Below are 65,902 nucleotides of genomic sequence, written 5' to 3'. Positions count from 1 at the left end.
CAAAACGATATCCATCATACTTTCAACACCCTTCCGTGTGAAGTACTCCAATGTTTACCCCCAACCTAACCCCAACAGCTAACCCCAGCAATACTTCTGATACAATACTTCTAATCATTGAAAAAACAGAGCAAAAATCGTTTTTACGCTTTTTTCAATTTTAAAAACCCCTACCCGAACCTACCTACCGCCCACAATAAATACGACAAGTTTTGTAGGTCTGGGCTAAGAGTAATAAGTGGCTAAAATGGGGGTGGGATAAGCGTGTGTAGAAGGAGGTAATAGTGGGGGAAGGAGTGGTAAAGTGGAGGAAGTAAGAGTTGGTAGCCCATGAGATTGGTAGGCATGGCGGCGATGCCCTAAAATAGAAAATAATGAAATAAAATGGTTAGAAATAAAAAAAAAAAAACAAAAGAGCAAAAATTACAAGCCAAATGTAAATCTGAGTTAATAATTTCCATGGCTCTTGCGTAAAACAAATTATGATTGATCATAATTCAACATAATCCGTTATAATTCATTACAATCCATGATAGGTCCATTATATTCCCTTATAATCGGTTATATTAGTTGACACTGGTTTCGTTTTTGTTTGGTTCACAATCAATTATTAATCTATTATAATCAGATTATTTAAATGTTGTTTGGAGAACATATTCACATATCATAGAAATCCATTATTATCAATTATGACTCATGGAACCCCATTGCGGACCGTTACGAGAAAATATCATTAATAAGAGAATATGTTTTTCACTTACATACGTCTTGATGACTATTTTTTTTAAATAATTTTTTCAATGTAGAATTGCTAATTCTGGGCTTGCCTAAGAAATACGGGGGGCGCATCGCCGTAATTAACGTCGAATGTCCCTCCCCTTGTTGAGGCCACTCCTTTTCGACACGGTAGTATAAAAAAACTGCCTCCGCGCCCATCCCGGCCGCGTTGTGCCCCGCGACGTAATTCCATCGGGGACCCTCCTTGTCGTCCCGATATTCGTGAATATTTACACCAAGGAATTCTGCCAGAATATGTCAATCCGGACTCGAGAACTCCTCGGTCCAATAACGATAAACTCGGAACAAAAGGTGGGCAATAGAATGATTGAGACCGCGACTGTTGTTTCCGCTGCTGTTCTCTGGACCTGAGTGATTTCTGGAGCTGAGTGGAAACGGCGTGTTTCCCGACGTGAGCAGATAATGTAAACAGTCCAGAAAACAACTCAGCTAAGGGTGGGCATATTCGACATTAATCGGCTCGTGCGTAGCGGGATTTTTTTGTTCCGCAGTCCTCAGTGTGGACGGGGGGTTTTACCCATGGTCCGACTCAACCGCTCGCATAACTGGCGGCGGGTCGTTAAGTTAAGGTGCTTCTAGGACCGTCACTTAAAGAAACTGCTCGCTAGTTTCGGCATTTCTCGCAACCGAGGCACACGTTTCGGCAATTCCTGCGTAAAGGTTCCGCGTGGTATTTAGAGGCGGCGCCACGCCCACCTCCATGTTTACTAAAGTTTACCCCCAAACCCAACTCCCCCAAGTTACAGTTTACTTCTCCTCCCGTTTGTTTACCATTGAATGGTGACGGGGGAGGGGGGGTTACTCAGTGTGAACAACTCCTATTTCCCCCATTCTCCATATTAAGCCCCTCACCCACGTTTTTTTTGTTCCGCCCTCCCCTTTTTTTTACCAGCCCACGGGGGTGGGGGGGGGGGGGGGGGGTTGGGGGGGAGGGTTGGATATGTAACTGTGGAAAGGGGGTTGTCAAAAGAGGCGATGGAGTTTACGTAGTATAGAAAAAGTAGAGAAAACTTAAATAAATAAAATCTTGTGAAAAATGAAAATTTATGAAACGTAATACGTAGCAACTGCACGAACCAAGAAAACTGTGAAAAAATGTTGCAAAAAAATATTTTCTTCTCAAAAATTACATTATAGTCGATTATAATCTATGATAATGGATTATAATCGATTATTTTTGTAATTTTATAGATACAGACTATACAATGAAAATATAATCGATTATTATCCATTGCATTTCAGTTTGTTAAACATCCGATATGTCAAACATCCGAGTTTATACAAAAATTACATATTAATATGACGTAAGAATTTCTAAAACAAGAGAGAGTCTTTTTAACTGTTTCCAAAATAGCAACCATATGAGCTCTAATATAATTGCGTATTAATACGTTTAATTCTTATCACTTTCCTCTTTTACTTTCATAAGAAAACCAAAAAAAAACTAAACAAAAATTTTATTAATCATGCATTAACACTAAAACTCATTTGGATCTGGTGTTCTTGATATAAATTCATATTGGTTAAATGTTAGGCGAATTTGCCGCGGTTGTTTGTAATTGAAAATTGGCCAAAACAGCTTCTTTTAAACGAACAATCGAAATCGGATGCTTGCCTTATTTTTCAAAAAGTATCGGATGTTTGCCCTAGCACAGCTGGTTTTTCGATATTTGTAGCACTTTTTGGCTTTCGGATGTTTGACATATCGGATGTTTGCGCGGTACCCGTTTTTTGAACCACAGCTGCTTCAGACTCTAAAAGAGTGCAGCCGGAACAAGCATTATGTTTCTGGTTTGTAACTTAGGGCAGTTATTTGGTTGGTTCATTATTCGACGTTTTGTTCTCTACGGGTGTTTTAAGCTAGTTATTGAGATTGGTTGTGTGCTTCAGGGAGTGGCTGTTCCCAACATATGGCTTCGTGCAACATCTTGGTTGGTTGATCCTTTCTATTTCAACGACGTCCATTCCTCCACCTATACTCCTCTTCCTGTTGCCCCGAATAAAAACAAGACGAAGGTGAAACTTGCTAACAGAGACATCAAGAAAAAGATCAAAAAGTATTTTTACTCCATAACAATCAGAGTAGAAGAGGAAGGAAAAACCGAAAGAGGCAACTTGTAAAACAACTCAGCCTTCAAAAGTGGACCATGTTTTGAGTTGTCAATAAATTGTTTGAGGTTGATCAGGTTTTTAATCAAACCAGGTCAAACAGAAACCGGAAACAGTAGCTGTGTGAGTGGCAACCATTAATGCATTAGTGAATGATAGATAAAACATTAATATTACACCAGTGGACCAGCTATGGCTTTGAACAATTGTTGTTCATTCTCAAACCATAATATAATTGAGACAACAGGGCTACCGCTCTGACAAAAATGGGTGGAAATCGTTTTAAACAGAGTTTTATAGACATAAAATACAATAGAAAATCGATTATGAAAGCCCATTTTCTAAAATTTACGGATTTATGACGGCTTTCAACGCTTTCTTACTGTTTTGAATTTTAAATTTTTTTGAACGTTTTAAATTGATCTAGATGAGTTTTCACAAAACAGTAGAAAGAATAAAACATCTAAAAAATTATTAATTTTGGCTCGTTGGTGTCGTGAGGATAAGTCCAACAAATTAGCTTAAAACAGTTTTCATAATTAATTATTTTTACTATTTGCATCAAGCTAATCACAAAAATTTAAGCTCAAAAAATTCTCTGACAGTGTTACAGTAATCTGCAGTCACTTGGGGAGATTTCCTCACCCAAACAGATATGCTCACTTGAGATTCTGAATTGATTCCAAATCGATTATTAGACCTACCCGGGTTGACTTAAAGTCGATGTCGTTGAATTTTTCCTATAAAAATTTTACTAAGTTTTTACAAAAGAAGCTCTAAAAATTTTAAAAGATAGTTTTTTTCTTCAATAAATTTGTATTATAAGAAATTTCCTAAAATATTTTTCAAGGTCTTCACTGTCGCAGAGTACAAACTGTCGCTAAATAGGTCTTCACTGTCGCAGAGTACAAAAACGGTAGGCCAAAAAATGTGCAGGCTAAATGTCTCGTTAGGCCCTGTGAGTTTACTGAAATATCCACTGAATTTCTAGAGTTGTTTTACTGATTTCTAAAACTTTTTCCATATATAACTGCATCCTACAAACAACACGTTCGACACTTTATGACATGTTCGTCAAAAATAAATTTTATTGCCCCAAAATAAATTCAATTTGCTAAATATGGATAACTAAGATACATACTGTAGAATAACGCCATTTTTTGGAATGTTTTGATCAAAATTCATTCAATGTAACCATTATATAAAAAAATTTGCAGGGTTAAAATGGAAAAAAAACGGAAAAGTTTTAAAATTTATTCCTCTTTTTTATTACGGTGTAGAAATACATTCAAAGTGTTTCAGGGTGTTTTCGGCAATTTGCTTCGAACTTTGAAGAAAAATTCTATCTTACGACATTCAAAGTGTTTTCGGCAATTTGTTTCAAATTTTGATGTATAATTAAGATAAAAACTGTAAAAAAAAGCCATTTTTTTGAAATGTTTTGCTCAAAAAGCATACAGTGTAACCATTATATAAAAAATTTTGCAGGGTTAAAATGGAAAACAACGGAAAAGTTTTAATTTTTTTTCCTTTTTTTATTACGGTGTAGAAATACGTTTAAAGTGTTTCAAAGTGTTTTCGTCAATTTGCTTCGAATTTCGGAGGAAATTTCTATCTTACGACATTCAAAGTGTTTCAAAGTGTTTTCGGCAATTTGTTTCGAATTTGGAGAAAACTTTTATCTTACGACTTTTCTCATAGACAGCGGACATTTCCTACAAATAAGAGTTTTAAGATAAAAGTTCTAAGGGTCACTCTTTGTAGGATGGGTATCCAGTGATCGTATGATTTTTAATCAACTAAATTTTTTCATATTGTCCATTTTTAAGCATCTAATTTGTGCATTATTTTTTTTCGCTCGGAAGCGAAGTTGAGCTTCGCACCACTTGCGATGCAACAAGTACAGGCCTAAAACAACATGACAATCAAGAATTAACAAAAAGGCTTCAAACAATACTACCCTTGAAAAAACTAGTAAAATGAAAACAATAGTAAGTTTTTTGGGGGCGTGGCGACTTGCACGCGTGACGCTTAGAATGCGTAATTAAACTAATTGCTTCGTTTGAGGGTGTATGCAATAGTTTGAATTAGAGATGTTTGAGCTCAAATGGTATAGACTTTCAGCATTGAAAAATTTGGCGCCAGAAACTTATCGATTTCATGAACAATATCGGACCTTATTAGGAAACAAAGAAACAAAAAATTTGGTGAATATGCCGCCAGAATTAAAGTCGACAGCCAATAAGCTGAATTTCAACCGAAATGTTCCGGCTAAACAAAGTTGATAAGAAACTATCTACTGCCCATATAGTATCCACGAGTGTCATATATGTACTGAAGTCAAGGTGGCATACACATTTCGGAAAACGAATTGAGAGCTTAATCGACCACAAAAAAGCCGAAAAACAATCAACAAAAAACATATCTAAACTCAAAAATCATACTTGCAATTACACCAAAATGTAAAGAAAGAGATTTGTTGTTAGATTTTATGGATAGAAATTGAGTTGATTCAACAGTAAAATAAGGCAACAGCACACAGGCAACCTACAGTAGTCAATTTCCTATCAAAAACTAACGGCCCTTTCACACCCGCCAATTTCAAATTTTCTATTTTTATAGTTTTTTTTTAAACGTGTTATTGTGGCTAAATGAGTGATGTTACGATGTTAAGTATGAATAACAAATCTGTTCACAATTGTTGATTTGTTCACTATGTCAAATTCTTTGCATTATAACAAGGTTTACGCAGTTGTTCAAAACTGAAACTCAAAGGTGGGGTAAAGTGGAAAAGAGCCAAACTGACGGATTACCAAAAAGTGCGAAAATTTGTTGAAAATGTCTCTAAAAATGTCTTTGATTGCTTGGCACATTCAACTTTTTTTTTCAATGTGATTGACATTGATCGTAAGTTTTGCCTGTATGCTGATTAACCGCACTACGGAAGCTACTATGACGAGAGTTCTTTTCAGCGAATTCTTTCCAGTCCCCGCCCGCGACTACTTGAGAATGTCCAAGGGAAGTACTCGGGTGGGGGGCACCTCCAGCTCCTGGTTTACTTTCGAATTGATGTACTGGTTCAGCAGCAGCCTCAACTCCGCGTTCTGCTGTCTCAGACTATCCGTGTCATTCACCAACTTGCTCCTCTCCTTCAAAATCTGACAATACTTCTCTTCGGCCGTTAGCAGGGACGTCAACAACTTCTCACGCTCTACCGGAACAATGTCGGCCAGGTGTCGCCAATACTCACTGTCCTTGGAATCATTGCGCTCTTCCAGAGTTTGGAGAGATTTGAAAATACTTTGTTGTTGGTTGACATGTAACTTGCGATTCTCCTGAATGAACTTTCTCAGCGCTTTCACCACATCGTTTTGCTTGATTAGAACGTCGTCATATTTCTGGCTGGTAGTGTTGTGACCTTCAATAATCCTTGCCACCTCCTCGTCCGGGTCTGCGTTCGATTCTGACCGCGGTGTCATGTTGTATTTGAGGAAGTAGGTTGCAAGTTTGTGTATATCCGTTTCTGTGTCAACACCCAGTGCCTGAAAAATAGCATCCAATCGCATCAGACTTTGATCATCTCCATCCAGTGGCTTAAGAAGCTGCTTCAGCTTAGATTCCATTAGAAACCCAGATTCGTCAGTCAACAGAGAAAGAACCCGTTGTATTATCGCAGGTTCCATCTCCGCAATATCTTCATGTTCGTCTCCGTCAATCGGAACATGAATGCCGTCGGGTGATTCCTCCTCCTCCGGATCGACTCCCGGTAGCACCGAAGAGCCCTGATGTTCACCCGTTGCATCGCTTGCGCCGCTTCCCAATGCCGATTGACCACCGAGAACTTCACGCGCAAACTCGACAGCAGTTTTCTCGCTCTTTAATTTTTCCACTTTCATAATCGGTCCTCGGTTTTGAAGCACTGAAGTATCCGGTTCATTCCAGATTTGACCCAAATGCTGCTCCGTTATAACTCGGTCTGCTTGTAATAATTTGATTGCCTTTGCATGACACATTTCCTCTTTCATTAGCCAAAGGTCTCTAAATTTCTTGTAGTCAGCATCTTGGAAAACTTTAACCTTTTTCTGCAAGTCTTTAAACTGTTCGCATATCTTTTTGTATTCTTCCATGAGAGAAACATTTCCTTTTTTGGTATCTTTTTCCTGTTCACTCAGTTTGGCTTTAAGGTTGTTCAGCACGTCTTGAAGCTTGGTGATTTTTCGTTTTTGCTGATTTTTTGTTATCGTGTTTTCATCGTCTCGCTTTTTTAGAACTTGGAAATTATACTCTAGTTTTTCCTGGTTCAACTGGTAGGTTGCCTTCATCTGCTGCACCTGCTGTTCCAGAATTTGGACGTCAGTCTCCATTTTTATCTTGACAGAATTGTAGTCCTCGGCGTCTTTCACTCGCAATTGTTGCAGAACTCGTTCATTGTCTTCCATTTTAGCTTGTCGATTCGCCAAGTAACTTTCCTCTTTTTCCTGCTTGGACTTGATGAGGTTTTCAAACTTGGCATTACTGCTCTGCAAGTGCTCCTTCCTCTCTGAAACAAACGCCTTCTCCACCTGCAGCAGCTCTTCGCGATGAGTTTTGGCCAAGTTCTTGATTTGGTCCTCCATTCGCTCCACCATCAGGTCGATGTCCTCCGCCTGTTTCTTCAGGTCCTTCACATACTGGTCGTCTTTGCTTTTCAACTCCTCCTGGAACTCCTTCACCAGCTTGTTCTTCTCCTCGATCATTGCGTCGCAAGCTGACTTCTGTTGCATTAGAAGATCGTGCAAATCCTAGAAAGAACAACTTCACTTTTTCAACTAAACCAAGATCGATGTGCAGCACACAGCATGAAGCAACTTTGTAGTTGCATGTAGTTGCGGAAAAAAACAGTCATAAGTACCACGATATGAACAAACTTGTAAGGTAATGAGTTAGGTCCGATGTGGTTAACTCATAGAGTAATTTCGGATAGGGTACACCGTCTGCTCGTCACGCTATCTTATTTTCGGCCGGATAGATTCGTGCAACTTCTTAGTCTAATACCGATCCTAATCTTACTCTTATACTATCTAGTCTCAGGTTGTTTAACTAGTCTTTGCTAGGCTCAATAGATCTAGGGTATACTGGTTTATTGCGGCTGCTGAAGTTCTCTTGGAGAGACAACTAATTTCTAAGTTAAATTCAAATCTCTCTGGTGCTGAAATTACAAGTAATTCCAGCACTTACAAATAAGTGGGTTGTTAGTTAGATGGATCATGATTGGTTAATATTAAATACTTTACAGTGGTAAAATATCTAATTTATCCAATCATAAAATGTAGTTTAGATCAGGTTCCACCCATCCGGGTTTTACAGAGTTTTTTAGAATTGTTTTTCTGCAATTCAAAGGATGGATGATGGACGTTGGTATTTGGCGAACATCATATTTCTTCTGGGTTCTCTTGTTAGAGAAGTTCCAGGTTCAATCGTTGTGTCTTCTTATGACAACGACTGGGTTTTCGCAACAAACTCAAATCTGATTTCAGAATGGTTGGCTATGACAGGTTTTTCTGTTTCATGTAGAGAACTTCTTTTGTGTTTGACCTTGTCTGGGAATGGCGTGGAGATTGTGCGTGGAGGGGATGCCTGGTTACTCGGATCTGTACGTATACTTGAACATCGAGGTGGTCATTGGTCTAGTTCAATGAAGTCCTTTTCTGCGAAGTCAAGTCGTACTCTAAATCTTTTGAGTTGTGATTGTGGACGGCATATTGATTGTGGTTGGCCATTCTTTTTCGAGTGTAGTGGGGTCATTTTGTCTTTGGATGTTCGTCTTTGGTGTTGTATGCTGATCTATATACTGCAAAGTATAATTTACATTTTATAAAATTTTTATTAGTTCAGTGTTTTAATTATGATTTTGGTTATTTGTTTTCACAAAAGCTTTTTGTTTTAGTTCGGTTATTTTGAAGAGTTACTCACCCTTGAGTACCTCTTATTAAAAATAGAAGTGTGGTCAAAAAGCGTGGATGTAGCGCGGTGGGTTAGGCCGGCTATAGAGCATGCTCAAGACGTCCTCTCTGGTTGGTTAGGCCAGGAGTGGGAATATGATTTCGTGCGGTTTCTGTGAGAGGTCCTGTTATGTGATAACGTTTTATGTCGGGTTTGTGGTGGTTTTTCTTATGTTTCGTTGGTTGTGTCCTTTTTTCAAAAATCAAATTGTTTTTGGTATGGGTTTGTCTTTCGACTTTTTTGTGTTTTAGTATTTCTTTCTTAGACTTTATAATAGTCTTCAAAAGAATAAATTATCCAGTTTTAAACTGGGTTAATCCGGTTTGGGTACCGTTGGTTTCCTTTTCTTAGTCATGCTATTATTCTATGTGTTGTGGTATTTAGTAAGCTGCGTTGGTTAGTTTTGTTTAGTATATAATTCCTTTCCAACCGGGTTAAAGGAAAGTTTGAAACTTGTTATCGTGTGTTAGAGTTGTTGAGTGTGAAAACTTATACTGAAATTCATTATTTAAACAATTCTTCGTGGGCAAGCTGTGCGAGTTTGGATAGAATTCTTGTGCGAGTGAATGAAAATATCAAAAGGTTAGTACTGCTTTTTGTCTTATCAATTTACTACATAGAATTTCAATTTTACTGCTAGTTTTTGGGAAAAATTAAGTTACAAATTTTCATCATTATTAGATTTATTGCTTGTGGGGAAACAATTTATTAACTAATTTACTACATTGGTATGAATTTTATTTAATTTAGCTGGTGCAAAATATTAATAGAGTTTTGAAGAATTTGAAGAAGTTTTCTATTTTTTATTTTTCTTTTGTGTTTTTTGCAGATGATCGTGGGATGAAGACTAAAAATTTAAATGAGACATGGATAAAGAATGGTTAGTGTTTAATTTGAATTTATTAGTGAAGAATATATAGAAATTATACTTACCTGTTAGTCGTCGGGGAAAAAACCGTGGGGGAAAATGTCGTGTATTATGTCGGAATTTGTTAGTAATTTTGCTAGTATGCGAATGATGTTTTTAGTTTGAAGCAGTGGCCAAAGCAATTGAAGTGCTTTAATGGTTTTTAGTTCTTCAGTGCCAACTGCAAACTCATAAGGTGTGTTTTGGATGAGATTATATAATTTGTGATTGTATTTAGTGTTGTGGATGAATTCTAATATTGGGATTTCTATAGGTTGAATAAATTCATGTGGGATAAGGAAGGGTCTGGATTCTTCTGCGTTAAGGGTCTTCGTGATGGGACAAAAAATATACATTTGAGTTATGGGATCATAATTGCGAAGAATACCGTGAAGGTTAGTATCTTTGATGCAATATGTGAAGTTAAGGAAAAATGGGGAAGTGTATTTAGAATTAATAAACTGAAAACGGTGGTGTGGTTGTCTTGATGGAGTGTGCAGGTCAAAATGATTTTGTATGAAGCGATAGTATGGATATGTGTGGGTTTGTTTAGTGCGTAACATAATGTCGTGTGAGCAGTGCAAATCTCGTTCATGTGGTGCAAGGAAATGAAAGGTTAGTGAAAATAATTGAAATCTTTCTTTAAAACTTTCGTAAGCTTGTGTGTCGGTTAGTGCTTCAGAAATGACGTGGTCGAATTTGCGATCAAATATATTGAGTGTAAATACATATGGTGTTTTAATGAAGAATTTTTCTGTGATTTGTGGGTTAGCGAAGCAATCATCATCTAAAAATTGGTCTTGGTTAGTTCGGATGATGTTATGATCGTAATATTCTAGCGTATATTCGTTAGCTCGGGGTGCAGTGTATGTTTTTAGTGACTTTTTATATCCTATATAAGTAAATTGTCTATGTGTTAGTGGTGTGGTGAGTCGGTATAGCATATCTTGATTTCGTTCTATATCGATGTGAGTATTAGATAATGGTAGGCAAAGGGGATTAGTAAAATGATAATATGATGTCCAATGAAGTGTAGGCATTAAAACATGTTCGTCTACAAAGCTACGTGTGTCGTTAGTGTCATGAGGGGTGTTTAAAGTATACTGTGGAAATGAAGGTAGGGTGATTGTTAAAAATTCTTTCGTGTTAGTGTGATTTGGATGATTAATATATTCACGGGCTGTTCCTGGTTTTGTTGGAAAAGGATGGTGTGGGAATTTTCTTTTGAAAGTGCGATAGGCTCTGTTAGTGCTATTTGATGATTCGGTGGATGTGGATGATTGTGCTAATGATACGGTATAAGCTGAAGAGGGTGTAGGGGTAGATGGGTTTGATGATTCTATTGTGGATGAAATCTGATTTATAGTTGGGGTGTTAAGGTGGAAGGGTTGTTGTTGTAGGGTGATAAAATTATCTAGTTCTTGGGAGATTTGGGGAGTATCTGGAGAATTGGATGATCGGTCTGAATGAAATGACGAGTAGGTGGGGGTGACTTGGGAAGCGTAAGAGGGTGTAGAAATGGATGGGAGTGGGTTATTTGGTGGGATTGGCTGAAAGGGGGGTGTTGAAAAATTTGAGGAGTTTATTTGAAAATTATTGGATGGAGATGGTTCGGAGTCTGCAAATTCATCGGGGGTTTCAATATTAGGGTTGTTGAGTTGTGAAATGGAGTATAAAACTGAAATATTTGAATTAGTGTCTGAATTCATGCCTGATGTTATATTACTAGATGGGAAATCGGGTGGCGGGAAAGCAAAAAGTGGAATTATAGTAATTGGAGTGTTGAGATTGGTTGGGTGGGAATTTGAGCGGTGAAGGGATCCAAGTTGTCGGCTCATCGTGGGCTAAAAAAATTATTATTTTGAGACTGAAAAGCGGTGGTATGGGGTTGTTCTATAATTTGTTCATATGTATTTTCATCTTGTGACTGATGTGTCATTATATGTTGAATGGGACTTTGTGATATGGTTGGTCTGAAATTTGGATTATGTGTTATTGCTAAATTTCGAAAATTTCGTGGGACTAGGGATAATGAATGGTTATGTGGTAGGGGTGGTAACGGTGGTGCTGTAGGCGTTATTTCTACATTGTTATGTTCTTCGTCGTATGTGTTCTGTCTTGTTGCTATTTTTGTATTGTATTCTTTTATTTGTGTGTCTAAAAGAATTTTGTTTATTGATGATGAAAAAATTCCAAAGAATCCTGCAAATAGTATGCGTGCTACATTTGCTTGTCTATTGACTTGTGTGTGTATAGCACATGTGTTATAGATTCCTTTTAAGAGTGAAAAAAGAAATCCTATAAAGTTAAACATTGCGTATAGAATAGTCAACTTTTCTAAGATGTAATAGGGCCATCCTAGAAAATCAAGATTTTCATTTTTTAGTGTAATGAAGCTAAAAATGTTTATAGGTGAGATATCTTGTGGTCGGTATTTTTCACCGTTTAGATATATATAGTCTTTAATGTCTTTAAAATATCCGCTATAATCTTGTGTATAAATATCTGCAAATCCTGCGGTTTCGGCAAGTTTGCGTAAGTTTTGGTCAATTGATTGTCTTTGTATAGTGTCCATTTGTGTTAATAATTCTTGGAATTGTTGTGTTCTAATGTGATGTTGGATCTCGGATTTTGAATATATTCCAATTGATTGTAAGTCGATATTTGGGTTTCGAGCGATAGCTCGAATGCTTTCTGGTGAAAATTTTTTGAGTGACTGCATTAATGTGGGATATGGGGTAAGAAGGTAATATTTGTCTTCATCAGGGTTCAGTTGTACTACATTGTGGCAATTTTCTGATCCACATGGAACTGCGGTATCCCAGAAATAGGTTCGTCTTGAAAGTGTGTCAACGAAATGTACTTTATTCTTATAAAAGATAGGGATTCTTTTAGAGCATCGTTTATCTTCAAAAACATATAGTGGTGATACTTTTTTGGTACAGGTATAAAACCATAAAATGTTTCCTTCGTAGTCTAAAAAATTTGATCTATTTCCTGATAGTAAATATCCTGCGTAGGGTATTTTTAATACTGCTAGTGCTAGTGATTGTAAGATTTGTGTTCTTTCTAATTCGCATAGTTGGTGAAGTGTTTCTAATTCAGAGAGTGACATTTCTTGAAAAATTCGGCTAATTGTGTAGTCTAATTTCATATCTAAGTGAATATCATAGTGGATATTACCGAAAAATGTACTATTCATTAGTGATAATTCTTGTATACGTGTGCTTCTAGTGTCATGGGGCTTTAGATGTCCACCAGGTTGACCTTTACTTTTTTGAAAATTAACTGGTATATACGATGTTCCTTCGTTTAGAGGATGACCTGTGGCATATGGGTCGATTTTTATTTTTCCAGTGGTCATGTCGAATCCTTTTTCGTATTCAACTAAAATTTCGGAGTATTGTGTTTTGTGAAGTGGGTTTTTGTATTTACATGCAAGTTCTGTCTCTTGATATATTTGAAAACGTGTTAATTTATTTTCTATATTGTGAATGTTTCTAAAATTAGAACTTAGTTTTCGTGATGGATTTACTTGTTCATATGGAATTGACTGTATAAAATATTTTTCGTGAAATTTTATCATTCGCGCGTGTATTTTTTCTACTTGAAATGTTGTACATGTGTCTTCGGGGAACCAAACAATTGTTGCTTGTGTTCGTGTTGTAGGGTCACAATAGCCTTGATCGTTTTTACAAGGTAATCTAATTCCTTGATAGATCATTGTGTTGTCAGATAAATCGCGTGTGAGTTGTATTTTTTCGAGTTGTATTTTCCAATCGAAAAACATGATTTCTTGATATCCTCTATTTTTTGTGTCTGCTTTGCAGTTTGATGGGTTATTTATACCTATGTGTGGTATCCAGTGTTTATCGTGTATGTCATAAGTTAATCTTCCGTGTGCGCCGTTGTATGGGTATTTTTCATCTAGTTTTATATGTCCTTGATATCTTTCAAGTTCTGCTTGATGTACAGAATCTGCAAAAACTTGGAAATATACTAACTTTCTATCTGTGTTTTTATTTCTTGTGATATTTAGTCTGAGTAACTCGTTTTTACAATCTTCGGGATTGAGATGTAAAAGTCGTTCGATATTACTTTGGTAGAATGATTCGTGGTCAAGTCGGTTTTTATTTCCATTTGAGACTTGTGAACAATGTACTTTCTTTTCAGAAAATGTTGCTGTGAATTTATATCCTATAACTGTTGTTGCTTGGGCTTTTGAATAAAGTGTCGCTATTACATTTGTAGTTTCTATAGCTTGTGGTTCTGTTTCGCATTGTGATACTTGATTTATTGCATATTTGTGTAATGTTTTTTGTTCGTTTTCTTCACAATCGTAATGTGTTACCAATAAATCTTGGGGTCCTGTACGGGGGGAAGGATTTATGTTCTGGTTGGAAATTACTAGAAAAAAGAGTTGGAGAAAAATTAATATTTTTAGAATATACTTGTGTATGATAATCCTGAGTATGGGTTATAAAATGTGATGTAACCAATTGTCTTTTTGGTATATCTGTCGTATTTGTATTTTACTTCAGTTGTTATAAATGGTGGTGGTAGGGATTGAGCTGTTATATTTGGTGGGTTTAATGGATAGGGATGTTGAGCGATGTTGTTGAGTTTAACCGTGATTTCAAATTTTAATTGTAGACTATTTTGTTGGAGTATTTGGATGTTATGATCACGGATGTCTTCGTGGATGTCTTGTCTATATTGTAGTCTATTGAGTGCCCAGTTGTGGAGTCGGTTACTTTCTGGGTGTTGTCCAAATAATGGTGGAGGTGCTGTAAATGTATTCCAGTCTAGTCTTAAAGGAATATTTGTTGATGATTGTTCTCGATATCTAGCGTCGAGGTTATTTGGGAAATTTAAGTTAAAAGGTGTTGGTGAAATCTGGCTTATTGATGGTGTTGATGGTAGTGATAATGTTTCTGGTTGTGATGAAGATGTTGTTGTATCCGTAGAAATGTCTAATGGATCATTGATTAAATTTGGTTCACCTTGTGTGAATGATTGTGTTGGCCAATATGGTGGTCGTGATGTTTGGTTTGGGGGGTTAAAGGGATTTTCACGTATTTGTTCAGATGTTGGTGTTGAACCTAAGTAATCTGAGGGTAGGCTTGAAGTGCTACGTTGTGAAAGAAGCGTAGGGGTTTCTGGTAATATACCAATGGGGTTTTCTGGAGTATTTTGTGATGGGGATTGGGGTATATCAAAATGTACTCGGGGGGTTTGAAAATTCCTGTTTCGTCGAGGATGTATAATTTGTCTATTTATTTCAACTGTATTTTGATTTTGGCTTATATTTTGTATTCTACTTAATTCTTGTGGTAGTGTCGGGTATAAGTTATATGTTGGTTCACTTAGAGGTGCTTGTCGTTGAACTGGTTCTAATGGTTCAGATAAGCGAGCGTGTCGTTCTTCAAAGGTATAGGGGTTATCTTGAAAATAAATTCGTGTAGATGTTTGGGGGTTTTGGGTAGTTGTAGGTGGTGTTGGATTTTCTTGGGATGATGTCGGTGAAGACTGACTGTGGGATTGTTGGTTAGCAATTTTTGATGGTTTTTGATCTGTTCCTTTTAGTGAAAAAATTTATGTCTATTGTAGTACTCTTCTAGAAAAAGAATTAGAAGGATTGTTGCTAGGGCAAATGTGATGATTGCTTTTTTTATACATTTGCATATTGTCAAGATGAGGGATGATAGAAATGTTATAAATATTACAAATAATAAAAAAATATCGGTTCTACTAAAAATGGTTCGTATCATTTAGATAAGTTTTGTGAATCGTACCTGTGGATATAGTCAATAGCTTTTGAAAGTTGGAGGTATAGTTCAAATAGGGAATAGAAAATTAAAAAAATATTGCAAAAAATGATTAAGATTATTATAAAAGCTTCAAAGGTATCAAAAAAAAATATGATTAAAAGTTTAAATATCGTTAAAAAGTTTATGAGAATGTTAAGAATTATGTTGACTGGTCGAGAGAAGAGCATTTAAGAAATGGCTTCTCGATCGAATATTTTTTGTTGTTTGAGGCAATTTTCAAGTGTGGTCGAATTATTTATTGGTTTTTTGACAAGTGGGTTGAGTTTTGTGAAAAATTGTTGGGGGCGAATTTTATGGTGATCGGGAGGTCTTCTTTTTCTTTATTTTTATTTGTCAAGTGATCTGGGGTATTTTTGAATTTTTGATACTTTAGGCTAATTAAAATGGTCGTTCTTTTACTTTAGGCTAATTTAACATATTTGTTTGGGGGGTATTTGAGGTCTGAGTTGGGGAAATATTGTTGATCTTTGGTTTATTAGATAAGGGAGGGTTATGATATTATGGTGATATTTATTTTAGTTGTCAAGTTGGAATGGTTTGCTTATTTTTGACCTGGAGGTCGCAAAGTTATAGTTATAGATATGCCTGGAGTTTAAAATTTGTCGTCTAGTTGGTTTGTGTTAGAGTTATAGAAGGTGACGGATTGGGTGAATCCTATTGGCTAATTTTGAACTAGAATCGTTTCTTGTCTGTCAGCATGTTATTTTGAAAAATGAAAGTTCAAAATATTTCAGAGGTGCAAAGATTAATAAATGTAAAATTAAAGTTGTTTTTGAAATTCAACTTTCTTTAATATTTTAGATTGTGGGATGAATGTTTTATAATTTTTGCGTGGTTGATTTCTAAGTCGTGATGACTCTCTATGTTCTGATTTGTCGATTTGTTCTTGGGGTATAATTTTTTCTGTCATTTTTCTATATTTTCTTTCTTTTTGGGGAATATTTTTTTCTAGCTTTTTTGTATTGTGTTTTATTGTAGTTGATTTTTTATTTTGGTTTTCGGGATGAATGTCATGTTGGTCTTTTGTTTCATTTTCTGTATGTGGATTATTTTGAATAACTTTTAAACCTGTGAAAGAATATAATTGAGTTAGTTCGCGTAGTGCGTACTCTTTTGGATAATAAGGTAATAGGTTGTTTCGATGTTGAACAATTTCTTTTTGTTCTGAGTCGGTGATTTTGTATGTGACATCAGTGGGTTTTGCAATTATTTGGAATGGTCCTTTACGAAGGGGTTGTAATTTTTTAGAAATTCCTTTTTTAGTGTTAAAATTGGGTATTAAAACAAATGTTCCAATTTTTAAATCGGAGGCTGGTGTAAAACGTGAATTTATTTGTTCATTAACGTTTTGTCTTTGTAACAACTTTTTTGTTACTTTTTGGTAAATTTCATTGTGTTTTTTATCTCTGTTTAAAATCCGTTCGGTGTGTGTACCGGAGGCTAATTTAAGAATTTGTGGGTGGTGAAAATGATCTTCATCATGTGTGTGTAAAGGTAGCTTATAACAAATTGAATCTTTATTCGGTTGACAATGGCTTTGGGCATTTTTGTGAGAGTTTGCTGTAAACATAATTGGTTTGCGTGGCTTTTGATTAAAAACCATTTCATATGGTGACATTCCTAGAGTTGTCGTGATTTGTGAATTATATGCCAAGGGAAATAGTTTTAAATCTGCTGACCATTCGGTGTATCTTGTATCATTTCCATTGATGATACATCTAAGATATTCTTGTAGTGAACGATTCATACCTTCGACTAAGCCGTTTGTCCAAGGTGCATGAGATGTACGTGGTTTGTGTTTGATGTTATATAAATGACATAATGTGATGATTTCATTATTAATGAATTCTGTGCCGTTATCTGTAACTAAAATTTCTGGTAGTCCGAATTTGGCTATCCAGTGTTCATAAAGTGTTGTGTAAGCGTAATAAGCGTTACAATGTGGTACTGGATTAAGTGCTACATAATGTGTAAATGCGTCAACAATTAGCATAATGTATGAGTTTCCTTCGGATGATGGTGAAATTGGTCCTTTTGTATCAAATGAAATACGGTGATTAAAGTACAAACTTTGTCCTTTAAAATCTTGTTTTTGTGCTATTTTTTTTTGATTTGGATAAGGTTTATTTGTATCTGCTTTTACGGGTTTAGTTTTATACTTGTGCCATGATTTTAGTTGTCTAATTACTGTGTCAAGATTTTGATATTGTTTCAAGGTTGTAATTGTAATTTTTTGCTGTTGGAGGGAGAAAAATGTTTTCAATTTCTAATTTAGATAAAGGAATTGTGTCAAGTGGGTCATGTAGGTCAAAAACTTGATTTATTGTGTATTTTGAATCGTTTGTTTGTGGTCCTGATAAATTTATTTTATCAGTTAGATTTTCTTTTTCAATTAACGGAAAAAGGTCTTTTTTATGCGAGTGTTGTTTTACTCTTTTTTGTTGGGTGTTATTTTTTATCCATTGTGAATATGGAATTGGTTTGAAAGTTGATGTTCCAAGTAGATCAACTTCGTAGTGGTTATTTTGGCAATCTAAATAAAGTGGGAAGTGTTGTAGGTTATTTATTTGTGATTGTTCAACGTCAGTTTTTACTGCATTTTTGCATTCTAGTCGGGGTGATGTTTCGTTTTCTGCAAGGTAAAATTTTATATTTTTTGGTATTTCAACTGTAGTTTTACGTGTAAGTAATTCAGGTGGTGTATTTCGACTTAATGTGTCTGGCAATGCAAGATTTCTTCCTTCTATCCAAACTATATGTAAGTTTGGAAATTTCATTAGAATTAATTGAAATCTGTAAACTCGGTGATTTGGGTTTGATTTTTGAAATGATTGGTTTGTGATCTGTGAATAGAACTGTTGGATGTTTTGATCCAAGTATCAGAAATTCATATTCTGTAAGTGTATAGATTATGGCTGTACATTCTCTCATTAGAGTTGAGAGTCTTAGCTCTGCTTGAGTGAATAGTCGAGAATTTGCTGATATAAGGTTCATTTTGTTTGTACCATTGTGTGATTGTAATAACGCTGCGCCGATGCCAAAATTTGAAGCATCGCACATTGCATAGAATGGTTGATTTGGGTCTGGAATTGTATTCGAAATTTGTTCAGTTAGGAGTTTTTCAATTTCTTCAAATCGTGTTTGATATTCTGTATTCCATTCAAAATTATTTTGTTGTCTGAGTATATTATAGAATGGTCTTAAGTATAATTGCATTTTATAGACGTATTTGCTTAAAAAATTTAACATTCCAAGGAATTCTTGGATTTTTTTTTGTTTGTTGGTGGTTGAAGCTTCTGAATAGCATCAATGCGTGATTTTAATGGAGTGATTGTTTTTCTTTCTATATTATGTCCTAAGAATTTAACTCGTGTTAAAAAGAAGTGTGATTTATCGGGAGCGGCCTTCAGATTTTCGTTCTGAAGTATTTTGTGATAGTGTTCTAAAACTTGAAACATTTCTTCTTTTGTCTGTGATTGCATAAAAACATCGTCTAAATAGTTGATTGCGTTTTTCTTGAGTATTAGTGGTCTAAAAATTTTACTCATAAAAGCTGAAAATGCTGCTGGTCCTATGGATATTCCATAGAATAGGCGGTTGAATTCATATTGTTGATTTCCAATAACAAATTGTGTTAAACGTCGTGATTGTTCATCTAGTGGCATTTGATTGTATGCACTATTCATATCTGCGGTTGTAAAGTATTTTCCGTTGATTTTTGTTAGAATAACTTGTATTGGTTCAATAGGCCAATTGCATTTTGATTCGTCTATTAGTGAATTAAGATATCTAGCGTCTAGAACTATTTTTAATGATTCTCCTTTTGCTAGGATGATAACTGGGTTGATAAATGTGTTACCTTTTGGTTGTTCTTCTTTGTTTACCGGTGAGATAATTTTGTATTGTTCTAAAATATCGAGTAATCTGTTCACTTTATCGTGTAAATGAATTGGTACTTTACTTGCTCTTTGTTTTTTGAAAACTGCGTCAGGTTTTAACGGGAGATGTAGTGATGAACTGATTTTGCCAACATCGAATTTGGATGTTGCATAAACTGATGAATATTTTATTAGCTGGTTGGCTAACTTATCAAATTCGTCTTGTGTTATTTGTGAATGTTGGAAGTTAAACATTGTCAAAAATATCTGTTGATCCGCTGTATAGCTATTTATGTTGAATGTAGGTTTGAAATATGGGGTTTTTGTGAAATAATCTGTATTTCTTTTTTCATTACTTATTATATTATTTATGGATAATTCTTCATTAAGAATTGTGGATTGACAAATATCTAATAATTGGAGTATATTATTTACGCGATATGCTTTTTCATGCATTGGTGATGTCGTAGCGTTGGTTTCGCAATATCCTAAAAGTCGTAAAGGTAATGTTACTTGATACGGTGTATTGTTGTATACATGTAACGAAATAATATCTGAATTCGTATTTTTCAAATATTTTATGGATGAAATTGTGATTTTGAAAAACTTATGAATAGGTTTGAATTCAAAGTCTGACATATAGAGTTGTTGTTTATTTTGATTTTTATCATATTGGTGAACTTGTTTTATTGAAAAATTATATATGTTTCCTGATAGTGGTTTCAGGTGTTTTCTTTGTTGGTTATATATTGGATAAAATTTTGAAAAGAATGGTGGTTGTTTGTTTAATCTTTGAAAAAATGTTAGGGACGTGTCTTTTGTTTTTGTGTACTTATTTTTGATTAGTATTTTACTATTCAAGATGTTGATTGTTGGTATATATTTAGAGATAAATGGTATTCCAATGATATTGTGTTTAATATCAGTGATATGAAATATTTGTTTAAATGGTTTATTTAAAATTTTATTTTGCTCTATTGTTCTTGTGGGGAGAAGAAATAATTGAACTTTTCCATAGTTTACCAATGTCGATCCTTGTGCTGTTGCTAGTTTACTGGATGTTGCAAGGGGTGTTAGCTTTGGGTGTAATGTTTTTATCTCATTCCATGTGGGAATGTTTATTATGTTTGATTCTGCTCCTGAATCAATTAAAAAATCAATTTCAAGATCTGGTGGTTGAAATTCTTTGTTTCTTGGACTTTCTAAAAGAAATGGTATTGTCCAAATTTTTTCTTTGGGTTGTTCTTTTTGTATATTTTGGTAGATGTGATTTGTATTCAAGCATTTTGTTTTGTCATTTTCATTGGATTTATTTAAAGTGTTGATTTCGTTAGTTTCTTGTGCCGTTTGTGTGGTTTGGATGGGTTCAATATAATAATTGTGAAGGAGTTCTAATTGATTTTCATATATGTGTGATGAAAAAGGTTGTTCATATATAATAGGTTCGTAGTCATTTTCGACTGCTATCATATTTATGGAGATAGTGTTTTCTGTATCACTTTCTGAATCTGATGATTCACAGTTTATTTGATTTAGTTGTAGTTCGTTATTTCCTGTGTCATCAATACCTGGGGCGTCTGATGTTGTTTCTGGATTTGATTGTACTTGATTAATATGTCTTTGATGTTTAGGTGTACTACTTCTGTGGCGGTTGTTAGAATTATTATAAAGGTTATTATTTCTGTGTGGTGATTGGGAATAATTTCTATAACGATTATTATAAGTTGAATGTCGATTTTGTGAATTGTTTCGTGATCGGTTTTGATAATTATCTTTTGATCTGTGGTAATTTGATCTGTTATATGAGTTATTCCTTGATCGATTGTTCGGGTAATTTTGATTGCGATTGTTTGAATAACTTCTATTGCGATTATTTGAATAGTTTCTATTTCTATTATATGATGAGTTTCGTGATTGATTGTTTGGATAGTTTTCTTTTTGTTCTTGTGGCAAGATTTTTTCTATCATTTTCCTATTTTTTCTTTCTTTTTCAGATTTATTTGGGTCTGGTGTTTGTGTATTTTTATGAATTGTGTTTTGTTTTTGAGCACGTTGATGATGATTGTCATCATTTACATTTGTTTCTTGTTCTATATGTGTATTGTTTTGAATAACTTTTAAACCCGTGAAAGAATATAATTGGGTTAATTGGCGTAAAGCGTATTCTTTTGGGTAGTAAGGTAATAAATTGTTACGATGTTGAACATTTTCTTTTTTAGTTGAATCTGTGAGTTTATATGTTACTTCAGTGGGATTAGCAATTATTTGGTATGGTCCTTTCCGAAGTGGTTGTAATTTTTTAGAGATTCTTTTTTGTGTATGGAAATTTGCTATTAAAACAAATGTTCCGATTTTTAAATCTGTGGCTGGCATAAAACGTGAATTAATTTGATTGTTAATGTTTTGCCTTTGTAACAATTTCTTTATTACTTTTAGGTAGATTTCGTTGTGCTTTTTGTCTCTATTTAAAATCCATTCGGTATGTGTACCGGAGGCTAATTTGAGGATTTGTGGGTGATGAAAATGATCTTCATCATGTGTATGTAATGGTAGATTATAGCATATTGAATCTTTATTTGGTTTGCAATAACCTTGTGCATTTTTGTGGGCATTTGCTGTGAATATAATTGGTTTTCTTGGTTTTTGATTAAAAACCATTTCCGATGGTGACATTCCTAAAGTTGTTTTTATTTGTGAATTGTATGATAAGGGAAATACTTTTACATCTGCTGACCATTCTGTGTATCGTGTATCATTTCCATTAATGATACATCTAAGAAATTCTTGCAATCAACGGTTCATACCTTCGACTAATCCATTGGTCCAAGGTGCGTGAGACTTACGTGGTTTATGTTAAATGTTATATAAAAGGCATAGTGTGATGATTTCAATATTATTGAATTCTGTACCGTTGTCTGTGACTAAAATTTCGGGTAATCCAAGTTTAGCTATCCAGTGTTCGTAGAGTGTTGTGTAAGCGTAATAAGCATTACAGTGTGGTACTGGGTTGAGTGCTACATATTGCGTACTTGCATCAACAATGACCATAATGTAGGAATTTCCTTCAGAGGATGGTGAAATTGGTCCTTTTGTGTCGAATGAAATTCTATGGTTGAAATATAAACTTTGTCCTTTAAAATCTTGTCTTTGTGCTATTTGTTTTTGATTAGGTTTTTTCAATTGACATATTATACAATCATTGTATAATACTTTTATCCAAATTGGGGCGCTTGGAAAATAAAAATTTTGTGTAAAGTTTGAGTATGTCTTTTCTGATCCAGAGTGTCCTTTTGTATTTTGCGTATGGGAGATGTTGAATGCTATCAATGTCATACTTAAGGGGAGACAGGGGACTTTAGAATCATCTAATTGATATTCTAAAAGATCTGTATTTTCATTTATTGTTGTGTTATTAAATTTTCGAAAATATTGAAGGAGTAATTTGTTTTCTAAATTTGTGGTATCAGCTTTTGCTGGTTTTGTTTTATATTTGTACAATGATCTTAGTTGTCTAATTACTGGGTCAAAATTTTGGTATCGCTTTAAAAGTTCAAGTGTAATTTTTTCTGTTGGTGGGAGAAAAATATTGTCAATTTCTAGTTTTAAGACTTGGGGATTGTGTCAAGTGGGTCATGGATGTTAAAAACTTGATTTATTGTGTATTTTGAGTCATTTGTTTGTGGTCCTGATAAATTTATTTTATCGGTTAAGTTCTCTTTTTCAATTAGTGGAAAAAGTCTTTTTTGCGGTTGTTGTATTTATTTTTTTTTGTTGAGTGTTATTTTTTATCCATTGTGAGTATGGAATTGGTTTAAACGTAGATGTACCTAATAAATTAACTTCATAGTGATTATTTTGGCAATCTAGGTAGAGTGGGAAATGTTGTAAGTTATTTATTTGTGGTTGATTAATGTCGGTTTTTACTGCATATTTGCAATCTAGTCGGGGTGATATTTCATCTTTCGCGAGATAAAATTTAATATTTTTTGGTATTTCAACTGTAGTTTTTCGTGTAAATAATTCTGGTGGTGTATTTCTACTTAATATATCTGGTAATGCAAGGATTTTTCCTGCTGTTCAAACTATATGTAAGTTTGGGAATTCCATCAAAACTAATTGAAATCTATAAACTCTATCATTTGGATTTGATTTTTGTGTAAAAATAAATAAAATCAGTTTATGATCTGTAAATAAAACTGTTGGATGTTTTGATCCAGGTATCAGAAATTCTTATTCTGTAAGTGTGTATAATATAGCTGTACACTCTCTCATTAGAGTGGAGAGTCGTACCTCAGCTTGTGTAAAAAATCGTGAATTTGCTGATATAAGATTCATCTTATTTGTTCCAATATGTGATTGTAATAATGCTGCGCCGATGCCAAAATTTGAAGCATCGCACATTGCGTAGAATGGTTGGTTTGGATCTGAAATGGTGTTTGAAATTTGTTCTCTTAAAAGTTTTTTAATTTCGTCAAATTGTGTTTGATGTTCAGTGGTCCATTCAAAATTATTTTGTTGTCTGAGGATGTTATAGAAAAGTCTTAAGTATAATTGCATTTTGTAAACATATTTACTTAAGAAGTTCAACATTCCAAGAAATTCTTAGATTTTCTTTTTATTTGTAGGTGGTTGATGTTTTTGAGTTGCATCTATGCGAGATTCTAATGGAGTGATAGTGTTTCGTTCAATTTTATGTCCTAAAAATTTAACGCGTGTTAAGAAGAATTGTGATTTATCTGGGGCTGCTTTCAGATTTTCGTTCTGAAGTATTTTGTGATATTGTTCCAAAACTGTAAATTATTTCGTCTTTAGTTTGTGATTGCATGAAAATATCATCTAAATATGCGATTGCATTTTTTCTTGAGTATTAGTGGTCTAAAAATTTCAATCATAAAAGCTGAAAAAGCTGCTGGTCCTATGGATATTCCATAGAATAATCGATTAAATTCATATTGTTGATTTCCAATTACAAATTGTGTTAATTGTCTTGATTGTTTATCTAGTGGTATTTGATTGTAAGCACTATTCATATCTGCGGTTGTGAAGTACTTACCATTGATCTTTGTTAAGATAACTTGTATTGGTTCTATAGGCCAATTACATTTTGATTCATCAATTAGTGAATTGAGATATCTAGCGTCTAAAACTCTTTTTAGTGATTCACTTTTTGCTAGAATGATAACAGGGTTGATAAAGGTGTTACTTTTTGGTTGTTCTTCCTTATTTACTGGTGATAAAATTTCGTATTGTTCTAAAATATTAAGTAATCTATTGACCTTGTCGTGTAAGTGAATTGGTACTTTGCTTGCTTTTTGCTTTTTGAAAACTGTGTCAAATCTTAATGGAAGGTGTAAGGATGAGCAATATTTTCCAACGTCAAATTTTGATGATCCGTAAACTGACGAATATTTTTTTAGTTGTTTAGCTAATTTATCAAATTCATCTTGTGTTATTTGTGAATGTTGAAAATTGAACATTGTTAAGAATTTTTGTTGTTCTTCTGTATAATTTGTTATATTGAAAGTTGGTTTGAAATATGGGGTTTTTGTGAAATAATGTGTTTTTCTTTTTTCATTGCTTATTATATGATTTTTGGAAAATTCTTCATCAAGAATTGTTGATTGACAAATATCTAATAGTGTGCTACCTCTTTTACAGGTGAAGTTGTAGCATTTTTTTCACAATATCCCAGGAGTCCTAGGGGTAGTGTTTTTCTATTTGGTGTATTATTAGACACGTGTAGTGAAATAATATCAGAACTTGTGTTTTTCACATATTTTATAGATGAGATTGTTATTTTGAAACATTTTTGAATGGGTCTAAATTCGAAATCTGACATGTAAATTTGTTGTCTGTTTTGATCTTTGTCATACTGATGAACTTGTTTTATTGAAAAGTTATATACACTTCCTGATAAAGGTTTCAGGTGTTTTCGTTCTTGATTATAAATAGGGTAGAATTTTGAGAAAAATGGTGGTTGTTTGTTTAATCTTTGAAAGAATGTTAAGGCTGTGTTTTCACTCTTGTATATTTATCTTTTATATGGAGTTTACTATTTAAGAGGTTTATTGTGGGTATGTATTTGGTGATAAATGGTATTCCAATGATATTATGTTTAATATCAGTAATATGAAATGTTTGTTTGAATGGTTTGTTCAGAATCTTGTTTTGTTCCATTGTTCTTGTGGGAACAAGGGACAGTTGGATTTCTCCATAACTTACTAATGTTGATCCTTGTGCTGTTGCTAGTTTACTAGATGTTTCGAGAGGTTTTAGATTCGGATGTAGATGTAGTGTTCTGATTTCATTCCATGTAGGGATGTTAATGATATTTGACCGTGCTCCTGAGTCTATTAAAAAATCAATTTCAAGATCTGATGGTTGAAATTCTTTATTTTTTGGGCTCTCTAAGAGAAATGGGATTGTACAAATTTTTTTTGTGGTTGTTTTTTTTGAACGTTTTGGTAAAAATGATTATTTGAGCTTTGTTTTTAGTCATTTTAAATAGGTTTAATAACAGTGTTAATTTCGTTTAATTCTTGAGTAACTTGTAAATTATTATTAGTTGATCCCATATAATAATTATTCAGAAGTTCTAATTGATTTTTGTATATGTGTGAACTGAAGGGTTGTTCGTATATGATAGGTTCATAGTCATTTTCGACTGTTATCATATTTACTATCATAGTGTTATCTGTATCACTTTCAGTATCTGCTGATTCGCAATTTATGTGGTTTAATTGTATTTCATTATTTTCCGTGTTATCAATACCTGGGGGGTCTGAAGTTATTTCTTCATTTGTTTGTACTTCGTTGATTTGTCTTTAATGTTTTGGTGTGTTACTTCTATATCGATGTTGAGAATCGGGGTAACGGTTATTATTCCTATGAGGTGACTGGGAATAATTTCTGTATCTATTGTTATAACTTGAGTTCCGATTTCGTGACTTATTTCTTGATCTGTTCTGATAGTTATCATTTGATCTCTGATAATTTTATCTATTATTTGAATTATTTCGTGATCTGTTGTTTGGATAATTTTGATTTCGATTGTTTGAGTAACTTCTATTCCTATTGTTTGAATAGTTTCTATTTCTATTGCATGATGAATTTTGTGATCTGTTGTTGGAAAAGTGTCTAATCCTTGAGTTTGATTGGGAACTGGATGCAGTAACAAATTCTGTTGCGTTTGAATTCGATCGTGGATAGTTGTTTTGACTATTTGGTCGATTATAATGATTTTGTGAAGAATTTTGTGTATTTCTTCGTTCTGGTGATCTTCCTCTATAACTTGAGTTATATGGTGATTGATTTCTCGCTTAATTGGTATTGTTCGGAAGTGGTTTTCCTGAACTGTTGTTGCTGTATACATTTTTGTTTGGTAGATTTTGATCTTTCTTCATGTATTGGTAGAATGATTTATTTGGTTCTTTATATTTTTGAGGTTTGTTTTGATTGTCCTGTTGTTTTTGTCTACATTCAGAAATACTATGTCCATATCGTCGGCAATAATTACACCATTTTTTGAAAGATGGTTTGCCTTTAAAGTTTGGGTGTTTTTCATAAATATTAAGTATTTCAGTGATTTTTTCAACAAGGTCTGTATCTGATTCCTGTATATTGTTGATATTTGTGGTATTTGTTTCAATTCGATTAACATATTGTAACTTCAGATTTTCTGTTTCTTCAAGTTTCATTGTGATTTCAGCTTGTTCTAGTTTGTCTACAAGTTTTCGAAAATCTAGATTGGGCTCTCCAATTGAGGAGGGATGAGATGCTCTTTTTTATTGCTATTTTCCTTAATTGAGGTGTTAAGGTCATCATTATGATTTCTGTCATTTTTGTGTTTTTATAATCGTGTGTATTTAATGAATATGCTTTTCGAACTAGTGTTTCGATACGTACTGCTAGTTGTTTGATGGTTTCATTTGGTAATCTGCGAATTTCATTACATAAAACTCTTTGTTGTTGCTTATTTCTCTCGGAGTCAAACATTTTTGAAAATTCTTGTGTAAATCTTTTCCAATTTGATTTTATTTCTATAGGCAATACTGAAAACCATTTTTGGGCAGCGTAATCGAGTGTGTAATCATTGGGTTTTGTGGCTGAATTGGTTGAAAAGATTGTGTATTAATTGGGTTTTGCATTTGTATTGGTTGTTGATTTTGTGTATCTGTTGGGTGTGGAGAAAAAATTCTATGATATGTATACGGTTTCTGCACTCCTTGTCCACAATATTCTTGAGTATATGGTGCAAATATATCTGGTTGTAAATAATCATCGTCAGAGGATAAATAATCCGTTTGATGAGGTGCTTGCTTTTTATTTTTATTCTGTTGAAAGAATGGGTAATTTTCACTACGATCCTGTGGAGGATGTGAATTAGTTTGAAAATTTACTGAGTTGGTTGTTGCCATTGGGTTATCCCAATATCGAGATCTTATCTGATTATTATTATTTTTTCGTGAGGGATAGTTTGTTTTTGATGAATGTGCGTAATTATAATTGTGTTCCGCAAAAGTGTTTCTTGTGAACGTTCTGCGTGTTTTTGACGGTATTGTCATGGGTCTATATGTTTGATAATCCATTTGTGAATATTTTGGAGCAACCGAAGGTTTAACGGTTGATTGTAAGGTTACTTGTGCTAGTGAAGTGTTTGTATTTCTTGGTGTTGTTAAATTTGGACGTATTGGTGAAATACTTTGTTGTGTAGTTGTTGTTTGGACGATTTCTTCATTTATGAAGTGTGATGGTGTTTGAATATCTTGTTGAGTGAGGTTCCTAGTTCCATTAAGGTTTTCATTGTGTATGACGGTCGAATTTAAACTGTTATTTCGCGTATCAGGTAAAAATGTATTGTAGTTTAATGGTGTTGCATCAATGGATAATGGTATTACCCTTACATAATCTCTTACATAAGATATTGTACTTATTGCCTGACTTGAGATTGATTGTGGGATATTTATGAATGCATAATGACACCATTCGCGGTCCCAAACGTAGTCTGATTGTTCTGTGATGGCGGTATCATCGTTTGAATTTTGAGGTCTGAAATTTTTTCTTGCTTGTGAAATTAAATCTATATTATGTGTGAAAAAATCTATTATAAACCATGCCAAAATTTTTTGTAAGTCATGTTTTGTATGTTGTGAAACTTCATCTTTAGTGAAATTTTCTTTAATTATATGTAGAAAAGTTGAAAATAGTGTGATTTCATGTCGTACCTTTATATGTTTGGATGTCTCATTCGGTGAGATATGCGGGATTGGGTTTTCGTTTTCTATTGAAATATGACTATATATTATTGCAAAAACTTCATTAGTAAATATGGAGTTTGCTCTTTGTGAGTTATGATATTGTATGCTTTTTATATATTCTGAGAATACTTTTGAAAATTCTAAATCAAGATCGTCTGTTTGAATTACATATTTGCGGTGATTCGGGTTTGGTGAGCTGAATTCTATGGTGTAGATTCCGTATTGTTGTGTTAAGTTACATATATCTTTCAGATAGTGATCAATGATCTGTATTTTTATTTTTACATCTGGGAACTCTGTTTTTCATGGGCTAATTCCGGGTTCAAACAAATTTAGAAGAAAATTCTTACAAAGATCATGTTGTCCTCTATTATCGGGTGCATCTACGAGGAAGGGGTAGATATCGTCATCATCTGGACTATCTTCACTTGGAGTGTGTGTTTGGCTCATTTTTTCGTTTAATGACTGTTAATAGGTAATTATCGATGTGTCTAATTGGTTGATTCCAATTATACAAGTGTACTGGTTTGTGTTTATATTGCTTTTTTATTCTTCTTTTTCCTCTTTTTAAAGAATTTGAAGTTGTTTCTGAGTCGGAAAAATATAATTGATCGTGAATGGGACAATTTTTATCAATGGATTCTTTTAATTTATAAAGTTCGTCTAAATTGCTGACTTCTGATTCTGAGAATGCGTTTCTATTTTTGGAAAATCTTTTTCGTGTTATTTGTCTTTGTTTAGTTATTATTTTCCTTTTTAGTGTTTGTCGTTTTGTTCTGATATATCCAACTGTTTGTGTGTGTGGTGTGATTACAAGGTCGTATTTTTTGTTATCTATTTCACAGTTGTGCAAAACGATTGTTTGTTTGTTTCCTAGATTTTTAAATGACATAAGGTTTAGGATGACGGATGCAAAAAGTTGTTAGATGATTTCTAATTTCTTCAACTGTTAGTCCTTACGATTTTTTGGTTAGCTTAACCTGGGTCTATTTATTTAGGGTTGGAGAGAAAAGTATATCGATTCCGAAGAATGATTTTTTACTTTCTCGTGGCTAGTATAAGCTAAGGTGTTAACTTACTTAATCTTACTTAGGGGTAGTGATTGTGTTCAAGGGTTGGAGAATAGTAAATCGATCCACAACGTTCAGGTATAATTAGAACGCGAGTAGTTCGTTAGGTACTATTTTAAACTTACTAAGTCTAAGATTTATCCTGGGTCTGGTAAGAGGGGGGATCAAGTGAAGGATGAATAACCGAAGTTCTTCACTGTTTATTCTAATTTGAATGATTAGTTTTGTTTAAAAATTTCTATTAGTCTTGGGTTTTTTGAAAGGGTTGGATAGTGAATCGACGTTTGAGGTCGTTAGACACTAGCTAAGTGGGTGGGGGAGAACAAAATTGTTCTTTTTGATCCAAGGATAGGCCTTGATGATCAAGTTTTAAATTTAATTAAATAGAAATATTAATTTAGATCCAAGGATAAGCCTTGATGATCTGATTTTAAAATTAAGTGAATTTAAGTTTAAAATGGTTTAAATTGTTTAAAAATTTTAGTTTTTTAATGATATAAGTGAGCTTATGATTGCTGTTATGTTTAGGTGATGAAGCTGGGACTACAAATGATTTTTATGATTACTAACAATTTATTGTCATGCTACTAATTTTTGTTTTGTTTTTTCAATAAAAATTTTCCAAACATGTTTTATATAATACTGCAGAATATAGGAAAACGATCTGAGATCTTTTTATTAATCGTTATTGTATATTAATAATTTTGTTTAGCGCCTGAAATGATCATGAAGATTGACTTCAAGATTTTATGTTTGCAAATGAAAATCTAAATTCATTGCTAATAAGATTCTAAATATAAAAATTTGTGTTGGCTTTTGCCGTACTATCATATAACTATTTGGTAAGTTTCTACTTTGTCGTATGTCGTCTCTGGTTCGAGGTCTTCTTCCAATTCCGGGTAGTTCTATTATCGTTCGGAATATTGGCTCTGATCTATTGAGTCGTAGACATTTCGATTAAATTATTGTCGTATAACATTTTGAAAATGTTTTGTCTAACTTCTAATCTATTTTTGGTTAATTCTAAGCTATTAAGGTCTTGTTCGAGACTTATGGTCGCACCAGATGAGTTAGGTCCGATGTGGTTAACTCATAGAGTAATTTCGGATAGGGTACACCGTCTGCTCGTCACGCTATCTTATTTTCGGCCGGATAGATTCGTGCAACTTCTTAGTCTAATACCGATCCTAATCTTACTCTTATACTATCTAGTCTCAGGTTGTTTAACTAGTCTCTGCTAGGCTCAATAGATCTAGGGTATACTGGTTTATTGCGGCTGCTGAAGTTCTCTTGGAGAGACAACTAATTTCTAAGTTAAATTCAAATCTCTCTGGTGCTGAAATTACAAGTAATTTCAGCACTTACAAATAAGTGGGTTGTTAGTTAGATGGATCATGATTGGTTAATATTAAATACTTTACAGTGGTAAAATATCTAATTTATCCAATCATAAAATGTAGTTTAGATCAGGTTCCAGTAAGTTTCTCCAGCCCTCTTTGGGGCTCATCTTATAGATACAAGACACTTTTCAGGTTTTAATGATTACTTGAGTAATAAAAAAGAACAAGTTTCAAGAAAAAATATGCCGAAACTGATAAAAATGGAATGGTTCATGGAGTCAGAATGGCGACTGAAATGAGTTTAATTTCACATCCAACCCATTCCCTCTGGTGTTATGCGAGGTCATTGAAGAAAGAAAGTTGAAATAAGAAAGTTTTGATCTTGATAAGAGCCGTTAAGAAATGGCATGTCACCAGAGACTCGCAATAAAAAATGTGCAACCACGTCAATTATGAAATCTTTGTTATTCTAAAAACGGCTCTGAAGGACTTCAAGGAGCAAAAGCCATTAAGGGCAAAAGATTAGGTTATCTCATCTGTAAATGATACCAATAAATCAATTGAAAAAATACTCCTTTTCTATTTTTCTATCAAAATAATAACCTAGCCAGGTTCGCCGGTGGCTGCGCAAATAGCTAAGAAAGTTACGACCACAAAAAAAAAACAAAAGAAAAACAGTTTTTGTTAATTGCTTAGTTTATTTGTTAGTGTCATAAGAAAAAGTGAAGAAGCCTAAAGTTTGGGCATATTCGATACCAATGGTAGACAAGGCAAACTCGACAACAGTTTTTCTCAAAAATAACAGAAGAGAAAGCAAAAAATCTAATATTTTTAAAAACTTATTAAGAAATCCGTTATTTGATCAAAAGTTTTGCAGAGCATATTTTTGATTTTTGGGAAAGTTTTTATTTCCAAAGAGGCGCTAAAAGAAACTTTCGACGATTAATTTTACTCGGGCAAAATCAAGTCTTGCCAGCCTAAATTAAATCTTATTGCCCTTTTATAAGCCCGCTTGCTCGCTTTATTCGATCGAAGTTAGACTGAAAACCAAAACATTCACAACGAATTTTCTCGACAAAGTGAAACTTTTTTGGACTTTTAAATAACTTCAATCGAAACACGACTAAAAGATCTTTAGTATGATATATCACCCGAGCAATTAAGATGACTTCTTGCTGCACCTGATTTTGTGTGGAAAAAACTCAGAAAAGTCTTTCAGTAGTCAGAGCAACTGGGAACGCCGATGGCTGCGCCAAATAATCTATGTAAACCAATTAAGAACTATAAAAATTAAAAAATTAAATAAAAAAAAAGATATATTTTTTCAAGTAGCAGGAAAGAATGGAATGAAGCTAGACGTTTTTTTTTCAAAATCTGAATCACAACTGTTGGGGAGCGGTGGTGAGGGGAGCGGTGGTGAAGTGGTTACGTCTCCGCCTCTCAATCGAAAGGTCGGATGTTCGAGGCCCACAATGATCCGTGCTCGTTGCCTGAGGGTCAGGCAACATTACCCAGCCCAGAAAAATAACCAAAAAAATTGCATGTAGTTCTTAAACAGAGGCACAACAGCGGTTCGCCGTGATGAGCTGTACAGCTCTTGTGTTGGTCCTTTCCCCGTGGATAAATGGTCTTAATTAATTAATAAACTGGGAGTTCTGAGTAAAAAAACGCCGTTTCTGCGGATTTTGTTGAAAAACCAGACCCATGCCATTAGGCCTTCCTACCCTTGGGGTGGTCGGAACCAAAACAAATATAAGAAGGTTCAACAAAACCTACTCAAACCATGTCTGAAGTCGAAGAAAAAAATTAGATGAGCGTTATCGACAAGTTAAATGTTTCTCCATTCTACAAAATAAATGTTTCTCCAAGTTAGAACTTAGCGGTTTAGGACATCTTCTTTCAATTGTTTGAGTAAAGTGTAGCTTTTATTTTGATACCAACGCTTGTTGATGTACAATATTCATTGTGATGTCTGATTTTGTAAAGAGAACGAAGCTTGGTCTTAGTTTTTCCAACATCTAGGGGGTGGTCTGAACAAACAGAAAGTGAAACAGTAGACATTGAAAACTACCTGAGGAATTTCTTTCATATCAGCTGCTTGCCATCGTTTTGTGATCTCTTCGAACCTCTCTAGGGCAGTTTTAGCTTCTGCCTCTAATCGCTCTGCCCTCGATCTATTGTTGTCATTAATTTCCTTTCGCCTTAAATGCTCTCTTTCATCAGCCGCAACTTTTATATTATCTACTAAATTTGACCCGTCTTTTTTCAGCTTGTCAACTCTGTCCTTGCTAGCTTTCATCTGCTTTCGAGACTTCGACAACTCTTGTTTTGTGGTCTTTGAGTCAAGAGAGTCCTCACCCATTGCAGCCTTGCGTTGCTGCTCGAGGCGCTTCTTGATTCTGTTTCGCCTAGCCATAATACGTTCTTCTGGGTCAGCTGACTCCACAGATGGACCAGTGACCTCCTCTGTTTCTTCGAGTGATTCGTTCATAGCGCCGTAATCTGAAATTAAGATTAGTTTTTGCTCATTTGTCCGAGAAATGTGAGCTGCTATGAATCCGTAATTCCTTAATTAATCGACAAACTGCTTAAGATACTTTGAGTTTGTATAGCTACCTTCCTTTCAAGTTTTCAAAAAAAAATCGAAGTGGTTTTTCTATGCTCGAATTGTGATTATCTGGATAACAATCAAGATGAGAGTTTCTATAGCATCTGTTTATTATGAATGCCCTTATTTTGAATTGAAAAACATTTCGCCCAAAATCGTTTTTCAAATCTTATCGGTGCTTTCTATAAACATAGGCTTACTTTTTTAACTTAAAGAGGTATGATACATTTTCATAGGCGTTTATTCGTGAAAATACAGAGCTTTACGAACCCTTTCAAACCATCATAAATTTATAGGCATTCCTAAATCAAATTGAGTTCGATGTCAGCTAAAGTGTTAAAATAATGTGTGACAAGTCCTAAAAACCTAAACAATCCAATCATAAAAAGGCCGGATCTCCCGTCACGACAGACTACGGGACATTATTTTCAATGCTACCTCGGCTGCCTCTTTAGCCCCCATCAAGGAGCAACGGAACCTCATCCCTGGAGAACGGTCCAAACCCGGCGATATTTTTATCCCTACTTGGAGCGCTGGTCGCCCAGCTGCTTTCGACGTCACCGTGACATCCCCGCTGCAGTTATCTCTTCTCTCTCGTGCGGCGGAGACCCCCGGGGCGTCCCTGGAAGTTGCTGAGGACCGCTAATTTTCGAAACACGAGAAAAACTGTGAGGAACAAGGAATCAGTTTTTTCCCGTTAGCAGTCGAAACGCTCGGGGGTTGGTCCGCTTTAGCTATCAAAACCCTCAAGTCAGTTGCTATCCTCGCTGATGCCAGACGTTCTGGTTCACGTGACGCTCGTGTTGCCCCAGTTCGCCTTCTCCAGAGCCTCTCAGTGTGCCTCATGAGAGGAAACGCCACTATGATTGTCAGCCGGGCCATCTAGTCTTGTGCAGTTTATTACGTTTTTTGCATTCCCAATTCTGGTGCTCCTTTGTTCCTTTGCTGTTAGCGCATTCCCCCTCTCTTTTCAATCCTCAATGATTCATCCCACACTTGTTGTTTGTTTTGTATATGTCTGCCATAGGTTTTATCTTTATTATTGGGATTCAGTAATTGTAAAAAATCATAAAAAAATTTAAAGTTAAGAAAGAAATATATTATATGCAAATCATTCATCTAATAAAAACGTAAGAAGATTTGAAACGCAGCATTTAGAAAAAAAAAATTATAATAAGTTCAAGAGAATTATATTCCGATACACCAAAAAAAATGAACAGCTTCATTCGTTAAAGTTCAATATCCAAAATAAAACGTACATCGCTAAACTAAATTTGGATGATACTTTTTTTCTTTAGTTTAACCTCATAAAGTACTCAGAAGGTCGAAAGTATCATAGTACCCGAGGTTACAGTCAGGAGTCCCTTCATCACATTATCCAGTCAAAATCCTCGGTATTTTTTAGAGATGGAAGAGTAAAGTATAATATGGATATAAGTAAAGAGAGTTAGATGGTTGGGAATCAAGCCAACCAGATTGAGAAAACTAACGCCTGCACAGAATAAACCGGAGTTGAAAGTGGCTCAAAAAGACTAGCTTGATATGAGGCTACGGGGCTATCGTATACTTAGGTGAAGCTGCGCTTTTGTTCCCTTGGCTCTATAAATAAAAAAAAATCCTTCGAAAGTAGTTTTATCATTAATAGTGCCGAGTACACAGGCAGCGTTCGCAACCTGTATTGCGAGGGAGATTCTTTGCTTAAGAAAACTACCTACCCTGGATTTCTCGGAACACGTTCACAAGTTCTTAGAAGCTCATTCAGAAAAATTTCGGTACTAGGGCCGGCGGCACCCTGAACTTCAAAAGCTATTGGTTGAAAAATATATCCACAATAATAAAATCTCAATATTTGTCAGATTTTCTATCTTACGCCTCGGCCGTTCCGGGGTTACAAACCGAGCCTCCGCATATTCTACTAGGGGCTAGGGAGTCAACTACCGTTTTATCCCACAGAATTTTTAATCTGAAATGTTTCTGACTCAACAAACTTCGCCAGATTTTTGAAATGAAAAATTTATAAGCAAACTAGTTTTCAAAGGTATAACATGCAAAATGCATGTGGGACCTGTCTAGCAAAGTTGCTTTTTCGAGGGATACTTTATCATTGATGTACCATTTAGGTTAAGATAATAGTGGGAAAACAGATTAATTGAGAGGATCAGTTGAAAAAGTCAAATGCCAAAGTTTTTTTCTACCTTCAAGACCATTATGAAAACAAATATCCTAAAAGGTAGAGTAAACAACCTTTAAAATGTTTTTTAAAACAAAATAAAAGCACTTGCAATAACATATACTCTCAGAATTTGAGAGTATCTACTTCCGAATACTTCGGATTGTTTTCAGAAAAAATTGGAGAACACATATGATACTTTGCTCTTCAATTCAGCTCTAATGAAAAACAGCCTTTGTGAAATTAATCTCACATGATTTGATATTCGACTGACCAAATGTTTTTGTAGGAGGACTTTCGTGAAATTTTAACCACGTGACCTATGGCTAAAATCAGAATTGAGTAAAACATGGGCCAGAAGACAAAATTAGAAAAACAAATACTTTCACTTCCACTTTCAGTAGTTTCTTTCGTTTTTTCCATTTTCAAATAATTTATCAAAAAATTAGAACTGACGTTGATTTTTGCGAGAACGTGATTGCGGTGATTCACAAAACGTTAAACAATCTTTTGCAGAATCAAATCTGAAATTAATTTTTTTTTCAAACTCTCATGCGGCAATCCACTGAAAACTTAAATTCGAAATTTCTAAATTATTAAAATAGATCATCGAATACATTTAAAATACCGACAAAAGAGTAAAATACCGAAAAAGAAACAGAAGTCATAAAATGCCTTGTTACCGAAAGAGGTTGGAAATGAAAAAAAAAAAAACGCACGTGCAATATAGTTGATGTTTTTGCCTTCTGATTTCTACATTTTGAAAGAGAAAAATCTAATTTTTTTCAAGTATACCTCCGGGTGAAGGCTTTTTTGCCCCCCATTGAGTAAAACCAAGTCATGAGTCAACAACAACTGACGGAATCTCAGCTACCAATTACTCACGAAGTGCTGATTGAAACGGAGACAAATTTCAGAAATGCGCTAACAGCAAACAAATCGACGACACAAACAAAACAAATCCAAATAATCAAAATCATCCCCCCCATTCTCGAGAGAAATTGTAAGGTCAGCTGAAAATCTGGCGCAGGCATATCGAAGTTGTGCTTCCGATATACTTAAACAATTCCCCACAACAATGCAACAGAAGATGACAATCTCAAAAACAATAACCGTGACGAAAGATGACCGCAAACTTCATACACTGACAGTTATTGCTCCCCCCGAAGCAGAGCAATTCATAACTAGCATCAAAAGCGAAGGAATCATTCTACTTGACAGGACGGTATTTCCCATGGGATGCTTTCCAAGGTCTCATAGACCCAAGAACATTTACCCTAAACTAGCAAAAATCAAATTGTCGAACTTGCCTTATGTATGCAACGATATCGAAGCGAAATCAATTCTCCAATTGCCAGAAGACATAATTCATAGCCCCATATTCCAACGTGAGACCTGTATCGTAACTGAAACGGGTCAGTATGTTTACACAGGAAGAGCAATTTTAGAAGTTAAAATACAAAACGAAGAACAAGAGAAAAAGCTGAAGGACTGGTCTTTTAAATCGAGAATGGATGGCTTCAAAATGTGGGAAGGTGTAGAAATCTCGTTTCACATACCTTCACTACATGAATGTCAAAAATGCAAGATGTCTGGACGCCAAGAAAAAGGTCATCATGATGATTGGTGCAACATAGGGAACCAAATAACCAAAAATCCAAATAATCACTACCCACAAAAACCAAGCTCCAATAATGCCAGCGACGAGAAAATCGATGACGAAACAACAAGCGATAAGTTTTGTAATGGTACCGAAAAAGAAGAAGATAAGAATGTTGAAGCACCAACATCTGGAGTTTTGATTGATGAATCTAAAACAAACAGTGCAGCTACTCCAAGCGAAGAAAAACAAAAGGATGAGGTTCTCAACAACCAGGTCGTAGATTTTCATTCTTACTCTGCAAAAGAAAAAAAAGACAATTTAAATATCGAAAATAACAAACGAAAATGTTCCTCTGACGGAAGAATGCTTACAAAAAGAGAGCGTGAAACTTCACCAACCTCTTGGTCAGTTTTATAACGGAAGAAAGGGCCAAAAATGAAATCTAAAAATAAAGGAGAAGACTTGGTTGGAGGGAAGTTTTAGCAAAAATTTCTATGAGCGAAAAACCAGATATTTTTTCCGTTAATATTTTTAGCATAGGAAATCCAGCTAAATTACACTCACTTATCAAAAAATGCCAAGTTTTAAAAAATCGCCCAGTTTCATTTTGTGCATACAGGAAGCAAAAATATCGAAACTTACAAAGATACATTTGAGTTTACTGGATAAATATAATGTTTTATTCGATTCCATATCGGGCTCAAATAATTCTGGTGGTTTCTTAACGTTATGGTCATCAAACTTGAGTCCTGCAAAAAGAATTGCTTCAAGTACAGGTTTTCAATTGTTAAAGTTTGTCAAACTTGATTGGTTTGTTATCAACGTTCATGCGAACCCTATTTCATTCCGATCAACTTTGAATTCCCTGAAATTAAGCATCAGATTTTTACCTAACAAATCGAAAATTATCATGATGGGTGACTTTAATGCGCTGAGTTATGATAATATTAACAGTTCTTCAATACTTAAGTTAAATGATGCACGTATCAAACGATTTACCCAACTCAAAGAACAAATTCTTGACTGTTTTGGTTTTGTTGATTTTGCACTCAAGAATGATTTTTGTGATTATACACATTATGACAAACAACATAAAACTTTTGCACGCATAGATTATGTTTTCATAAAATTCGAAACAGAGTATGATTCTATGCAAAGCATTCAAATATCAATATCTGATCATTTGCTCTTACACGTTTTTGTTAAGCCATCTAACTTGTATCAGCGCGGCCCTAGTTACTGGAAATTAAATGAAGAAATTTTAAACAACAACGCCAGCTTAATTCGTGAAGACCTAAGAAACTTTTACGAAAATGAATCACCAAGTAGTTACGAAAATTTTAAGCACAATTTTCGTGACCTTCTGAGGTTTATTCAAGAAAACAAAAAGCGTGTAGATCAGAAAGAACTTAATTTATTGAACTATCACGAAAATGTTCTCAGAGATTGCATTCACAGCGGAAAAGGTCCGAACCCTAATTTGATTGAAAAATATCATTTGGTGCTGGAACATCTTCAAAAAGTTTCCAAGGAAAAAGTTTTTTCAGATTATCGAAAAATTCAGAAAACTCTCAGCTATACATTGGAGGGTGTTCCCAAATTTTGTAGTCAATGGACATCAAAGAACACAATTAACTCAATCAAGCGAATTCAAGTGGATCAGAACGTTTATCATACGGATGAGGATATTCTTAATCAATTTCGAAAGTATTTTTCAAATATTTTTTCAAATAGTTCTACAACAGACTCCGATCAACTACTAAAGACATTTTTATCAAAAAATAAACTCGAAAAAAATGAGAATGATTGCTATCATTACTTTACAGAAGATGAAATTCACTTGGCTATAAACAAATTGAATTTGAAAAGCTCGCCTGGACCAGATGGCCTTACTTCTAAGCTATACAAGACTTTCACGGATGAGTTTTGTTTAATTTTAGCTAAAGTTTTTAATCATTTTGTTCACGGTGGAAAACTTCCAAACAGTTTTTATTTAGCAATAATCAAACTGCTCCCGAAATCTGAAAATGCCATAGCAGTACAAGATTTTCGCCCCATCAGCCTTATGAATACTGACGCGAAAACCTTTGCCCATGTAGTCTGTAATCGAATTAAAAATGACCTTTGCAAAGTAGTAAAAAACCATCAGCACGCGTATTTGCCTGGAAGACAAATGCACACAGCAATACGAAAGTTGAAAAAAGCGATTACTCCAGAACGATTGGCTACCCGAGGTTCATGTGCTGTAAAATTAGACTTTTCTAAAGCATTTGACAGAGTTGACAGATCACTTATCATCAAAATTTTGAAAGGGTTAAACCTTGATGAGTTTTCAGTTAGAGCTATTGAAACTTTGTATTTAGACTCAAAAGCAGTAATTGAGATAAATGGTTTTTTATCAGCCAGCTTCAAAATTCATCGCGGTGTGAGACAAGGTTGCCCTCTTTCCGCATTTTTATTCATAGTTTTTATCGAACCCCTTCTTCAAGCAATTGAATCTACAGAAGCAATTGAAGGTTTCGGGATATTGTGCCCCAAACTAGTTTCATATGCAGACGACATAACTTGCCGTATCAAAATCCGATGTATTGACAGGTTGTTTCGCTTAATCGATACATTTTGCAAACAAACTCAAATGATGATTAACATAAGTAAAAGCGAAGTGCTTTCCATACCTGATTTATCACCCTATAAAACAGTCAAGAAACAAAAATACTCGGTGTGTTGTTTTACACTTCCCAAAAAATTGAAAATATTGAACTATTGTTAAGTTCTCAAATTCAAAAACATCGCGGGTTAATTTTACTAAGTAAATCTTTGAGGGCCAAATCATTAACACTGTCAGTTTATGTTCTCCCTAAGTTTTTTCATTTGGCTCGTCATACTACAGTTAACTTGGATACTCTTAGTAAATGCCAAGAATTATTAAATACAGAATTGAAAAAAACAAGCAGACTCGACATAAGAAAAGAAGTTTTATATCACCCCATCTTAGATGGTGGGATAGGCTTACCATGCCTACAACTTAAACTTTTTAGTATAAAAATTATCGATTTCTTTGCTTCTGATATGTCAGATCAAAATAGTTTATTACCAACAGATTCAATTTTACCGAAAGAAATCAAAAATTTGTTGAGAAATACGAACATCTCTATTGAAATAAGTTCAAGTGATTTTGCAATATTTTCAAACAGTACCAATAGCCGTTTAATTATAACAATACAGACAAAATCGCGAGATGTTTATTATTTCTGCTTACAAAACTGTAGTTTTCATCGAGCTGCGATTTCCCGCTTGGGTTTTGCAGCAAACCGTTAGCTCTGTTCAGAAGAAGAATTGATTAAATTTACAGGCAAAGTTTGGAAAAATTCAATGCTTGATGTATGGGAAAAAAACTTTCTTTATAAATTTGCTTACGCTGTTTTTAAAGATCGAGAAAAGCGGTGGTTTTTTTTTCGAGAATGCCCCCGAATGTTTCTATTGTAATTTAGAATGCGAAACATTCGAACACCTAATTTTCAGTTGTTCCTCGCTACAACCTTCAAGAAACATATTACAGATTAATAATTGGCGTGACGTTTTTGTATCAACCAACATTGCAAGACTTAAGTATGTTGTTTCGGTTATTCGTGGTGCATATTCAAAATCATCGACGTCATGGAAAATCAACTTGCAAACATTTGTGTGATGGGAAGTATGGAAGATGAGAAATACAAATTTCTCCATCTGATATAAACAACAAGGATATGGTAGACTTCAGCAACAAACCATCCGGTAAAAGTAATGTCAATTGAACAAAAACTGCTAAGAAGTAGAAGGTAGATATATCAAGCGTAACAGGATACTCAAGCGTTCAGAAACTAAGGTTACTAACTACATGAGTTGTTTTCGACAAATGTGATGATATTTGACGTACATATTGATTATGAAACTCTCAACTAAAAAAAATAATTTACAATTTATTCAAAAAAAAAGATTTACTTGAAAAAGAACGTACAATATTGTTGACGTTTTTGCCTTCTGATAACTGCAATTTGAAAGGAAAAAAATTTCAGTTTTTTCTCGCAGTTCCGGGTGTTATTTGTTTTGCCGCCTCACGAGTAAAACTAAGTCATGAACTAACATCAATTGACGGAAAACTAGCGACTAATTACTCAGGAAGTGCTGATTGACACAGAGGCAAAATTCAGAATTGCGCTAAGAGCAAACAAATCGACAGAAAAACCAAACAAATCCAAATATTCAAAATCATCCCTCCATTCTCAAAGAAATTTTCAATTCAGCCAAAAATCTGGCGCAGGCGAATCTATGTAACTGTCGCCTACCGATGTCACATATGAGGTTAACAAAAAACAGGCCCTATAACCATTCGCTCAATGGTCAGGGACACTAGCTTTAGTACTGTTTTACCTCATTCAGTCGGAGCCAATTCGGTTCGCGTAAGACACGAGACTACAAATTGTGTTACCGCTTAAAAGCCACCAGCCAAATTCCCCCACTGTAGAAAAAAGAACGACCCATGGCTAGGTCCAGAAATAGCTAAAACACGTGAACGCCATTAAAAACAGGGTCGGCAGCTCTAGTATAACATTAGTTTTACTAGACAGTGAGACTTTGATCCTTGACTCGACAAAATCACACAAAATGCAGTCAAGAAATTTAAATTAGGTACTCACATAGTGACGCCATTCTACAATTAAATAAATGATAATAGTAAAGCAACTCTAGAAGTTTTCTGCAGCAGGTAGTTTCAAAACAATAAGTTTAACCTTCTGAACCATTGGGAAGCTTCAGCTGTCCATTTTTCCAGTCAAGGTTCTCTCTCGCCCATCGACGATACTCTCCTAAGGATTCGCGTTGCTCTCTAACAGGAACAAGACTTGAAATAGTCGCCTACTTAAGTCACAAATGAGGTTAAAGAAAAATAGGCCCTATAACCATTGGCTCAATAATCAGGGACACTATCTTTTGTGTTTTTCTACCTCGAACGTCCAGAGCCAATTCGGTTCACTTGCGACATGAGACTGAAACCCTCGTTACAGCTTAAAGACCACTACCAAAATACCCCCCATTCTAGAAAATAAGAACGTCCCCATACTCAGGTCCAAAAATACCCAAAATACGCCAACGCCGTTAAAAACAGGGTCGGAACAGTCCGTACAGTTACTTTTTATTAGACAGTGGAACTTTGATCCATTTCAGATGGATCAACCTAAAACTCTCCTTACGTCAACATAACAAAAAAAACACACTCAAGAAAACTAAATTGGGTACTCACAGACCAGCACACTCGAGAATTAAGGTAACTAAATGAATAAGCACTTTGAGAATAATAGGAAAATTAAGTTTGACTCATTTAGCTTTAATTGAACAAGTTTTAGCTCGAGAAATGGGTTTTGGGTCTGAACCATTGGGAGACTTCGGTTGTCCAACTTTTAACCGAAGGTTCACTCTGGTCCAGTATTAATTGATTCGCTCTTCTTTTGTAATTGCTCTGTTTCCTATTTCAAGGTAGGACAGCTCTACTCTCGTGTGGTTTTTTAGTCTGGAAACTGCGAACAGCAATTTCCCGCTGACTACTTTCCCACGATTGTTGTTTGATTTTTCTGATCTTATATTTCTGAGATGTTCAGTTGTCGCGAGAAAAATGAGCATGACATGTTCAATTCGAATTTTTGAAAAATTCCTTTTGACCCCATATTCACGTCGTTCGTATTGCTCAAGGTCAAATTCCAAATATGACCGACTGGCACATACTCCCTGGACTCAAGATCGATGTCCTCATCGCGTGTTGCCGTCTGCCTTGAGAGTGTTGCTCAAGATACAAAGCCAGTGGTCATTTACAAAAGTTTGCAGCAGACTTAAGTTTATCTACAACGCAAAGTTCACAACCATGCAAAATTGTCACACTATCGCTAAACAGCAATCAAAATCTGCATACACCTCCACCTTTACTTTCTGCTTTGCAAGCTGATGATTTAAAAATTCTTTCGTCCTATTCGATCAGGAAACTGTCATGCAGCATTTTGATTTATATAATAGATATAGCATATTTATAACAATATTTTGTTTTTCGTTAAATTTTCTTTTTCGTGACCTCAGCTTCGATCCGAGTTCACACTTGAGCCACTTTCGTCCCTCTCACGACTCAAGAATCCCTCACTGAGCTTCCTGCTCATTTCGCGTTCTTCGCCCTCAAGGTGCTAGGCCCTGATACACTCGACACCGCAATCTGTCTTAACAGTGCTTCCTCATCATCGGAGCTTATCACGATCTCTTCCCAAGCCTTTTGTTGTTTGTAAGATCGCATCCACTCCCTCTGTTCCTACAACCTCTTTGTTTTGTGGACCAAACCCTTCACCTTCGACTTCTTGTTCAAGCAAAAGGAGTTGTGCAGACTCAGACTCACGTTCTTCGCAAAATCATCTTCCAGTATTGATTCTCTCGCCTTGGTGTTATCTTTAGACACCCTACCAACTCTTTTCCACCCCGTCGTAATCGCATTTCGGTGGGTCAGCAGAGGTCTTTTGAAGGCTTCCGTTCCTATTTCTGTCAGGAACTTTCGATATTCCTTTTAATATTTCTCACATGATCTTTCGTCACCATATACAACCAAGATGTCAAAGTCGCTCGAAATCACGGGAAGAATCTTATGCGGCTCCATACGTGCCTGACTTCCATCGGTATGGCGATCACCTTGCATGCAGTCTCAAAAAACTCAAGTCGCCTGCTGTAATCTATAGCGTATATTGATTCCGCCGTCGGTGTCTTCGACTCCCGATATTTCGTCACATTTTCTTCGATCCATCGCAAAGCCAGCATCGTGATTACCACCAAGAGGGTCACCTTCTGCCTGTGATCTGGTAATCCGATCGACCGAATTTCTTCCACGTCCCATATCAGGTAGAGGTTTGCGTGGTCCGGGTGCCACACCGTTTATGCCAGGCAATGGCACGGGCATTCACCATGTGTAATATCGATGCTCCGGAGATTGCGTTCTCCCGAAGCTTCCAAGAGAGCTTCTAGTTCTATCAGGACAAAAGGAGCTCAAGTGTGAACTCGGATCGAAGCTGAGGTCACGAAAAAGAAAATTTAACGAAAAACAAAATATTGTTATTAATATGCTATATCTATTATATAAATCAAAATGCTGCATGACAGCCACCATTTGTACTTCACTCTTCTCCCTTTCTGTGGTGTCGCCAAACCAAGCGATTAGGTCTACTTTTTGAAAAGACTGTATTCTGACTCATGATCGTCCATCACAAGTGTGCTCTCCGCTTCCACAAGTCAGGTCAAGACAACTACCTGGTTCCATCTTCTTCACCGATCCTAGCTTACTCGTTGCCTCGCCTGACTCCTTGCTCTGAGGCAAGATCAGCTGTGTACTACACTCAATGTTCCCAGGTCCTCGTCTTTTGTCGGTGCCAGCCTCACTCGCTCTGTGATCTCTTCAATCAGGCTTGCGTGGGGATGCGGACACCAGGAAGGTCTCAGCAACTTCCAAACTACTCCTAAGTTCGTAACCAGCATGCCGTTTCCATTACCCATTTTCAATTCGACTCTTTTATTCAAGCGCGGCACACTTATCACTTCTGGCATCTTCTCGAGAATCAAGCCTAAGCTCGGTTTCTCTCTATCCACTGGGTCTGTCTCGGTTATCTTTTCCGTCCAAAACTTTAACAGCTCCGTCACTTCGTGGTTCCTGTGAGCGCTTCCGGCTACTGAATCGAAGAAGGGGTTGTATGCTATCCCCATTACCCCACTTACGTATTGATATTCTCCCCTTTTGTTGGGTCTCGAGTACTCTCCAGCCGAGGCTAAGTTACGATGCAAGTCATGTCCCTCTTCGAATTTCTTGTTATAGAACCTTCCTATCTCGTCCAGGTTTCCATGATTCTCTAGAGACTGCCTGAAGCCATCATCCTTTTCTCTTCCAGTACTCTGGTATACATTCAGGATGACCGCGGAGATTCTCCTTTCCATTGTTTTGCTTCCGATCGCTTTCTGCTGACACACTTGGATGGTACTGTCGGTCATCACGGACATTATCCACCTCAAGAAACAAGTAGCAACTTTTCTCCTCGCTAAACTCAAGCCTGAATTATCCCTGGAGACGTGCTGCATCAGCATTTGATAAATTTCCAGATTCTTGCTGCCCAGCTTCAACTTGTGACGTGAAGTCAACGTCTCCAGCTCTATTCCCACAAGGCTCCACTCGAACATCAGTTGTCCCGCTGTTCTAACGAAGGGATTTGTCATCAATGGCAACGCAGATGAGGTTGTCCTCATCGCTTCTTCGAAATAATCCCGTAGTAAGTTCTGCCAAGTTCGTTTCAGTTGGCTCCCCAATTCTGACTTGTTAATCTCGGCTTTTTGTTTGGTAGCCCAATTGCGTCGCTTGCGGGACAGTCCACGATCGAGTTTCTTCAGGCAGTCCACCAGTTTTTTCCTTGTCTCCAGGGCCACCAACCAAGGCCGAGCGGTGTTCCTCGTCTTACTCTTCTCAAGAGGGTCACTGGTCACTTGTTTCCCAGTAGCCTGGTGTTCACTTCAGATCCATTTTTTGCCGAAGTCCACCTCCCACATTTGTCCACTCGTCGAACCCCTCTTCGTGTTCGCCTTCTGGGGTCTAAACCTTCTTCCGTTGCCAAACTCGTTGAAACCTCCATATCCTTCACTACCTCGGCCAGCTTCCTTGGTTCGGAGCCACCCTTGTAGGCTGCTGTCTTCCACCGCGCTAGAAACATGGGAGCCGTCTCCCTCAGATTCTTCTCAGAGACCGCGTCCGCCGAAGGACTACTAAACTCCTCTACCTCTCTCTTTCTCTTCCGAGACTTCACACCTCTACTTGGGGTCGTGGCCGCTATCATCACTGATTCGATCACTTTATCCCGGTCCGGCCTTTCCAACTCTTGCCTCCCCCTTCTCGAGCCTTAAGGATATTAGTATTTTTAATCATATTAATAGTCTTAACCTTATCCTCCCTTAGAAATTCATTCCTTTTATCATCATTTTTTTGTTTCGGAGTAGAGCTGTCTTTACATTCATCATCTCTGATCTTCTGTCGCGTCTCCCTCAGTTCGACCATTTTGCTGACAGCTCTTTCCTCGCCTTCTCGTCCAGTCCTGTGCCCATCAAGACAGGTTCCCGAACTTCACTACCGTGTTCCACAGCTCTTCTTTGAAGTTCTCTAGTGTGGTCTCACTTTTTGTCTCCTGATCAAATTCACTCAAGAATTCCCGCCACGCCTTTTCATCCAGAGTCCCCAGAAACTTACTCTTATTTCCTTCAAAAGTGTTCTTCTTACTCTCTTCGGCGCTCAAAATTATCATCCCCATGATGGAAGTTTCGCTTGTCAAGGGTAGTTCCAGGTTTTTGCGATGGGATGATGTCAGAGATGGCGTGGCCGTGTCCGCCCAATCGTCTCCGCTCAGGTCCTGCAGCAGTTCCTGAGCGATGAAACCCTCCTCAGCTGGTTTCGGCTCAGGCGTATTCCCCACTTCCATTTCTTCTCCTGCTTCACTGAGAGTCTCGTCCATGCTTTCCCCTTCTGACTCGGCTCGCCTTTTCTCAAGTACGTCTCTAAACTTGCTTTCTACGGGACCGCTTCTCTTATCTCCAGGAGTGCCCACTGATAGGGGTGAGGGTGTAGCTGAGTCCTGCTTCTTGTATTCAGTTGGGTCTACATATAAGGAGCCTGCCGCGTACAGCTCTTTTTCTTCTTGTTACATCTTCACTTGCTCTAATCCGTAGGGCGCCCGGTACTTTCTCGTGGAAAAATTCATCTCGTCTTTTAGTATGATGTGACCTTCTTCTACGATCAATCTCCCGTTGTCCCATACTGGCAACATGTTCTCCAGATCCGCTTGTTCGAGCGTCCTCAAGATGTCTCGAACCTCGAATTTTGGAGGCATTGAGCCTCTCATCTTCTTTGCTTGCGTTGTCCATGAGTTTATCTTGATATCTCAAGTGTGGAAGTAAACTGCTGCTGTATATCCGACAAACAAGGGGTCCCAGCCATCGGTGAACTCCCTCTGCTGTTTCTCTACCGCGGCTCTTGCGTACAGGGATGGAAACACCAGGGGCTATTCATCCCCAGGGTCATTCTCCTGACTGTCGGGAACTCGGGAACGGTGGCGGGCAGAATTTCCTTTTCTAGTGTCGTCCCTAGCTCCCTCTTCACCAGCTCGAAGCTCCTTTTTCATGCCGGGATTCTCAGGATTTCTGGTCTCTCTGCTGTCAGGGGATTCAAATTTCAGAACTTGGGGTAAGTTTCAATGGGACCTTCACGCTTTCCCCCCATTCTACATTGTAGTTGCCCCCGGAAATTAAACACTACTAACTCGGGATTTTTTACCTTCCCGAAGAGCACAGTGTCACTCATTTGTGCCCTCAGCACCTCTTGTCGGCACGAATTCAACGCCGCCCATCTAGTACGCTTATCAGGCTCACGTGCACCACTGAATTGCGATATGCCGCCACGAGAATATCCGGAAAGGCATTCGTAACCGCTGGTCCGTAGATACAGGTCACGACCTCGCCAAGCCCCCTGATCACTCTCAATGGGTCAGACCTCATGGCCAGGCACAGATCAGTTAGTAGAGGGATACCACCATTCGCCTCCCTCCATTCATCTCTCGTCTTGGGATTCTCTCTTCGCCAGTCAGGTATCGGTTTTGCATCAGAAGATACTCCACCAGCAACGTCTTCAGTCCGGCAGCGCACTTGTAAGAGTAGGTATCTATACTTGAGTGGGCCTTCCCCATCGACAGGGGCTCCCCATTTTTCATCAACCGATGAAAAGCCACCAGCTCGCCATGAGTCAAGAGCACTAGTGTCAGGTACCCGTCAATTCGAAGTGCCTCCACTCCTCTGCTGAGCATATACACTGGACCCATACTAAACAGGTACCTGGGATAAACCAAGTACAGGGCCAGCAAGAGGTTTATGGGCATACTCAACAGCTCTTGCTCGAAGGCTTCGAATATGGTGTCTTTCGCATAGAATACTTTAACCATGTACTTCTTCTCCCAGCAAGAACACAAGAAATTCAAGATCTCATGATCTTTCCTCGTTCTCAACTCATCTTTTGCATGCTCCCTCCAGAATCCTCCAATGGTGACTTCGTTCGCTGCTGTGACAAATCTCCGCACCGTCATCTCCCTACTCGCTGCTACCTCCAGTTGCCCCTCAAGAAATTCCCTTATCTGCCTGACGAGAGGTGGAGCTTTCTCCCTCGTCTTGTCCGTAGCATTCTCGAGCCTTGGTGTCAGGAACAGCCACCTACCTCTCTCTTGTGTCAGACGATATGCTATCGCTTCCAATTGCTTTTCGGCCGCAGCCACATTCTTCCTTTTCATTTCTTGGTCCCCTCAATTTGCTGGTGGAGCTCGTGATGGTCAAGTCCATACCCCGGAACCATAGGCTGGCCGTTAGCTGACTTATGATTGCGTGATTATCTCCCATCTCTAGACTGAATTTCAGTTGTCGGGCGAAATTCGAAATCTCGAGTAAGATGACCTCGTCCAATACAATGAGGATGTCCGCCAAATCATAGAACCCCCATAATGCATGTGACACGTCCGCCCATGCTGCTGCCAATTCCGACTTCAGAAGTCTCAAGTTCGTGGGCTCCAGCTCCCGATTGGGAGCGGCCATCAGAATTTGCCACGCATTCCCTTCGGCTATTAGGATCAAAATGGCATACACAAACTGCAGAGCAGGAGGCACGCTCGCGTACCTCGGGGACGTCGTGAACACCACTTTCGTCTTAGATCCAAATCGAGAAGTAACATTTTCCTGCACCTCAATCATTGCAGCAAACAACGTCTGGATGTCTTCCCAGATTTTCTTCGGCATAGGCGCATCGCCTTTCAAGTGCTCTAGAAGTTCAGCCGCATGCAGGTGGTCGTTCAATCCCGCGAACAGTAGAAGCTCTGGCTCCCAAGGCATCTCTGACTTCAGCGCCTCATCCAGAATCAGCATCTGGTTCAAATCCGCACCGGGCAGCGAGTACACTAGATTTCCTGCCAAAACAACTTGGGAGACGTTCCCTCGAAATCCGAGCCCGCCACGATGATTAATCTTGCGGCCGCCAGATCCGATCGATCATACACTGCCAGTGTCTTGGCCAACAGGGCGTTTACACAGGGTTATCCGTATTTTGGGTCGTCTGTCGATTTTGAACCTGCGTAGGCGGCATCTGGGAGCCCCATATCTTTCGACTCCAACAGCTTGTCTACCGCCCTTAATTGCGCAGGAGTTGCCAATCTAATTCTTGCGATACTCGTTCTGTGTTTGAGGGGCTCCACTATGAGCCCTAGACTCCCCAGCTGCTTGAGTGGTCTATAGTTTATCGGTCCCATTATTGACTACAAAGGGATCCCGGTCAGATCCGCCGTCTCCATCATCCCCGCTCTCGAGAACTGTGCTTCCTGGGCCTTCAACCAATCCACGCAATGGTGTCGACTCAAGTTCTCATGTGACACGTGCTTGAGCTTCAGGGCCTCCGCCAACTCCTGTCTGCCTTCCAGGTCTTCCAGGCCAAATTCCTTTATCCTCTCTAGATATCGTGTCCGGCTCGTCTCTGTTGGTCTTTCCACTCTCTTGATATCCACCACCACCATTGAGGCTACCACTGAGCTTTGGGACGTAGATGACTCTGCTTCCTCGGCTTCCATCGGCAAGGAACCCTGAAGTCTGGTGCGGCTGCTCCTCGAGCTGTCTCTTGAGTCGACTCTCGCTCCCAGACGACTGGACAGGGGTCTCATGGCAAAGAATGGGGGTGTTGGGTTTGGACCGAAGGTGAATTGGGCCGTTTCCAGCAGATCTGCCTCTAGCGAACTTATGTGCCTCTGGAAGACATTATTCAACCATTCCACACCCTTGGGTCTGTCATAATGCATGCCATCCGAAGACGCGTCCTCCGGGAAGGATCGCTCCATCAGATCTGCTACATCAGACAATCTGACGGGAAGCACGCTCCTCTGCTGTATCTGCCTGATTAGCTCGTTAAGGTTTCGCACCTTCTCGTTCATTTCAATCGCATGTTGCTCGGCCTTCAAATAGTGAGTATAGTGCGATTATAGTGCGTATAGTGAGTATAGTGCGTGAGAATCGTGATCCATCTGAATCCTCAACTCCTCCAGAATGCAACTCATTTTGTCATGTAGCCTCATCACCTTCCTCGATTCACCTCTGGACACGTCATTGGTTCCCATCATAAGAGTCACCGTATACATTTTCACCATACCCAGCATCTCGAATGATGCCAACATCTGCAGTATGCGTCATGGAAACAATCCCTTCTCGCCCGTTGCGCCGTGTTTCAATCCATACGGTTGTTTCTGTGATATCTGCCATCTGTATTCTTCTTGTAACTTGCGATCACCACACTCCTGACCGATTGCTCCATCCAAGAAGGGGGTCGCTCCACTCGAGTTGAACTTTCACGGGCTCCCAACTGCAACCTATCGTGTAATTCGTTGAGACGTGACAAACTCCCGCTTATTTGACTGCTGCCCGGGGTTGAACTCGGGGTATATCCCGGCAGTGCTACTTCCATCATTGGGTGTATTGGTTGTGCCTCCAAACCACGCACGGAGGACACCGGTTCGGGTGGTATCAAGTAGCTATCCCAGTCCTACTCCATTCTTTATGTTTTGGGCTTTTGCTTCCGTGGGGGTAAGATTTATATTTGCCGTAGCATGAGGAGGCGGATGACACTAGAAAAAACAGCTCACTCAATGTTGAATGAAAGCGGTGTAGTTCTCCAGTTTCTTACGCGTTTCTTTAAAATTAATTTAAAAGGAAATTTATAAAAGTTGACGAACATAGTTCAGACTCTCATATAGGTGGTGATGTTTTTTCATTTCAGAAAAAGGTTTTGATATTTGTTCAAATTCAAATTTAATTTTTCCAGTTTGATTTTTTATTTTTTTTTAAATGTAAAGCAAACTCCTCAATCACACAGCGAAACTGTAAAGGTCATGATAAACGTTAGTAGTTTCAAGTTTGAAAATGAAATTGGATTTTCAAGTTTTCGAGCGGAATAAAAAAATTTGCCTTTTGGTCCATTTTTTTTCCAATTTGGGTTATGATCAAAAGAAGTGTTGATCATAAGTAACTCTTCAATTTCAATGAGTTCCAGCAGCATATGACTTTTTCTCTGAAACTCGACTATTTCAAATAAGTTTTCCTTTTTGTCACTGACCCGTTTGCAGCTGTCTGTTAGCTATGTTTTTTTTTGGGGGGGGGGGGGGGTAAAACATCAATCGAACTAAATATGTTTGTTTTCTATCGGATTGGGTACTTTTTTTTTGTTTTATTTGCAGTTTCATTTTTTGTTTGGCTCAATTTGCTTCTATCCTTGGATTGTCCACGAAATGGCGTATATAAACTATCTTTCGATTAATGCTAACCCAAATAACGGTCTCTCATTTCATAAATTTGTTTGTATCTCGAAAAAAATTCTGAGATTCAGTTCCATTTTGCTTCAAATTTTTTCCATTTCCTTAGCATTGTTTCCGACATAGATAATTTTTTATCTTTTTTCGTTTTGCTAATTTTTAATGTTTCGCTTGCGTTGTATTAAAAATGATGCGAAGCTACGCTTCGATTCTGTGCTCCAAATGGACTAAGTTTAAAGAGTTTACTGAGAAAAAAAACAAATTATTTCTAAATCCGATTTTAGTTCCGAGGACTTCACGAAGGGGAAGGAAGAACTATGAACAATCTACTGCGTTTTTCCACTCCAGTTTAGGGTGTCCTAAAACAACCAGGGGGTCAAATCGGTATAAAAATCTAGAAAAAGTAAAAAAAAAGTCACCGTTTTGAGAGAAGGTTTGAGCGGAATATTTTCTTTTGAATAAATTAAATAAAAGTTGAGACATTTACATTCTCACCACAATCAATTTTGTTCAAAAAAAGACAATTTGAATCATAGAATGCAAGTGAAATTGATACTTATCAACCATTGAGTTTGTTTGGGGAGGGTTCTTATGCTTGAAGGACCGAATGCTTGAACAGTTTCAACCAACCGAAATCGCTAAGCGTTCCTATTGACTAAATGCCTTTCTCACGAAATCGAAGTCACTATTAGCAGAAATACTTTTAAATCAGTATATTACAAATTGCGGGTTACAACCGCAATACTATTCAAATAAACATCAAAATTTATGAGTTCAAGTTCATAAGAGTTTTTCAGTCTTGAAAACTCATCTGCTTATTATTTCTCATCGGAAAACTCATCGGTCTATATTAACACTAATGGCCTAGATTTACTTTCTTACTTTGAGATTTTCATGATTTACTTTGAGATTTTGAATGCTCAACTCTGATTGGCTGAAAGGAAGCTAAAATAAATTTCAAGCATTCGGTCCTTCAAGCATGAGGGACGCCACCAGTTTGTTTTATGTAAATGTTCCGTGTCCTTCTTTTTCTTTCTCTTTTCCTATTTTTGTTGTCTGGAAATACACTTGCAGTTTTGAGATACGTTTGAAGTTGGAAAAATATTGCCGTTTCCTTTGCCGATTTTTATTGACTTGAGTGTAATGGTACCTGAGTATACGTGGTTTTCTGTGAAAATCAAAGATTGTTCTCCCGGGTTGACCAAAAATGCTTGTCCTACATTTTTCATATACAGAAAATGTTAAGAAAACTCTAAGATATGCATTTTTTATATGTTGAAATTGTAGGAAAAGCATTTTTTTGATAAATCAAAGTTTGATTTTTTTAAAACATTTGTTTCTCAAAATTTTTGGGATGTTTTCGTGACCGAACACAAGTGACTAAATACATGGTTTACTCCAAACTAAAGTCACCAAAGGGTTGATTGCCTGGCATTTACAATGCATTTGAAACGTCCTGTAGTGTTAAAGAGATATTTTCACAAATGATATACTGAAAGCATCAAACTTTTAGTTTTTGGCAAAAACTTTGAAAGATGGTTATTTTTACAATTAGAATTTTCAAATCATCAGACTTTGATCAAGGCATATATAAACATGCCATATAAAAGAAATATGAATTTTTAGCTAGTTTGCACAAAATTTCCAGAGAAACGAAAAAAAAATCCAAATTTTGTGCATCCAGAACTACGTTATGCAAAAAAAAATTTGCATGCAATTTTTTTTGGAAAGTGTTTGTTTGAGTTAAAAGTTCGATTTGCGGTTGAAAAAAAAATTGAGGCAATTTCAATTTTACTTCAATTTTTCGAAAATTTTTGCTGTCGCAATCGAAAAATGCTAGTCATACAATTTTCATACATGGAAATCGTATGATAACCATTTTTTTCAAAAAAATAACATCGTTTTTTTCATCACCAGACTATTTTATTTGGTTCAAGTAGCCGCAGAAACTAGTTCGAATTTTGTTTCATTGATTTTTTGAAATTTCATGATAAACATTTTCGGTTTATGGAATTGTAAGATAAGCACTTTCGGTGTATGGAGGTCAACGCGGGATACTTACTTGTGTTTGTTTTCATCTGAGGTAAGTACAGAAATAAAAGGTATGTTTCTTTGATCTCAGTAGGAAATTAGGTTGAGTAGGAGAGTTATTCACGTTTTGTTTTCATTCAACCGTTTTCACAGAAGTCAAAAATACGCTGTTATTTGGACTGTTTTAAATTGAAGCAAACTTTTGACCACTCAGGATTCAAAATTTTTGGGCATGATTATGACTAAATAGTCTGGGGTACCCGACAATGATAAACTAGCTACTCGGTTAAGAATGTGCCTGAACATGATCGTTTATCCGCGTGCAAGATTGAGTTTTTTTAGAAGTTTTTACAATGAGGGAGTTTACTAGGGCAGGGTATGGAAGTTTCATACTACTAGCGCCAAATTTAGATGTTTAAACGATTTATAACCCATTATAATTCTAACATTTTTTGCGACATAATGGTAGATTATAATAATTTTGAAATGATTATAATTTTTCCTAAAAGCTCTTATAATCTATAATGATCTCTTATAATCTCTTATAATCAATTAAAATATAATATGAAAGATTATAAAGATAATAATTTTTTTTGTCAAAAATCTCTAAAAATGAACACAAAACTTTACGACGAAACAAAACTTTCATAGAGATCTCTTCATGATAAATGAAAGAATCCCACGGTAGATGAAAAATAACTCTTTTATAAGAATCAAGAAACTAAAGCAGGCGGCTGATATTTTGGTGGTTAAAAAATTATGCATCACGAAACAACTATAATAAAGAAGAAATGAAAAAAAAAAACGTTTGAATGATTTTTTCCAATTTTATCAAAAAACAACGTCTACGAAAAGCATAAAATATAAGGAATTTAGATGGAAAGTCGAAGACAAAATGGGCAAACAAAAGGGATTATAAACAATTATAATCGATTATATTGATTTTTTTTTGCAAAACAAATAAGTTGGAAACTCAGATAAAATTAATTGATTATAATCGACTATAATGTATTATATTTGAGTATATTTGGTTTCAAAAAATAAGATTATAACCGACTACCAAATGATTAAAATCAATTTTTTCTCAATTTTTGTAAGACCGGTACAAAAATAATTTTATAATCGATTATTAACGCTTGAAACTGGATGAGTGATAGATTTAGCGCTGATTTTTGCTGTGAGTTTAACCCGGGAAAATAATCGTGCGTATGGAAAGGTATGATTGATCACTTGTTGACTGATGGACTGATGGCGGCAGATGGAAAGCAGCACATCCTCATGCTTCGGTCATTCTGATAGGCTAAAGATCTTCGAAGAGTGCTGTTTGTGGTCGCTTCACTGTATGAAACCACTGATATCCCTTGTAACCTAAAACGAAGACAGGTTCTCGGCTGCTGTCTGAAATTTGGGTGAGTATTTTGTTCTAACTTTTGAACAAAATTTAGAAAAAGTTCGCTTGAGGCGTTTTTAGCAAGCGTTCAGATGTGCTTTGCTTCATGGCAAGAAGTTTTCTCTTGAACATTCTGTTTTTCAATATGGCGAAATTTTTCAAAAAAGTCACCAATCTGTAACAATCGGACATCATGTAGAAACTGCAACAAAATCTATCAAACAGCAAAAGTTTGATAATTCAGTTGTTTTTTTTTTTGGCTGCTGAAATCATTTAAATCAAAGCTGCTCAGATTTCTTACAATAATTGGCGCCTAAAAATTGTAGCGAAGGCTTAGAAACCTCAAGTTGTTTAAGCGACCAGTGTAACAATTTTATCGTCATCACGAGACCAAACTTTGCACAGGATAGGCGCACAATTTTTTGTCTGTATGTTCCTGGATTCCAGAGACAAGTTTTTGAACATGTTCCATAATGTAAGTGGATTCGATTCATTTACAAAACTTCAGTGGATTCCGCGTACAAGTAGCTGTAACGTAAACTTTGTCGGCATATTGATTTTGTTTCGGATTCTGCAACGAGCGAATATAGGTAGTTGTTCCGGATTCCGCGAAGGCAAGCGGATTCCATAAATGTATGTGGATTCCGCTTACATTTTGCGGATTCCGCTTACAATTTGCGGATTCCACTTACAGTTGCGGATTCCGCGACAGCTGAAGTTAGATGAAATATAACTCTTTTATAAGAATCAAGAAACTAAAGCAGGCGGCTGATATTTTGGTGGTTAAAAAATTCCAGAGACAAGTTTTTAAACATGTTCCATAATGTAAGTGGATTCGATTCATTTACAAAACTTCAGTGGATTCCGCGTACAAGTAGCTGTAACGTAAACTTTGTCGGCACATTGATTTTGTTTCGGATTCTGCAACGAGCGAATATAGGTAGTTGTTCCGGATTCCGCAAAGGCAAGCGGATTCCATAAATGTATGCGGATTCCGCTTACATTTTGCGGATTCCGCTTACAATTTGCGGATTCCACTTACAGTTGCGGATTCCGCGACAGCTGAAGTTACTAAAAACATATATTATTATTTGTTCATGGATTGCACAAACTGATACCGGATTCCACACGTTTTGTTGCGGTTTCCGCAAATCCAAAATCGCAGAGAAGATCAAAGAAAAGTAGCAATGTTGCGACAAATCTGATTTTTTCCTGTTACGGAACCCGCTTACAATTCACAAAATACACAATTTGGCCTCGTAATGGTCAAGGTAGCTGCGGAGGAGACGGGGGGGAGGAGACTCAAGATAAATAAAAAAAATTCTGCGAGAGTTCCAACCTTGGACCCATTTAGAAGAAAATTTTGCCGCACAAGTTTCTGGTTGAAATCTCATGCTAGTTTTTAAAAAGCAACTCTCCTTGAGTAGGAAAAAAATCGGTCAAAATAATTGATCAATGACCAAAACTACGTTATGGGATTTTTTTCCAGAACAATTAAACAGAACACGTTTCGGTTCCACCAAGCATTTTCTTAGAAGCTTTACTTTTTTTATTTTTTCTATCCCTTGTATCCATTGCATCAATGAGCATAAATTGCAATTTGGAGAAGCCACCGTTCAAAGAAGTTCCAATATTCCGCTAGTAGTTTTTTGTATTTTGATGTGGTTTTGTAGCAAACTTGTAACTTTTGAGCACCAAAAACATCCAGCAAATTATGCGACCCAATCCGAGAAATAATCCGTAGAAAGTCTAATTAAACATTTTTTTTTGCTGTGGCAATACAAGTGAAAGTCCTCCCATTGTCCAGAAAATTACCAGCGTCACAATTATTGGTACATTCAGTCTCACAACCGCCCCATCCGTCTCATGTTGTGAGTTTAAGTCCGGTGTGGCTCACTCGTAGAATAATTTCAGATTAGGTACACCGTCTGCTCGTCACGCTATCTTATTTTCAGCCGGATAGATTCGTGCAACTTTTCAGTCTAAAACCGATCCTAATCTTACTCTTATATCTCGTAGTCTCAATAGATCTAGTGCATACTGGTATTTGCGAGGAGTTAGATATCAGGAACTATTGAGGAAGAGCAACTCTTTGCCAAATTAAATTTACTCTGTTCTGGCCAATCATGATCCATAACTAACACTTACAATAGTTTGTAAGGCTGAAACTATTAATAGTTTCAGCCTTACAAATTATTTTTATTATGGATCATGATTGGCTAGTTCTAAGTATTTTAGAGAGATATAGTTTGTCGGGAAAATAATAGGACAAAATAAATACTTGTTTTGAACTGCTTCCAGTTGGGCAAGCTCTTTTTTTATAGAGTGTATGGTGCAGAAAGTCGATGATTTGTTCCTGCCTCGTATGAAACGTAGAAAAGATCCCCACTGATCTATTGCACCTTCTCGTACTTCGACAATCACTAAGAGTTCGAAAAAGACTCTTAGTTGCTGCCGCTAGTTACATACTTGGTTCGCAAAAAACCGTTGTGGTGAACTCAATCTTTTCCCTTTTTTGTTTCTTTCTAAACCCAATAGAAGAAAGTGGCAGCAGCAAAATTTTGCTTGAAACCAAATGATCATGTTTACATTCAGTTTTGCAAACAGGTCAACAAATCTGTTTTTTTTTTATATCAAGGCGCTGAAAAAGCAACTCAAAATTTTTTACAGAAAAGCAACAAAAGCAACACCTAGTAGCAATTGTTGCACTCAAGACATTTATCCAAGGCACCAATGCAACCAAAAAAAGGAGACGTTACTAGCAATTGTTGCACTCAAGATAATTATCCAAGGCACCAATGCACCAAAAAAGAAGAAGTTAGTAGTTCTAGAAATAGAAGTTTTATTCGACAGTGCTCGAGGTATATTTTGAACGTGCTTGAGGTATATTTCGACCGTGCTGGAGGTACTTTTTGACCGTGCTTCAGGTATATTTCGGCCTTGCTTGAGGTAAGTTTCGACCGTTCTCGAGGTATAATTCGACCGAGCTGGAGGTATGTTCTGAATGTGTTCGAGAGGGATTTTTTTTCGATCGTGCTTGAGGTTTGTTTTGACCGTGCTCGAGGTAATTTTGGACCGTGCTTGAGGTATGTTCCGATCGTGCTCGAGGTGTGTTACGACTGAGCTCGAGGTGTGCTCCGATCGTGCTCGAAGTACGTTACGACTGTGCTCGACCGTACTTGAGGTATGTTTCGCCCGTGCTCGAGGTATTATTCAACCATGCTCGAGGTATGTTTTGACCATGCTCGAGGTATATTTCAAGCGTGTTCAAAGTATGTTTCGACAATGCTCGAGATTTGTTTCGAAGGTACTCGCGGTGTCTTTTGACCGTGCTCGAGGTTTTTCTCGACCGTACTCGCGGTACGTTTCAATCGTGTTCGACTGTGCTTGAGGTATGTTTTGACCCTGCTTGAGGTATGTTCGAACATACTCTAAGTATGTTTCGACCGTGCTCGAAGTTTGTTTTGACCGTGCTTGTGGATTGTTTCGACCGTGTTCGAGGTATGTTTCGACCGTGCTCGAGGTATGTTTCGACAGTAGTCGAGGTATTTTTTGATCGTGCTCGAGGTATGTTTCCATGTTGCTCGGGGTTTGTTTTGACAGTGCTCAAGGTTTTATTTGACAGCGCTCGAGGTATATTTTGACCGTGATTGAGGTATAATTCGACCGTTTTGAAGCTACGTTTCGACCGTGCTCGAGGTATATTTCGACCGTGCTCGAGGTATATTTCGACTCTGCCCGAGGTTTATTTGGATTGTGCTCGAAGTAAGTTTCGACCGTGCTCGACCGTGCGTGAGGTGTGTTTTGACGGTCCTCGACCGTGCTCGAGGTATATTTGAACCATTCTCGACTGAGATGCGTTTCCACTGTGCTCGAGGTTTGTTTCGACCGTGCTCGAGGTATGCTTCGATTGTGCTTGAGGTAAGTTTTGACCGTGCTTGTGATATATTTCGACCGTGCTCGAGATATCTTTCGACCACGCTCGAATAAAGTTTCGACCGTGCTCGAGGTATGTTTTGACCGTGCTTGAGGTTTGTTTCGACCGTGCTCGAGTTATACTTCGACCGTGCTCGAGGTATGTTTTGACCCCTTTTGAGATTTGTTTCGAGAGTGCTCGAGTTATGCTTCGACCGTGCTCAAGTATATTTCGACCGTGCTCGATGTATGTTTCGATTATACTCGAGGTAAGTTTCGACCGTGCTCGACCGTGCGTGAGCATTGTTTTGACAATGCTCGAGAGTGCTCGACGTATAATTTAATCATGCTCGAGATACGCTTCACTTGTGCTCGAGGTTTGTTTTGACCGTGCTTGAGGTAAGTTGCGACCGTGCTCGACCACGCGTGAGGTATTATTTGACTATGCTCGATTGTGCCACCGTGCTCGAGGTATGCTTCGATTGTGCTTGAGGTAAATTTTGACCGTGCTTGTGGTTTATTTCAACCGTGCTCGAGGTATGTTAAGACTGTGCTCTAGGTATGTTTCGACCATGCTCGCGGTAGGTTTTTGACAGTACTCGAGATATGTATCGACTGTGATCGACGTATAGTTCGATAGTGCTCAAGGTAAGTTTCGACAGTGCGCGATCTTACGTGAGGTTTGTTTTGACTATGTTCGACCGTACTCGAGGTATACTTCAACCGTGCTCGAGATATGTTTCGATTGTGCTCGAGGTAAGTTTCGACCATGCTCGATCGTGCATGAAGTATGTTTTGACCGTGTTCGCCGTGCTTCAGGTATGTTTCGACTGTGCTCGAAAGATGTTTCGACAGTGCTCGAGGTATGTTTCGATAGTGCTCGTAAAAAGGTTCGAAAGCGGTCAACCATGCGTGACGTATGTTTTTGCGGTCTTCTAACGTGCTCAAGGAATGTTTTGGTTGCGCTTGAGGCATTTTCCGATCGTGCTGGAGGTAAATTCTAACCGTGCTCGAGGTATGTTTCAACTGTGCTCGAGGTATGTTTCCACTGAGCTCGACCGTGCTCTAGGTTTTTTTCTATCGAGCTCGAGATATGTTTCAGCGGCGCTGGAGTTATTTTTCAACTGTGCTCGATGTATATGTTTCGACTGTGCTCGAAGTATGTTTCGACTGTGCTCGAGGTATATTTCGATCGTGCTCGAGGTATTTTTCAACCGTGCTCGACTGTGCTTGAGGTATGTTTTGACCCTGCTTGAGGTATGTTCGAACATACTCAAAGTATGTTTCGACCGTGCTCGAAGTTTGTTTTGACCGTGCTTGTGGATTGTTTCGACCGTGTTCGAGGTATGTTTCGACCGTGCTCGAGATTTGTTTCGAAGGTACTCGCGGTGTCTTTTGACCGTGCTCGAGGTTTTTCTCGACCGTACTCGCGGTACGTTTCAATCGTGTTCGACTGTGCTTGAGGTATGTTTTGACCCTGCTTGAGGTATGTTCGAACATACTCTAAGTATGTTTCGACCGTGCTCGAAGTTTGTTTTGACCGTGCTTGTGGATTGTTTCGACCGTGTTCGAGGTATGTTTCGACCGTGCTCGAGGTATGTTTCGACAGTAGTCGAGGTATTTTTTGATCGTGCTCGAGGTATGTTTCCATGTTGCTCGGGGTTTGTTTTGACAGTGCTCAAGGTTTTATTCGACAGCGCTCGAGGTATATTTTAACCGTGATTGAGGTATAATTCGACCGTTTTGAAGCTACGTTTCGACCGTGCTCGAGGTATATTTCGACCGTGCTCGAGGTATACTTCGACTCTGCCCGAGGTTTATTTGGATTGTGCTCGAAGTAAGTTTCGACCGTGCTCGACCGTGCGTGAGGTGTGTTTTGACGGTCCTCGACCGTGCTCGAGGTATATTTGAACCATTCTCGACTGAGATGCGTTTCCACTGTGCTCGAGGTTTGTTTCGACCGTGCTCGAGGTATGCTTCGATTGTGCTTGAGGTAAGTTTTGACCGTGCTTGTGATATATTTCGACCGTGCTCGAGATATCTTTCGACCACGCTCGAATAAAGTTTCGACCGTGCTCGAGGTATGTTTTGACCGTGCTTGAGGTTTGTTTCGACCGTGCTCGAGTTATACTTCGACCGTGCTCGAGGTATGTTTTGACCCCTTTTGAGATTTGTTTCGAGAGTGCTCGAGTTATGCTTCGACCGTGCTCAAGTATATTTCGACCGTGCTCGATGTATGTTTCGATTATACTCGAGGTAAGTTTCGACCGTGCTCGACCGTGCGTGAGCATTGTTTTGACAATGCTCGAGAGTGCTCGACGTATAATTTAATCATGCTCGAGATACGCTTCACTTGTGCTCGAGGTTTGTTTTGACCGTGCTTGAGGTAAGTTGCGACCGTGCTCGACCACGCGTGAGGTATTATTTGACTATGCTCGATTGTGCCACCGTGCTCGAGGTATGCTTCGATTGTGCTTGAGGTAAATTTTGACCGTGCTTGTGGTTTATTTCAACCGTGCTCGAGGTATGTTAAGACTGTGCTCTAGGTATGTTTCGACCATGCTCGCGGTAGGTTTTTGACAGTACTCGAGATATGTATCGACTGTGATCGACGTATAGTTCGATAGTGCTCAAGGTAAGTTTCGACAGTGCGCGATCTTACGTGAGGTTTGTTTTGACTATGTTCGACCGTACTCGAGGTATACTTCAACCGTGCTCGAGATATGTTTCGATTGTGCTCGAGGTAAGTTTCGACCATGCTCGATCGTGCATGAAGTATGTTTTGACCGTGTTCGCCGTGCTTCAGGTATGTTTCGACTGTGCTCGAAAGATGTTTCGACAGTGCTCGAGGTATGTTTCGATAGTGCTCGTAAAAAGGTTCGAAAGCGGTCAAACATGCGTGACGTATGTTTTTGCGGTCTTCTAACGTGCTCAAGGAATGTTTTGGTTGCGCTTGAGGCATTTTCCGATCGTGCTGGAGGTAAATTCTAACCGTGCTCGAGGTATGTTTCAACTGTGCTCGAGGTATGTTTCCACTGAGCTCGACCGTGCTCTAGGTTTTTTTCTATCGAGCTCGAGATATGTTTCAGCGGCGCTGGAGTTATTTTTCAACTGTGCTCGATGTATATGTTTCGACTGTGCTCGAAGTATGTTTCGACTGTGCTCGAGGTATATTTCGATCGTGCTCGAGGTATTTTTCAACCGTGCTCGAGGTATGTTTCGACCGTGCCCGAGGTATGCTTCGACTGCGCTCGAGGTAAGTTTCAATCGTGCTCGAGAAGTATTTGACCGTGCTCGATGTATGTTTCAACGGTGCTCGAGGAATTTTCCTTTTGTGCTCGAGGTATGTTTCGACCGTGCTCGAGGTATGTTTCGATCGTGCTCGAGGTTAGTTTTGACCGTGGGTGGGGTATGTTTTGACGTGTTCAACCGCGCTTGAATACTTTTCAAACATGCTCGAGGTATGTTTCGACCGTGCTTGAGGTATATTTCGAATGTGCTCGAGGTATTTTTCGACCGTGCTCGAGGTATGTTTCGACTGCGCTCGAGGTATGTTTCGACCTTGCTCGAGGTAAGTTTCAAAAGTGCTCGACGTGCGTGAAGTATGTTTTGGCGGTGCCCGAACGTGCTCGAAGTATGTTTCAACCATGCTCGAGGTTAGTTCTGATTGTGCTCGAGGTATTTTTTGATGGTGCTCGAGGTAAGTTTCGACCGTGCTCGACCGTGCATGAGGTATGTTTTGCGGTGCTGGACCGTGCTCGAGGTATTTCTCGACCGTGCTCGGGGTATGTTTTGACTGTGCTCGAGATATGTTTCAACCGTGCTCGAGGTATGTTTCGATTTTGTGCTCGATCCAAACCCATGTCCCGGCTTTTCAATTTCGGTCGAGCACTGATAAGGTCGATTAGCTACTACAGCGTATACCCATTATGTATCCAACCCTATAAAGACTAATTTTTTCTCTAGTATCAGATTATTTTTCAAAAGGGTTGTTCTCTTGTTATATTTGTTTACTCTATCTAGTTATATCTATATTTGTTTACTCAAAATCGAGTTGTGCTCGAGATATGTTTCAGCGGTGCTGGAGTTATTTTTCAATTGTGCTCGATGTATGTTTCGACTGTGCTCGAAGTATGTTTCGACTGTGCTCGAGGTATACTTCGACCGTGCCCGAGGTATGTTTCGACTGCGCTCGAGGTGAGTTTCAATCGTGCTCGAGGAATCTTTCGACCGTGCTCGAGGTATGTTTCAACTGTGCTCGAGGAATTTTCCAATCGCGGTCGAGGAAAATTTTGACCGTACTCGACCGTGCGTGAGGTAAGTTTCGGCGGTGCTCGACCGTGTTCCAGCAATTTCTCAACCGTGCGCGATGTATACTTCGAATGTGCTCGAGGAATTTTCCGATTGTGCTCAAGGTATGTTTCGATCGGGCTCGAGGTTAGTTTAAACTGGGCTCGAGGAATTTTCCGATCGTGCTCGAGGAAAATTTTGACCGTGCTCGACCGTGCGTTAGGTAAGTTTCGGCGTTGTTCGACCGTGCTCGAGCAACTTCTCAACCGTGCGCGATGTATACTTCGACTGTGCTCGAGGAATAGTCCGATTGTGCTCAAGGTATGTTTCGAACGTGCGTGAGCTATGTTTCGACTGTGTTCAAGGTATGTTTCAGCCGTGCTCGAGGTATGTTTCGAACGTGCTCCAGGTGTGTTTCGACTGTGCTCGAGGTGTAATGCGATCGTGCTCGATGTAATTTTTTGGATCTGGCTCGGCAATGCGTGAGATATGTTTGACGGTGCTCGACCGTGCCCGTGGTGTATTTCAACTGTGCTCGAGTAATGTTTCGACTGTTTTCGAGGTATATTTCGATATTGCTCGAGGTATAATTCAACGTTGCTCCAGAATTGTTTCGACTGTTCTCGAGGTATATTTCGACTGTGCTCGAGGTATGTTTCGTTTGTGCTCGAGGTATGATTTGACCGTGCTTGACCGTGCGTGATGTATGTTTTGACGGTGATCGAACGTGCCCGAGGTATGTTTCAACCCTGCTCGAGGTATGTTTTGACTGTGCTCGAGGTAAATTTCGATTGTGCTCAAGGTATATATCAACCGTCTTCGAGTTTTGTTTCGATACTCTCCGAGATTTGTTTCGACTGTGCTCGAGGTGTAATTTGATTGTGCTCAATGTAATTTTCGATCGTGCTCGACCGTGCGTGAGGTGGTTTTGACGGTGCTCGACCGTGTCCGTGATGTATTTCAACTGTGCTCGAAATATGTTCCGACTGTGCTCGAGGTTTACTTCGATCGTGCTCGAGGTTTATTTCAACCTTGCTCGAGTGTTCTTCGAGGTTTGTTTCGACCGAGCTCGAGGCATGTTTGGACTGTGCTCGAGGTATGTTTCAGCCGTGCTCGAGGTAGGTTTCGACCGTGCTCTTAGTCAGCTTCAACTGCGCTCAAGGTTATTTTGATGGTGCTCGAGGTAAATTTCGACCGTGCTCGATTGTTTATGAGATAATTTTTGACGGTGCTCGACCGTGCTCCTCCAGGTATGTTTTGACTGTGCTCGATGTTATTTCCGATCTGCCTCTACCATGCGTGAGGTAGGTTTTGACGGTGCTCGACCGTGCCCGTGGTGTATTTCAACTTGTGCTAGAGGTATGTTTCGACTGTACTCGAGGTATATTCCGATCTTGCTCGAGGTATAATTCATTCTTGCTCGAGAATTGTTTCGACTGTTCTCGAGGTATGTTTCGACCAAGTTCGAGGTATGTTTCGACTGTGATCGAGGTATGATTCGACCGTGCTCGAGGTATGTTTCCACCGTACTCTTGGTATGTTTGAACTGCGCTCGAGGTATATTTCGATCGTGCTCGAGGTAAGTTTCCACCGTGCTCGACCGTGCGTGAGGTGTGTTTCAATCGTGCTCGAGCTATGTTCGACTGTGCTCGATGTGTATTTCGATCAAGCTCGAGGTAAGTTTTGACGGTGCGTGAGGTATGTTTTGACGGTGCTCGACCGTGCTTGAGGTATATTTTAAATACGCTCGTGTCATAGTTCGATTGTGCTCGATGTATGTTTTGACTGTTCTCGAGGTAATTTTCAACCGTGTTTGATATATGTTCCGAGCGTGCTCGAGGTACGCTTCCACTGTGCTCGAAGTATTTTTCGATCGTGCTCGAGGTATCTTTCAACCGTGCTGGAGGTGTAATTTGATCGTGCTCGAGGTAAGTTTCGACCGTGCTCGACCGTGGGTAAGGTACGTTTTAGCGGTGCCCAACCGTGCTCGAGTTATACTGCAACTGTGCTCGTGTATATTTTGATTGTGCTCTTCGAGGTATGTTTCACCGAGCTCGAGATGTGTTTCGACTGTGCTTGAGGTGTGTTTCGACTCTGCTCGCGGTATATTACGATCGTGATCAAGGTAAGTATTGACCTTGCGTGAGGTTTGTTTTGACGGTGCTCGACTGTGCTTGAGGTATGCTTCGACTGTGCTCGAGGTATGTTTCGACCGTAACTGCAACCGTATGTTTTGACCGTAACTGCAACTGTTTCAACCGTGCTCGAGGTATGTTTCAATTTTGTGCTCGATCCAAACCCCTGTTCCGGCT

At 37.7% G+C, this 65,902-nt stretch overlaps 2 protein-coding genes across 2 annotated transcripts in view; one reads left to right on the top strand and one right to left on the bottom strand.

The window, feature by feature from the left end:
• LOC134851288 (uncharacterized) overlaps positions 1 to 2,970 on the top strand; it is a gene marked incomplete in the record, with an annotated part of 7,515 nt that extends 4,545 nt beyond the window's left edge. The window contains 1 exon segment of the mRNA XM_063867302.1: positions 2,689 to 2,970. Coding sequence (XP_063723372.1) covers positions 2,689 to 2,738 — 50 coding nt within the window.
• Positions 2,971 to 5,390: 2,420 nt separating this feature from the next.
• On the bottom strand, positions 5,391 to 33,677 carry LOC134851508 (dynein regulatory complex protein 1-like). The gene is made up of 2 exons (XM_063867630.1): positions 33,244 to 33,677; positions 5,391 to 7,688 (listed from the first exon to the last, which is right to left on the bottom strand). The coding sequence occupies exons 1-2, from the start codon at positions 33,661 to 33,663 to the stop codon at positions 5,907 to 5,909; spliced, it is 2,202 nt and encodes a 733-aa protein (XP_063723700.1). The 5' UTR covers positions 33,664 to 33,677; the 3' UTR covers positions 5,391 to 5,906.
• Positions 33,678 to 65,902: the final 32,225 nt, after the last annotated feature.

Source organism: Symsagittifera roscoffensis, chromosome 7, assembly GCF_963678635.1.
Source record: "Symsagittifera roscoffensis chromosome 7, txSymRosc1.1, whole genome shotgun sequence".
Classification (NCBI taxonomy): Eukaryota; Metazoa; Xenacoelomorpha; order Acoela; family Convolutidae; genus Symsagittifera; species Symsagittifera roscoffensis.
This window is presented reverse-complemented; position numbering and strand designations above follow the sequence as displayed.

Bases quoted from the DNA above. Each gene is read 5' to 3' on its own strand.
- LOC134851508 (XM_063867630.1), bottom strand. From the start codon at position 33,663: ATGAACGAATCACTCGAAGAAACAGAGGAGGTCACTGGTCCATCTGTG. The intron at 7,689-33,243 runs GTAGTTTTCAAT...TGTTCTTTCTAG, and splicing joins ATATGAAAGAAATTCCTCAG to GATTTGCACGATCTTCTAAT.